We start from the raw sequence: 68,708 nt of genomic DNA, 5'->3' as shown, positions 1-68,708 counted from the left end.
GTGGCTTGAACCGGGACCAAAGGGGGCCTTTGGTCCCGGTTCAAGCCACCAACCGGGACCAATGAGGTGCCTATATATACCCCCTCGCTTAAGAGCAGAGCACACTACTCTGTTTTTTTCTGGCCGAGGGGGAGAGGGCTTGGTGGTGCTCTAGCTCACCTCCTATGCACACAAGGTGTTCAATGGAATGCCCGAGCCACACTACTTAAGCTTTCTCCTCTCCAAGCTCGACCTCCAAGCTCCATTTTCACAATATTTGTCTAGGTTTAGCGGTCCGTCACGCCCCGTCCCCGTCTTCACCGCTGTCGATCACCCGCGCCGAGCTCATCGCCAGCACCACCGTGGTGAGCCTCTTGTTCTTATCTTCTTTCTCAAAGGAAAAATATTCTTACTTGTATGTTTAAATAGATACTTGTATTATTTTCTTACTTTTATTATTGCATCTTATATAGTGCGATGGTTTTGGTATCCGCCCCGTTCGGCCCTCGTCCTGTCTATGATTCGGATGTGGTATATATATTATCTTTATAACTATTGGTTCATTTATTGTTTATGAAAATTATGCCGACCAATGTGACATAGATTTTATTTATGTAGGATGTATGTGAATCGGAAATGCCAACCGACCCTATTGTCGAGAGGTTAAATTTAGTTGAAAAGAAAACAATTTGTTGAAGGAAAAAATAAAAAAATGAGGAGGAGAAGATGATATTGGAGTTGCATGTTGCGGATGTCGTCGATGATCACAAGATCAAGATGGATGCAATGCGCTTGAAGATTAGAAAGATTAGAAAATATGCCATTCATACCGAGGCTTGGTATCATTATGCCGTTGGATCAATTGTTACCTTGGTTGCGATTATGATCGCATTTGTTTTCACATTGAAATGTTTTACATAGTTTCAATGTATGGTTTAATTAATTAGATGTTGTGGAGAGCTATATGTTGTTAGATGAGAACTATGTATGCACTTTGGTTTTAATGTGATGATGAACTTCTATTAATTTGGACACTTAATTATATATAATGCATGCAGATGAACCGACAATGGATGTACGGTGACAGACACACCTGCGAGTACATTAAGGGCGTGCATGAGTTTCTCGATGCGGCTGAGGCAAACAAGCAGAATGGTTTTATGTGTTGTCCATGCACTGAATGTGGGAATACGAGGTCTTACTCTAACTGGAAAATCCTTCACTCCCACCTGCTTTACAAGGGTTTCATGCCACACTATAATGTTTGGACGAGGCACAGAGAAATAGGGGTTATGATGGAAGACGGCGAAGAAGAAGAGTACGAATACGGTGATGCTGCAACGGGGGGAGCTGGTGAAGATCAAGAGGAACCAGACGATGTGCCCAATGATGCTGCAACGGGTGAAGCTGCTGAAGATCAAGAGGAACTAGACGATGTGCCCGATGATGATGATCTCCGCCGGGTCATTGTCGATGCAAGGACGCAATGCGAAAGTCAAAAGGAGAAGCTGAAGTTTGATCGCATGTTAGAGGATCACAAAAAAGGGTTGTACCCCAATTGCGAAGATGGCAACACAAAGCTCGGTACTGTACTGGAATTGCTGCAGTGGAAGGCAGAGAATGCTGTGGCTGACAAAGGATTTGAGAAGCTACTGAAAATATTGAAGAAGAAGCTTCCAAATGATAACGAATTGCCCGACAGTACATACGCAGCAAAGAAGGTCGTATGCCCTCTAGGATTGGAGGTGGAGAAGATACATGCATGCCCTAATGACTGCATCCTCTACCGCGGTGCATACAAGGATCTGAACGCATGCCCGGTATGCGGTGCATTGCGGTATAAGATCAGACGAGATGACCCTGGTGATGTTGACGGCGAGCCCCCCAGGAAGAGGGTTCCTGCGAAGGTGATGTGGTATGCTCCTATAATACCACGGTTGAAACGTCTGTTCAGAAACGAAGAGCATGCCAAGTTGATGCGATGGCACAGTGAGAACCGAAAGAAAGATGGGAAGTTGAGAGCACCCGCTGACGGGTCGTAGTGGAGAAAAATCGAGAAAAAGTACTGGGATGAGTTTGCAAAGGACCCAAGGAATGTATGGTTTGCTTTAAGTGTGGATGGCATTAATCCTTTCGGGGAGCAGAGCAGCAATCACAGCACCTGGCCCGTGACTCTATGTATGTATAACCTTCCTCCTTGGATGTGCATGAAGCGGAAGTTCATTATGATGCCAGTTCTCATCCAAGGCCCTAAGCAACCCAGAAACGACATTGATGTGTACCTAAGGCCATTAGTTGAAGAACTTTTACAGCTGTGGAATGGAAACGGTGTACTTACATGGGATGAGCACAGACAGGAGGAATTTAACCTAAAGGCGTTGCTGTTCCTGACCATCAACGATTGGCCCGCTCTCAGTAACCTTTCAGGATAGACAAACAAAGGATACCTCGTCAGCAAGGGCGGACGAGACCTGCCGCCGCTCCGGCTGCTCCGGCGCATCGTAGTCCTTCTCCTCCGCCTCGTAAGCAAGTAAAGAAGACAACCGCTCCGTCTACTCTGCCGGCGTCTAGCAGTACAGCCAGAGGCGGGAGGACATACAGATTCGGTCCTTCTCTGAAGACTCCAGAGAAGTTACCATACGAGAGGACCCCGAAGGAGAAAGCCGAGATCGCGCGGGAAGAAGTGAGGAACTTCTTTGAAGGGGTGAAAGCAAAGAAACATCCACCTCCGGAGGAGAAGGCAGATCCGGTGAAAGCGAAGCGCACTCTGGCTGCCCTGACAAAACCACCCAAGTCTCCGCCGAAAGGAAACTATGAGCGCATTATTGGAAAGGAATTTGCCAAAGCGGAGCGGTCGGGAAGTACTGCCACTAATCAAAGGCTGAAAGAACGACGAGCTGGGAAACAAATTGCCCAGCTCGGCAAACAAGCGAAGCAATCGTGCCCCCCGCTCAAGGTGCCTAGCGACATCGTCGCTAATGATCCGAGGATGGTGCCCGGTTATAGCAATCTTGGCGATTACCTGCCCGACGATGTACATTATGATTTCATGGAGGTGCAGTTACAAAGATACGAGTACGGGAAGCCTCTCGTCAAAGACGAAAGATCTCTATCAACGATGATGCGAAGATTGCATGATTGGTACTTGAAAATCTGCAGAGAGTCTGAGGGAGGAGTACTTTGTATGTGAGAGTTAAAAAGGAGCATGACCTCGTTGGAATTGAACTGTTGCCTGTTCCATTTGAGGAGCTCTTTCAGTTTTTCAATCAATTGGCCCTCGATAAAGCAACGGTCACCTGCTACTGTCTGTAAGTAGTACTATTTCTGTCATTAAGTCTCTCTATATAGCTCATCTCTTTCATTGCATGTATTTATAATCATTCTCACTATATTATGCAGATTGAAGATCACCGAATTGAAGAAAAGACAAGTCGGTGATATTGGGTTCATTAACACATATCTCATAGATGAAACTGAGGTTAAATTTCATGCCGCAGATACCGAGGCCAACTTGCTACGATCGTTGGTAATAAATGAAAACAAAGATATAATACTCTTTCCTTACAACTTCAAGTGAGTGTTACTATCTTGTGCGTATTCGGTTTCCCTTATATATTAGTCAAGGTTATAGTAATGTAATTGATGAGTTATGCATGCGTGTGCAGTTTTCACTATATTCTCCTAGAGATTAAGCTTGAGCAGGGACTAGTAACCGTCTTAGACTCAAGACGAAAAGATCCCCAGGACTATGCGGACATGACTCAAATGCTCGAGAAGTAAGTTAAATCGATCATTATCCACCATATCAGCAACTTTGTTCATTTCCTGATATATCAAGTAATTGTTTTCTTTGTCTGGCAGGGTTTGGAAAAAAATTCACCAAAAAAGCTCCAGGACTCCCGAAGAAGCTGCAATTTAGACACCCGAAAGTAAGTACTATAGTAGCATGTTCCGCGCATCTCCTATTGATTCAAGCGCTAGTTTCATCAATACCATTTGGCATTCTTGCTTATCAGTTTGATTGACCTCTATTTCTTATAAAGTGGTTGTGGCAGGAACAAGGGAATGATTTCTGTGGATACTACGTTTGCCAGTCCATCCGCCACACGACCTATGAGCGGGGCTACTCTGACGAACAATATGAAGTACGTAAATAACAACATTCACAATTTTATTTTAGTACCATCATTTGTGTTGAGTTTCATTCATTCATATATATATGTATTGACCCCCTCTTCAAATTAGATGTTTCGGAAGCGGGATGAACTCCTAGCACCAGCTCGCATGCGAGCAATTCAAGAGGAATTGGCGGCATTCTTTCTTGACCACGTGATCGCTGAAGACGAAGAATACTATGTGGACCATGAGTCCGTATGATTATATTTGTAAGAGATAATTATTGTATATATGTAGCCGGTAGTGTCGGATAGATATACGAGAACTTGTTGTTCGACCAATCTCTCGGAGAAGGAGAGGTGGTCGATATCACTTCTCTCTGTATGCATATATGTTCATGACGATCTTCTGTTTCCTTCGTTTGCTTACTAGCTAGCTAGCGTGTCTAGTCCTCTCTATACGTATGTATAGTACGTAGCGTCGACCAAGCACGGACATAAGAGAGGACACTTCTCTCTGTTAATTATAACTAGCTAACACAATATATGAAACACCTAAGTTAACCCCCAAAACCCCCAACCCCCTCCCCTTTCAAAAAAAACCCCAGCCACAGAAATGCTGACGCATGGATGCCTATTGGTCCCGGTTGGTGCCACCAACCGGGACCAAAGGCCCTCCTGCCTGGGCTCCGCGCATAGGCCACGTGGAGGCCCATCTGTCCCGGTTCTGGATTGAACCGGGACTAAAGGGACAGGGCATTAGTACCGACCCTTTAGTCCCGGTTCAGGAACCGGGACAAAAGGCCCTTACGAACCGGGACAACAGGCCCTTTTTCTACCAGTGTTTAGTCACCCTGACCAGACCAAATCTCGAGCTCTCCGACGTAGGGGTCACTGAAATCGTACATGAAGTCTCAAAGAACATAAGCTAATTGTTGCAGACACCATAAATATTCCCGACAAGTGTGGGTAATAGAAGCAACGGACAATCATCAGATGAGTGTCCCGGCTTCAAGCAGATGTCACACAGCACTTCTGTACAGTCAATCACAAAGTGACCTGCGAGTCCACATTGATAACAAGTCATCTTTTCTTTCTTGGGTGCCGCCTTATTAGCCCTCATGCTTTCAGCTTGTCACTACCTTTGTCGCTCATCCCATCTCTGTCATCGGTGGGCGTCGTGGCCGGCACTGACACCACTGCCAACACCGTAACCGCCGCCACCGCAGCATCTAGCAGAGAAGCTGTGGAAGCAGAAGCCATGGCCTCTTTCGCCATGGCCGCCCCACCGTCAGTCTTTGCCGGTTTGATTATCGGCTGCTTCGGGTAAACTTGGGAGCATATGGGCGACGCGGAGGGGGGCTCCATACGTCCCCTCCCCGGCCACCCCGCGGACGATAATGAGGTCCTGTGGCACCCTCGACAAACTCGCCGGGCGGATGATTGAAATTTCGCTGCCACTGGTTGCTGCCATAACCTCTTCCTCCCGTATCATTCCATTGGTTCCAACCATTCCGATAGCCCTGATAGCCACCGTCGTTGCCACGTGCACCTCCGTATCCGTCACGACCGCCATTTAAGGCCCCGCGGCCCTGAGCAAAATCACCACGGCCACCGCCTCTGGAAACAGCTCATAGTCACCACGTCCCGCGCCGCCGAATGTCCCGTGGCCACCGAAGGACGAACCCGCATAAGTCGCAACATGTCCCTGGCCGGCGTCACCCGTCCCGCGCCCCACGCCGTCTCCACCGCGTGGTGCAGCAGGCGGCTGTGGCGGCTGCTGTGTTGGGAACCTTGGGGGCGGCCGGGAGTCGCTTCGCCCAGCCATGTTCGCCGGCGGGACTCGCCGCGCCCTGCCAGTCAGCACAGGGAAGCCAATCGCCGGCCTCCGCCGAACCCTAGCCAAGCCCTCGTCGATACATAAGAGTTTGTCGATCTTCTGTACTCGCGATCGAAGGAAACTGATCACGCTGCAACCTGACATCGGCCGGAGGAGATCGGGCCGTATACCCGTCTAATCCTGGCTCTTCGATTGGCCTTTCCCTCTGGGCCACATACCCAGGCGAGGTTGGCCCATTTGTCGAGGGAAGCCCATCTGCGCCCAACAGGCATTTCAAACGAGTTGCACTGGTGGATCGGATCCCGACGACAGTAACTTCCGGTGGGGACGCCGTTGGCGCCGTCTGCGTCCGGCCGGCCGTCACCCGGCGCCCCTTCTTCTTCCTGAGAACCGTAGTCCACGACTCTGGTCTTACCAAATCGAGCAACGTGAGCTCGGGCAGGTTTACCTTGGGGAGGGGGCCCTTCCATGGTCGAATTGCAGTCGCCGCCGTCATTCGATGCACGACCCGTCGAACCATCTCTGTGGTCTCTCCCGCCTGTAACCCTGCTCTTGCAGGATCGTCGCCCGGTAGCACCTCTTGAACGATCGCCGCCACGTCCTCCTCATTGTATCCGGAGTTGAGTAACTCACAGACCCAATCGGACGGCGTCAGAGAACCATCCGGCGATGAGCCGCCCGCTTCTTCATCCTCATCGTTGTCTTCGCCATCGACCAGTGCCCAGAAACGCCCTCCGACGTGCCGCCGGCCACTCGGGGTGGAGGTCAGACCCGCACGGGCGGTCGCCCCGCGGTCGCCTCAACCTTGACACACGAGTCTCCTAGGCAATACGTGCTCCGACCGCATAAGAATATTAGAGTGTCATATATATTCCATTACTTCAAAGTAGTGCACAAGAGTGGAGAAATGCCTCAAAATTGGGTAGAGCTTCTGCAAAGACCCGTTCGAGTCCCTTCAGTCAACCTTGCTTCACTTCATCGAAAATCTTCTCACCAAGCATTAGAGTATGATTATTAATAGAGATTTGGATAAATAGTTTCGGAAACTTGATTATTGTACTAATTGTTGCTTTTTATTTTCTAAATTTAAGTAGTTCCCCTCCCCCTTTTCATTTCTCAACGAAATTGATAATACTACTTATGTATGGATTGTTCCTCAGGACGGTTCCAAAGAGGAGGGGTAGGTGTAAGGCATGACGGTGACAAGAGAGAAAGGCGTGAGGTGGTAGGCACATGTGGGTTACTGTGGGTTGTGAACTTATGATGAGCCGCGGTCGTGTTGGATTTTGGTGGCACCGTGCAGGATGGGGTTTGGTGCTGACTGGTCGTGGGCAAAAATGTCTCATAACTATCCATTAGCTCCATGTGATACAAACAACCATGCTTTCTGGAAATCTCTATTGGGAAATTTACTGTTCACTTCATTTTAGAGGTTTGTATTGAAATATTTGTTGGACGCTTCGTTTCATAGGTCTTCATCGGGATATTTAATGATACTAAAATATAGGAGAAAATGATATAAGTATAGGAGTATTTATCAAATGAGAGTTGGACGGTGTGATGGTTCATCCAAAATTGCCCTATCCATTTTCCACCTCAAGAAAACTTTAACAAAAATAAAAAAATAAACTTAGATAGAACTACCCACTCATTTACAAGATATCAACGAAAATATGGCATATTATGCATGTCTGTTAAGCTTTGCGCCGTCAGTGCTAATTTAGCACAATCAAATATAAATTATGTGTACATAGCAAAACACACTCATATTTTCCTAGTACCCTCTTTTTTATGTGTCATATATTGTGGAGGCACGTAGTTTTGTAGTTTTTCAGTTTTCCTCGTATCTAAAAAGGTTTATTCAATGAAGTTTGTTGCCAAATGCCAATTTGTCGAAAGATATCATCTACCAATTGTTTTCAGAAATTATAGTTTCTATTTAGCCTAATTTATTCGAAATAACATATGTTAAATAGTCTAAGCACTAACAATGTATTGTATTATGCTGAACAATAATGTACTATGGATAATCCGTTAAGTGCAATAGAAAACTATAAGTGCATGGGAATTTACATGGATCGGTTGAATGCAAAATGCAATTAGGACAAAAATGATTAATGGACGAGTTGGAGGAGAATAAATTTTCAAATTACTAATATTTCTGGATTTTTTTTATGAGGCTACTAATATTACATACGACCTTTTTGTCAGCGCTTATGGCGCCCATTAACGCCCACACCACATAGATGTTAGCGTGCACGGCCTAGCTCTATCTCCTTACTTGTTGTTTGCGCAGTTCGTTTCGCTCGCTTTTCTTGGGTGCTGGTCTCTTGTTTAAGAAAAAGACGGATATCGGTTTATTAAATTTTAAAAATATTCACAAACATAAAAATACTTATGGATTTTTAAAAAAGTTTGTATATTTTAAAAAAGTTCATCAATTTAAAAATATTCATGATATGAAAAAGTTGGTGAATTAAAAAATCTAAGTTGTTCAGAAAAGTTTACGGTTTGAAAAATATTCATGGATGTGAAATTGTTCACAAATTTGAAAAAAAATCACAGATCACAACTACATGGATGAAAATTGATCGTGATTTTTAGAAAAGTTCACGAATTTCAAAACAGGCCATGAAATGAAGCCGAAAAAATAATAATTAAATATTATAAAAATTGAAATAAAACCCAATAGAAATGGTAAAATAAAAAAACAATTATAAGTTTCCATAATCTTCACAAAATCAGTTTGAAGCTTGTAGAATCTTCAAAAAATAGGCCAGAAGCTTCTAAAATCTCAACCTCTAGATGGGTCGGTCCATTTAAAAAAAATCATGTAACCATGCTATAAGTGTTGAATAGGGATTTCATTGAACTGGAAATCACACTGAAGTGAGTTTCATTTTGTTTGTTGCTAGCGAGCTAGGATAGGCCAATTTAGCCTGGCCCATAATGTTCCAAGTTGCATGAGCTCACCCCATACAATCGGCTGGACGAGCTCAGTAGCCACGCGAGTTCTCCACATCGAAATCCCGGTGGCAACGGTGGACGCGTCAAGGGACAAATAACGCCAGTGCTCGTAAATCTAAACAAAAACCTGTAGAAAGTGTAATAAAAACCAATCAAAGGCTTCTGTAAGCTTCACAAAACCGGATGCTAAAATCTCAACCTCAAGATAGGCCGGCTCTGTTGGGGAACGTTGCAGAAAATTAAAATTTTTCCTACGGTTTCACCAAGATCCATCTATGAGTTCATCTAAGCAACGAGTCAAGGGAGAGAGTTTGCATCTACATACCACTTGTAGATTGCGTGCGGAAGCTTGCAAGGTGATGATGTAGTCGTACTCGACGTGATTCGAATCACCGATGACCAAGTGCTGAACGGACAGCACCTCCGCGTTCAACACACGTACGGGACGGGAGACGTCTCCTCCTTCTTGATCCAGCAAGGGGAAGGAGAGGTTGAGGAAGACAGCTCCACCGGCAGCACGACGGCGTGGTGATGGTGGAGAGGCAGTACTCCGACAGGGCTTCGCCAAGCACACGACGGAGGAGGAGAGGTGTTGGGAAGGGGAGGGCTGCGCCTTGGAGGGTGGTGCGGCTGCCCTCCCCTCACCCCTCTATTTATAGGGGAAAGGGAGAAGGGGGCCGGCCCCCTAGAACCCATCTAGGGGGGGTGCGGCGGCCTAGGGGAGAGGGGAGAGGGTGGCTTGCCCCCCAAGCCAAGGGGGGCGCCCCCTCTAGGGTTCCCCCTCAACCCTAGGCGCATGGGCCCAAGGGAGGGGGGTGCGGCCAGCCCACCAGGGGCTGGCTCCCTGCCCCACGCAGCCCATGTGGCCCCCCGGGAGGGGTGGCCCCTCCCGGTGGACCCCCGGAACCCTTCCGGTGGCCCCGGTACAATACCGGTATGACCCCGAAACTTCCCGGTGTCCGTTTGACAACTTCCCATATATAAATCTTTACCTCCGGACCCTTCCGGATCTCCTCGTGACGTCCAGGATCCCATCCGGGACTCCGAACAACATTCGGTAGTCACATACTAGTCTTCCTAATAACCCTAGCGTCACCGAACCTTAAGTGTGTAGACCCTACGGGTTCGGGAGACATGCAGACATGACCGAGACGCTCTCAGTCAATAACCAACAGCGGGATCTGGATACCCATGATGGCTCCCACATGCTCCTCGATGTTGTCATCGGATGAACCACGATGTCGAGGATTCGATCAAACCCTGTATGCAATTCCCTTTGTCAATCGGTACGTTACTTGCCCGAGACTCGATCGTCGGTATCCCAATACCTTGTTCAGTCTCGTTACCGGCAAGTCACTTTACTCGTACCGTAATGCATGATCCCGTGTCCAACACCTTGGTCACATTGAGCTCATTTTGATGATGAATTACCGAGTGGGCCCAGAGATACCTCTCCGTCATACGGAGTGACAAATCCCAGTCTCGATCCGTGTCAACCCAACAGATACTTTCGGAGATACCTGTAATGCACCTTTATAGTCACCCAGTTACGTTGTGATGTTTGATACACCCAAGGCACTCTTACGGTATCCGGGAGTTACACGATCTCATGGTCGAAGGAAGAGATACTTGACACTGGCAAAGCTCTAGCATAACGAACTACACGATCTTTTATGCTATGCTTAGGATTGGGTCTTGTCCATCACATCATTCTCCTAATGATGTGATCCCGTTATCAACGACATCCAATGTCCATAGTCAGGAAACCATGACTATCTGTTGATCACAACGAGCTAGTCAACTAGAGGCTCACCAGGGACATATTGTGGTCTAAGTATTCACACGTGTATTACGATTTCCGGATAATACAGTTATAGCATGAATAAAAGACATTTATCATGAACATTGAAATATAATAATACTTTTATTATTGCCTCCATGTACTCCGCTTCACACGTAGATCCCGCCACGACGCTCTGCTTGCAGCTGCACCAGCTTACTGCTCCACCATTCAACATATACACATATCCGGTTTGTGACTTAGAGTCATCCAGATCTGAGTCGAAGCTAGCGTCGACGTAACCCTTTACGACGAGCTCTTCGTCTCCTCCATAAACGAGAAACATGTCCTTCGTCCTTTTCAGGTACTTTAGGATATTCTTGACCGCTGTCCAGTGTTCCTTGCCGGGATTACTTTGGTATCTTGCTACCAAACTTACGGCAAGGTTTACATCGGGTCTGGTACACAGCATGGCATACATAATAGATCCTATGGCTGAAGCATAGGGGATGACACTCATCTCTTCTTTATCTTTTGCCGTGGTCGGTGACTGAGCCGAGCTCAATCTCACACCTTGTAACATAGGCAAGAACCCCTTCTTGGACTGATCCATTTTGAACCTCTTCAAAATCTTATCAAGGTATGTGCTTTGTGAAAGACCTATGAGGCGTCTCGATCTATCTCTATAGATCTTGATGCCTAATATGTAAGCAGCTTCTCCAAGGTCCTTCATTGAAAAACACTTATTCAAGTAGGCCTTAATGCTGTCCAGAAATTCTATATTATTTCCCATCAAGAGTATGTCATCTACATAAAATATGAGAAATGCTACAGAGCTCCCACTCACTTTCTTGTAAACGCAGGCTTCTCCATAAGTCTGCATAAACCCAAACACTTTGATCATCTCATCAAAGCGAATGTTCCAACTCCGAGATGCTTGCACCAGTCCATAAATGGATTGCTGGAGCTTGCATACTTTGTTAGCGTTCCGAGGATCGACAAAACCTTCTGGCTGCATCATATACAGTTCTTCCTTAAGATGCCCGTTAAGGAATGCCGTTTTGACGTCCATTTGCCATATCTCATAATCATAGTCTGCGGCAATTGCTAACATGATTCGGACGGACTTCAGCTTCGCTGCGGGAGAGAAAGTCTCGTCGTAGTCAATCCCTTGAACTTGTCGATAACCCTTAGCGACAAGTCGAGCCTTATAGATTGTAACATTACCATCCGCGTCCGTCTTCTTCTTAAAGATCCATTTGTTTTCTATCGCTCGCCGATCATCGGGCAAGTCTGTCAAAGTCCATACTTTGTTTTCATACATGGATTCTATCTCGGATTTCATGGCTTCAAGCCATTTGTTGGAATCCGGGCCCGCCATCGCTTCTTCATAGTTCAAAGGTTCATTGTTGTCTAACAACATGATTTCCAGGACAGGGTTGCCGTACCACTCTGGTGCGGAACGTGTCCTTGTGGACCTACGAAGTTCAGCAGTAACTTGATCCGAAGTACCTTGATCATCATCATTGTTTTCCTCTTCAGTTGGTGTGGGCATCATAGGAACGGTTTCCTGCGCTGCGCCACTTTCCCGCTCAAGAGGTAGTACTTCATCGAGTTCTACTTTCCTCCCACTTACTTCTTTCGAGAGAAACTCTTTTTCCAGAAAGCATCCGTTCTTGGCAACAAAGATCTTGCCTTTGGATCTTAAGTAGAAGGTATACCCGACAGTTTCCTTAGGGTATCCTATGAATACGCATTTTTCCGACTTGGGTTCGAGCTTTTCAGGTTGAAGTTTCTTGACATAAGCATCGCATCCCCAAACTTTTAGAAACGACAGCTTAGGTTTCTTTCCAAACCATAATTCATACGGTGTCGTCTCAACGGATTTAGACGGTGCCCTATTTAAAGTGAATGTAGCTGTCTCTAGAGCGTATCCCCAAAATGATAGCGGTAAATCGGTAAGAGACATCATAGACCGCACCATATCCAATAGGGTGCGATTACGACGTTCGGACACACCGTTTCGCTGAGGTGTTCCAGGCGGCGTGAGCTGTGAAACGATTCCACATTTTCTTAAGTGTGTACCAAATTCGTGACTTAAGTATTCTCCTCCACGATCTGATCGTAAGAATTTTATCTTTCGGTCACGTTGATTCTCTACCTCATTCTGAAATTCCTTGAACTTTTCAAAGGTCTCAGACTTGTGTTTCATTAAGTAGACATACCCATATCTACTCAAGTCATCTGTGAGAGTGAGAACATAACGATATCCTCCGCGAGCCTCAACGCTCATTGGACCACACACATCGGTATGTATGATTTCCAACAAGTTGGTTGCTCGCTCCATTGTTCCGGAGAACGGAGTCTTGGTCATTTTGCCCAAAAGGCATGGTTCGCACGTGTCAAACGATTCATAATCAAGAGACTCTAAAAGTCCATCGGCATGGAGCTTCTTCATGCGCTTGACACCAATGTGACCAAGGCGGCAGTGCCACAAGTATGTGGGACTATCGTTATCAACTTTAAATCTTTTGGTATCTACACTATGAACATGTGTAATATTACGCTCGAGATTCATTAAGAATAAACCATTGACCATCGGAGCATGACCATAAAACATATCTCTCATATAAATTGAACAACCATTATTCTCAGACTTAAATGAGTAGCCATCTCGTATTAAACGAGATCCAGATACAATGTTCATGCTCAAACTTGGCACTAAATAACAATTATTAAGGTTCAAAACTAATCCCGTAGGTAAATGTAGAGGCAGCGTGCCGACGGCGATCACATCGACTCTGGAACCATTCCCGACGCGCATCGTCACCTCGTCCTTCGCCAGTCTCCGTTTATTCCGCAGCTCCTGCTGTGAGTTACAAATATGAGCAACGGCACTGGTATCAAATACCCAGGAGTTACTACGAGTACTGGTAAGGTACACATCAATCACATGTATATCAAATATACCTTTGGTGTTGCCGACCTTCTTATCCGCTAAGTATTTGGGGCAGTTCCGCTTCCAGTGACCCTTCCCCTTGCAATAAAAGCACTCAGTCTCAGGCTTGGGTCCATTCTTTGACTTCTTCCCGGTAACTGGCTTACCAGGCGCGGCAACATCTTTGCCATCCTTCTTGAAGTTCTTCTTACCCTTGCCCTTCTTGAACTTAGTGGTCTTATTAACCATCAACACTTGATGTTCTTTCTTGATTTCAGCCTCTGCTGACTTCAGCATCGAGAACACTTCAGGAATGGTCTTTTCCATCCCCTGCATGTTGTAGTTCATCACAAAGCTCTTGTAGCTTGGTGGGAGCGACTGGAGGATTCTGTCAATGACCGCCTCATCTGGGAGGTTAATGTTCAGCTGGGTCATACGGTTGTGCAACCCAGACATCTTCAGGATGTGCTCACTGACAGAACTGTTTTCCTCCATCTTACAACTGTAGAACTTGTCGGAGACATCATATCTCTCGACCCGGGCATGAGCTTGAAAAACTAGTTTCAGCTCTTCGAACATCTCATATGCTCCGTGGTGCTCAAAACGCTTTTGGAGCCCCGGTTCTAAGTTGTAAAGCATGCCGCACTGAACGAGGGAGTAATCATCAGCACGAGACTGCCAAGCATTCATAATGTCTTGGTTCTCTGGGACGGGAGCGTCACCTAGCGGTCCTTCTAGGACATATTGTTTCCTGGCAGCTATGAGGATGATCCTCAGGTTCCGGACCCAGTCCGTATAGTTGCTGCCATCATCTTTCAGCTTGGTTTTCTCTAGGAACGCGTTGAAGTTCATGTTGACATTAGCGTTGGCCATTGATCTACAAGACATATTTGCAAAGGTTTTAGACTAAGTTCATGATAATAAAGTTTTAATCAAATTATGAACTCCCACTTAGATTAGACATCCCTTTAGTCATCTAAGTGTTACACGATCCGAGTCGACTAGCCCGTGTCCGATCATCACGTGAGACGGACTAGTCATCGTCGGTGAACATTCTCATGTTGATCGTATCTTCCATACGATTCGTGTTCGACCTTTCGGTCTCCGTGTTCCGAGGCCATGTCTGCACATGCTAGGCTCGTCAAGTTAACCCTAAGTGTTTTCGCTGTGTAAAACTGTCTTACATCCGTTGTATGTGAACGTAAGAATCCATCACACCCGATCATCACGTGGTGCTTAGAAGCGACGAACTGTAGCAACGGTGCACAGTTAGGGGAGAACACTTCTTGAAATTTTATAAGGGATCATCTCATTTACTACCGTCGTCCTAAGTAAACAAGATGCATAAACATAATAAACATCACATGCAATTATATATTTGTGACATGATATGGCCAATATCATATAGCTCCATTGATCTTCATCTTCGGGGCTCCATGATCATCTTGTCACCGACTTGACACCATGATCTCCATCATCGTGTCTTCATGAAGTTGTCACGCCAACGACTACTTCTACTTCTATGACTAACGTTTAGCAATAAAGTAAAGTAGTTTACATGGCGTTATTCAATGACACGCAGGTCATTCAAAAAATAAAGACAACTCCTATGGCTCCTGCCGGTTGTCATACTCATCGACATGCAAGTCGTGAATCCTATTACAAAGAACATGATCTCATACATCACAATTCATCATTCATCACAACTTCTGGCCATATCACATCACATGATCAATCGCTGCAAAAACAAGTTAGACGTCCTCTAATTGTTGTTACATCTTTTACGTGGCTGCAATTGGGTTCTAGCAAGAACGTTTTCTTACCTACGAATCACCACAACGTGATTTTGTCAACTTCTATTTACCCTTCATAAGGGCCCTGTTCATCGATTCCGCTCCAACTAAAGTGGGAGAGACAGACACCCGCCAGCCACCTTATGCAACTAGTGCATGTCAGTCGGTGGAACCGGTCTCACGTAAGCGTACGTGTAAGGTTGGTCCGGGCCGCTTCATCCCACAATACCGTTGAGCAAGAAAAGACTAGTAGAGGCAAGTAAGATGACAAAATCCACGCCCACAACAAAATTGTGTTCTACTCGTGCAAAGAGAACTACGCATAGACCTAGCTCATGATGCCACTGTTGGGGAACGTTGCAGAAAATTAAAATTTTTCCTACGGTTTCACCAAGATCCATCTATGAGTTCATCTAAGCAATGAGTCAAGGGAGAGAGTTTGCATCTACATACCACTTGTAGATCGCGTGCGGAAGCTTGCAAGGTGATGATGTAGTCGTACTCGACGTGATTCGAATCACCGATGACCAAGTGCTGAACGGACAGCACCTCCGCGTTCAACACACGTACGGGACGGGAGACGTCTCCTCCTTCTTGATCCAGCAAGGGGAAGGAGAGGTTGAGGAAGACAGCTCCACCGGCAGCACGACGGCGTGGTGATGGTGGAGAAGCAGTACTCCGACAGGGCTTCGCCAAGCACACGACGGAGGAGGAGAGGTGTTGGGGAGGGGAGGGCTGCGCCTTGGAGGGTGGTGCGGCTGCCCTCCCCTCACCCCTCTATTTATAGGGGAAAGGGAGAAGGGGGCCGACCCCCTAGAACCCATCTAGGGGGGGGGTGCGGCGGCCTAGGGGAGAGGGGAGAGGGTGGCTTGCCCCCCAAGCCAAGGGGGGCGCCCCCTCTAGGGTTCCCCCTCAACCCTAGGCGCATGGGCCCAAGGGAGGGGGGGTGCGGCCAGCCCACCAGGGGCTGGCTCCCTGCCCCACGCAGCCCATGTGGCCCCCCGGGAGGGGTGGCCCCTCCCGGTGGACCCCCGGAACCCTTCCGGTGGCCCCGGTACAATACCGGTATGACCCCGAAACTTCCCGGTGTCCGTTTGACAACTTCCCATATATAAATCTTTACCTCCGGACCCTTCCAGATCTCCTCGTGACGTCCAGGATCCCATCCGGGACTCCAAACAACATTCGGTAGTCACATACTAGTCTTCCTAATAACCCTAGCGTCACCGAACCTTAAGTGTGTAGACCCTACGGGTTCGGGAGACATGCAGACATGACCGAGACGCTCTCAGTCAATAACCAACAGCGGGATCTGGATACCCATGATGGCTCCCACATGCTCCTCGATGTTGTCATCGGATGAACCACGATGTCGAGGATTCGATCAAACCCTGTATGCAATTCCCTTTGTCAATCGGTACGTTACTTGCCCGAGACTCGATCGTCGGTATCCCAATACCTTGTTCAGTCTCGTTACCGGCAAGTCACTTTACTCGTACCGTAATGCATGATCCCGTGTCCAACACCTTGGTCACATTGAGCTCATTTTGATGATGCATTACCGAGTGGGCCCAGAGATACCTCTCCGTCATACGGAGTGACAAATCCCAGTCTCGATCCGTGTCAACCCAACAGATACTTTCGGAGATACCTGTAATGCACCTTTGTAGTCACCCAGTTATGTTGTGACGTTTGATACACCCAAGGCACTCTTACGGTATCCGGGAGTTACATGATCTCATGGTCGAAGGAAGAGATACTTGACACTGGCAAAGCTCTAGCATAACGAACTACACGATCTTTTATGCTATGCTTAGGATTGGGTCTTGTCCATCACATCATTCTCCTAATGATGTGATCCCGTTATCAACGACATCCAATGTCCATAGTCAGGAAACTATGACTATCTGTTGATCACAACGAGCTAGTCAACTAGAGGCTCACCAGGGACATATTGTGGTCTAAGTATTCACACGTGTATTACGATTTCCGGATAATACAGTTATAGCATGAATAAAAGACATTTATCATGAACATTGAAATATAATAATACTTTTATTATTGCCTCTGGGGCATATTTCCAACAGGCTCATTCCTCATCCGGGTGTGCTCTATAGTCAATATATTAACAACTTAGCAAGCCTATAACTGGCTCGATGAGCCCTGAATAGGAAATCACTGGAGGGGGTACTATCTTCGCCAGAACTATCTCGCTTCATTGAGTGTTCGTTCGCTCTCGCTGAAGTATTCCCTCCCATCCGTAGATATTGGGCTGACCCATATTTGCATTTTGCACGTTTGCTTGATTTCAACGCATTTAGTGTGTTTGTTCGCTGGGTTGGTTTCCCCCATTTCTTTTTTTCTTCCTTTTTTCATTTCATTTTGTTTTTCTTTACTCTTTTTTTGGTTTATTTCTTTACTTTCTCACCATTTTTTTCATTTTTCACAAATTTACCAGTTATTTTGTTTTTGTTGGGTTTTCTTTAGATTTTTGTGTTTACTTTATTTTTTCGTCGGTTTCCCCTTTGTTTTTTTTGTTTTCCCCTTTTTCTTCTGATTTTTTGTTTCTTTCTTGGTTCTCTTTGTTTTTTCTTCTTTCTGTTTCCTTTTTTCGATTTGTTCTCGGGTTTCAGTACACATTCAACATTTTCCGTATACATAAAAAATAATTATTATGTACATGTCTAGCAATTTTAAATATACGATTGATATTTTTGAAATCTGATAATTTTTCATATCAACTTTTTCCTACAGAATGTACATGTTTGTTGTATACTATCTATTGTAATTTTCTAATAAATGTTCAACATTTTTGCAGTTTAATAAATTTTCAAAAAAAACTTCTATACATATTTTAAACAATTTTCAGATGTTTGATTAATATTTTTCGAATAAAAGATTAAAATTTTAAATATATGGTCAAAGTTTTTTATACAAATTTAATATTTTGTTATTCGAATGCTTGATTATCATTTTTCATGTACAAGATTAATACATTTTTTAATACCTGGTCAAAAAAATTTATATGCATTTTAAAATTTTCAAATGTTTGATTAACCTTTTTTAATGCAAGATTACATTTTTAATACATGGTTAACATTTTTTCTATACATATTTAACATTTTACAAATGCTTGATTAATATTTTGAAGTACTTGCTTAACAAATGTAGGGAAAAGGCGTGAAGATTCACAAATAAGAAAAAAGAAAATAAAAGAAAAAACGAGGCAGTGGCCTCCCATGCTCTGGGCCGGGCCATTCACGTGGTCCTTCAGTCGAGACCTGGCTCTGTCTCGCGTCATAGTCGCGTCCGTCTGTACTATCATCTCTACTCCTAATGTCTCAGTTGGTAGGTCGCGTTCCGGGTTTTATTTTCGTCTCATCTTACCCGGTCTTTTTTGGTACTTCTTTGGTACTTGCTCCCACCTCCCGCTCAGCTGAGACGGTTTATTTTCGTACTCCCTCCCACCTTCCAGGTAGTTCCCTCCACGCAAAAAAAATCGAACCAACCAATCTCTACTCCTAATGAAGCAGTTGGTAGCCTCGTACGGTTTATTTTCGTCCCACCTACCATGGTTTTATTTGGTACCTGCTCCCACCTTCCAATTTTGTCGGTTTTTTTTCGTCGGTTTTTTATTCGCCCCCCTCCCACTGGCCGGACAAACTCAACGTTTATTTGGTAACATAATAAATTCACGTATGGTGATTGATTTCTTCTTTGGTAACCCAACTAACAGATGGTAATCAATCTTCAAATATCAAAACCAAACATACAAGGCAACAATTAATTCATTTTTTCTGACCGGTTATTTTTGGTCTCCCCTCCCACATACCTTTTCGCTTCACCGCCCACATAAACCCATCGGATTAGTTACCATATAAAAGAATTAATCACAATCAATCAAGCATTGATGGGATATTTCCTTACATTGATGTGATTTTCATTTCTTATCATGAATCATACACGTCAAAAAAAGGTACAGCGTGCGAGTATCATGGGCACATGCCCTACAAATCTGAAAATGCCTATAAAAATTAAATCAGAATCAATCAAGCATTGCTGGTATATTTTACTTGTTTTGATTGGATTTTTGTACACGGTACCATTAACTCGATCCTCCCACCGCTGCCCTCCTCACGAGCCTGGACGACCGATCCTCTCGACGTCTACCCTCATGTGTCCTCGCGCCGCCATCATCTTCTTCTCTCCGATCTCCTTGACTAGGAGGACTCCTCTGTGCCCCAGGCCCTGGCCGACGCCGGCGACTCCTCGGTACTCCAGCCGCGCCATCACATCGGACGCAGGCGAAACTCCAGCTGATGCCACGGGATCCACATCCTACGCTCGTCGGCCATCTTCCACTCCGGCTGCTGCGTGGTGCCGCCGCTGCGGGAGGCAACCTGGCAGGGGCAGACATAGCCGTCCTCATGCAGCCCGACCCATGCGTCTAGCTTGGCGACGAAGTAGCCTCGGCCTCTGAAAGGCAGCATCCACTCCCCATGGCGCCTCCACTTGCAGCTCCTGGTGCCGACGGAGTACGTGCCGCAGACCGCCCTGCTCCACGAGGACACAAATATGGTGCGCCCGTCCGGGTGCAGCGCGTAGGAGAAGATCATCTCGTCCTTGGTGAAGGGCGTCGGCATGCTTTTCCAGGACCAGTAGGTGGGCAGCAGGTCGTCGTCTTCCGTTGTTGGTGGCTTCGCCATCGCCTCAAAGGACACAGGCCGCTCCATGAAGTGGAAGGAGAACGTGTACAGTGCGTCACCGGCGCCGGAGGTCAGGAAGGTATTGGAGCCACAAAGCAGTGCGTCTCGAACGGGAGGGCCGACGGGCAGTCCGTCGGTGTCAGTGTCGTAGAAGAGGGTTCCGACGTGTATGTTGCTCATGGCGATGATGTTGCTGCCGAGGGCTGCGAACTACATGGCACGGCCACGCTCAGGTTACACTAGCCGGAGGACAGGGGGGCGCTGAGGTCGGGACTGTCGGCATCGATCTTGCGGATGGTGAAGCCCTTGTGCCAGTCGTCTAGAACCAGATAGAGGCTCTTCTCCTTGTTGCCGCTGCAGTCGTGGTAGTAGTTGGGCTCATCCTCCTCGCCCTGCCTTCTTTGCTTAGACATCCCGCCCCCGACTGACTGAATTCTGAAGTATATACCAGAAAAACACGTACGCAGACGAAAACACTCGAATAGATTGGACGTAGCTGGCTAACCACGGTTGATGTAGTATCGATCTACTAGAAGCAACACGGATACGCGCAAGCAATTGATACACACGGGCATGCCTCGTGCCCGCTGATCTTTCTATTGGTCTCTGGGTGTACTGTTTATGGGGGTGCAGGGTAATACGTATATATAGCTATAGCTAGGACTTGCAACATAACCGATTCGGGATGGAACTACTGATCCTACTTGGTGATGGATTCCTGCACAAGCCGGACATGAGACGTGCTTTTTTTCTTGAGGGAAACGCCGCCACCGCCGCCGCCAGCGCGGAACCCTAGGGCAGGGCGCTAGGATCCCCAAAGCAGGGCGGGCAGCGAGGAGCGGCGCAAGGAGGCCGTGTCGGTCGTTCCCGCCACCAGCGCTAAACCCCAGGTATTTACGTTCTGTGTCCTCCCCGCACTCTACGCTGATACATCAGCGAGGAGCTGACGGTGGAAATGCTACTCCTCCCCGAACTCTATGATGCTTGATTTGATCTTGTGGAATGGAGCCATGACGGTGGACCAGGCTATTTGAGTTTGCTCCTAACGCCGGCTTGGGCGATGGGTGGGACGAATGCGAGCAGCGGCCAACGGCGGACATGGACTCAAGCCAGCACAGGTCCACGGCGGTAGAGGAGAGACACCACCCACCACCCATCGATGCAGTGAGGAGTGTGGTGTTCTACAGTATGGTAACTGGTAAAAGTTTTTGGTCCTATAATATCAGAGAGAGAGAGAGAGAGAGCATATTACATAAAAAAACGCTGAGAATTTAGATGCATTGTTTGTCACGGAGCTGTGACTGGCCAATTTACATGAAATTAATTCCCTTAGTTGTGGTGGCAAATATAATACACCTAATCCATATTGTTATGCACTACCGTATGTGTGTGAGATAGATGGATTATGGTCTCATATCCAATAAGATGGATATGTGCGTGTGTTAGAGAGAGAGAGGGGGAGAGGGGGAGAGACAGTGAAGAAGAGGGACGGAAAGAGTGTGTGTGTGAGGATTTGATGGTAAAAAAGATCGCCAATGTCACTTGATATGTATGAGAATATTAAATATAATATTAACATGATTAATATTAAACACTTAAAGTTACGGAAATGTTACCCGTTGCAACGCACGGGCGTTTTTCTAGTTTTTTTTAGGAAAAGTCATCATGGCTTGCTTTATTAAAATTAAACAGGGACTACATTCTCCAAAGGTTTGAAACTAAGCAGCTTGGAGGCTTTCCCGTCCAACTATTAGAAATCTTATTACAAAAACCATGATTAAATAGCACATGCACCGCTTGATTAGAAGAACGATAACAATGTTTAAATTTATTTTTGCTGTTGTTGTTTTTTAGAATCAACCATCATTTTGTTTGTTGGCAGACAGGAGCGGATTTGGCCCGGCCCATAATGTTCCAAGCTGCACGAGCTCACCTTGGTGGAGCAATCATCCGGTCGGCTGGACGAGCTCAGCAGCCGCGCGAGATCCGCACGCCGAAATCCCCCAGATCTCGCTCCTTCCCTCGCGCGGCAATGGCATCGGTGGACGCCGGCGAGGGGCAGGCAGCGCCGGCGCCCAGGGCCACCGTCTCACACGTCATCTTCGACATGGACGGCCTCCTCCTCGGTACCCGCTCCCCACTCCCCCTTCCCCCGCCTCCCTCGATTCTTGGTATCCGGACCGGTTCCTGGGCTGTCGGTAGCTTCTTGGATGGCTGGATTTGATAGCTTCTTGCGCCCTATTGTTTCCATTGTCTTGCCTGATTCCATGGCTTGGTGCGGACGGGTGCAGACACGGAGGGGTTCTACACGGAGGTGCAGGAGAAGATCCTCGCGAGGTACGGCAAGGTGTTCGACTGGTCCCTCAAGGCCAAGATGATGGGCAAGAAGGCCACCGAGTCGGCGCGCATCTTCGTCGACGAGTGCGGCCTCGCCGGCCTGCTCACCCCGGAGCAGTTCCTCGAGGAGCGCGAGGGCATGCTGCAGGAGCTCTTCCCCTCCTGTGCCGTCCTGCCCGGTTTGTTTCTCCCCTTCTAATGATAGATACTCTTGCGTTGTTTATCTGTAAAGTCATGTGTCAGGCTTTGTCACTCGTCAGTTGAGTGGGCAGCTAAATTGCTGGTATAGTTTAACATGACTTGATAATCTGTTAGATGGGGAAAACAAGTTAAGGAATTTGAGCTGTAGAAGATCCTTTAAGTCGATGTAATAAGCTGTTCAGTAATTGCTTCGGTTGCTTTTGTGGTTGCTACAATCTCTATTACTAGTTTAATGTCACATGGCAGAAAAATGAGGAACTGAAAGTATTAAGGGCATGCCTTGCCAATTCATTTGGCGTGAACCTCTGCTTTCAGTTTTTACCACACGATGTACTAATATAGGCTGCCCGAGACAATATGCCACCTTGTGCTGATGGCACTCGGGCCATGTTCTTATGTACTACTCCCTCCAATCCAAAAAGCTTGTGGCTCAAATGGATGTATCTAGCACTAACTACGGAGGGAGTATAATTATACACTATTAAACCAATGATTTAGAACGGAATTTAAGGGATTTAATTCTGGGTGTCCTTTGTTTCATGAAAATGTTGGTACTTGGTAGCATGAGATCTATCTTCAGTTGATATAATATAATCAGATGCAATCATTGATTGAACATACTGAAAGAATCTCTATACTGGAAGGTAAAAAACATTCAATATTTTTCCCCGAGAAAACGCAAAACTTGTGCTCCGACGCATTTATAGAAATAATAGTTGCAACTGTATAAGACTAGGCTGAAGCAACTGACCACTCAAGAGAAGATAAAATCCACCATTTGGACATCATTTATTTTCCTACTCACTGCTATATTAAAATGTATCATGTGGTTGTCTTTCTTGTTTATTTGAGCTGTTTTTGGCACATAAATGACTTGGAGTAGCATACTGATTACATATATGTATATGATATTGCTTATGGTCATTGTTGAGGAAATCATTAACTGGTAGCTGCTCGGTTGGCTAGCGAGTAGGGGATTAATCGGCTAATCGGCAAGTTAATCGGCCATTTAATCAATTAATCGGACGATTTTTTGGTTTATCGGCTACTCGGTGACCCTATGAGTAGGGATTAATCGGCAAGTTAACTGGTTAATCGGATGAATTCTTGAACAGGGCTTATGGTGGATAATGAATCGTTTGTCTTGCAGGGGTAGTACGATTGATTCATCATCTCCATGCAAACGAAATACCTATCTGTGTCGCGACAGGGTAATTTCTCTATATTAATCACTTGGCCTCACTGCACTCTTCTTCGTTGCTCTTTGTTCTTTACTAAGTTAGAATCATTTATTTATGGTGTCTTTCAGATCCCATAAACGTCATTTTGCACTGAAGACACAGAACCACCAGGAAATGTTTGCCTTGATGCATCATGTTGTCATGGGGGATGACCCAGAGGTGAAGGCTGGCAAGCCATCTCCTGATATTTTCCTTGCTGCCATGAGAAGATTTGAGGTATTAGAATTATTGTTTTAGAACTTCTGTAATGTTATTGCTATGTCCTTCAGAACATTGTGCACACTCTTTCTTTTCACCTGATATGATTGCCTTGTATTTGTGCTTTTAGGGTAATGTAGAACCAAGTAAGTGCTTGGTCTTTGAAGATGCGCCATCAGGTGTAGGAGCAGCTAAGAATGCTGGCATGTAAGTGACAACTGCAGTTACACAACTGTGCCTTTTGGCTACTGGGGCATGAAGTGCAAACTATGTTTTTTTTAACTTTGCAGGTATGCAGTGATGGTCCCAGATCCGAGGCTGGATGTTTCGTATCAGAAAGATGCTGACCAAGTCCTCAGTTCCCTGTTAGATTTCAACCCGACCGAATGGGGCTTGCCACCTTTTAAAGAGTAGTGGAAATTGAGGAGGTTCAAGTGAGTAACAGAACATTGGCAGGTTGATTTACATATGCAAAAGCTGGAATTGTGATTAGGGTTAGTGGGTAACCATTGAACATTCTTGCTGTGTCTGATTTGGTGATAGCAAGCTACTGCATATACTTCAATAAAGACCCTCCCATCAATTTTGACGTGTGCCTAAACTATTTTTTTCTTGAAACTTTGTTTTATGTTTATTGTATGATTCTTCTAGCAGTGATATACCTTAGGTATTTGAAGAACACCTATCTCGTACTGTGTTTGCTTACTGTTAGCTAAGGAGACAAGTACAGTCTCGGTATGTCCATGTCTGAAACTTGAACTTAAAACTGAACAAAACATTGTCAGCAAAAATTTAGCAGACCTGAAACGTTGCAGCATAAGTGTGTGATGCCACATATTTTCTGGATAGAACTACCCTAGTTCTTTGGAATATTTGCTAAAGTTCAAGCAATAAGGTGAATATTATGCAGCATGGGCCCTGCTGTTTCATTAAAATAGATAACAAAGTGAAAATGACATGCAGGAACGAGGAAAGGAGAAATAAGCATCATTTGCCCACCAGCTACAAAATATCATCACATTATCATAGGTTTATTGCTGAAATTGTCCTCATCTTATGCATAAAGAATTCACAAGAATATATATAATATACAGGTACAAAAACCTCTCCAATCTTACAAAGAAAGGAAAGAAAAAAGAGGAAAGCATGAAGCTTGTAGAACATTAGATCTTAGTCCTATGTCAGTAATCTTTCATTGATACACTTTTTTAATCTACTGATGAACGAATATTCTGGCCCATGAATCTTATGTGTCTTGGGAATCGTCTCTTGGCACACATCCCTCAAATATTTACCATCTGTCCACAAAGCCCTCGGCCTTTGAACTGATCCGATTTTGCTGTTTCTGCATCCAAAAAGAAAAGGATTGATCGACCCAGCTCAGTATTTTGACCGAATAGTCAACAACAAGTCGCAAAACTATCATTGAACATCACCAAACTTGCAAGAAACCAGGGAAGGGTGCAAGACCTATTCCTGAGCCTGTCATGACAATCACCACTGAAAGATCGGCAGGAAGTCTCAAGTTTGATTGCCTCACAGAAGTTGGAGCCAGTTGTCCTCCGACAAAAGTTGAAAGTGGCTCACCAGCTATTGGCTGTGTGAAGCACACTGTTTCCATTGGTGGCATTAAAAAGCCTAGGAAAAAATCTTGATAGTTTTTCTGCTTGAATTATTATTGTTAGAAATGATAGGTTTGTTCTGGAATGTCAGAGGAATTTGGCAGGATATCAAAAAGAGATTTGTTAGGGATTTAATTCTGGAAAGAAAGCTGGATTTTATTGGTTTACAAGAAACCATTAAAGCTGATTTCACTAAAAATGAACTACATAATTTGTGTGGTGGAAAGAATTTTGTATGGAATTGGTCACCTCCTAGAGGTAGATCTGGAAGTATTTTGGTGGGTGTTGATGATGATTTGCTGGATGTGGTACAAGTGCAGATTGAAGTTTACTTTGTTAGGATCTTGGTGTTTTGATAAAATTGTGAAATTTCGTTGGAACTTTCTTACTATATATGGAGATGCTCAAATTGATGGAAAATCTGCCTTTTTAGCAGAACTGTCCAGGGTGTATCATGATAATCCCCTTCCATGTTTGGTGAGTGGTAATCTTATTAGGAATAGCTCTGGAAATAAATAAAGCAAGTGAGAATGAGCAATGGAATTTTGTATTTAATGCTATTATTGAACATGCTGAATTGAGAGAGGTCCCTTAAATGGTAGAATGACTCCACATTTCTGGTAATACATCTATTCTTTGACTTTCAGGTAAAAAGACTCCACATAATTTTCAACCCCTAACAATATTCAACATTACAAGTAGACCCATGCAACAACGCACACCATCTATTGAAATGAAAAGCTGGGTGGCAAATGAGCCTTTGCATTACTTCTGCAAGAGCCTAACTTTCACACAGGGAAAAAAGGAAAGGGTAGAGAAAATAATTATGTAAAACTAAAAACCTGTCCTTCATTTCCTTTTTATAAGGCCTCGTCTCCACTTGTAATCAAGTTTTTTTGTACGAGTCAAGTAAATGAGATGCAATCTCGCGATCCATGCCTGCAATCTATTTGTCAATCATGTGAATATTGTACTGCTGGTACACCCTTGCCCTGTTCCCTTGCCACCACCATTGTTCTGCCTGTCTCTCACTGAACCTCCTCCGGCTGCAGCCACAAAGTCGAATACTGAAATGTTGAACCAGCTCAACACGAATGGGCGACAAAGATGAAAAGGTACGGGAGTGGATACAAAAGTTCTCTTTCGGATAGGCTTCGAATGTATTTACCTGAACTGAACTCGCTTGAGACTGTTAGCCCCTCCGGGCAAGGCAGTGAGAGTGATATAAACACCTGGTTCATCTTGCTCTACCCATTCAGCCTTGTGGTGGGATTCTGCATCTGGTGGTATACTTCCATTATTGGTTATTTCTGGATTACTTGCTTTGTTCCTAACAGAACTTGATCCATCAGAAACAAGCAACCCATCAGGACCGTCTGAAGTTTGTTCTTGTACCCCACAACTTTCCTGTGCTGCCCAAACTTTCGGTGACTATGGCGGATATGTCACTTGGTAAAGGAATTCCAGGAAGGTGTGGTAGATTGCCGTTCTCTGCTACTCCTCCAGGTAACGTCTCGGCCATCCCCTTCAACTATTATGGAAGAGAAACCCCACAGGCAAGAATGACAAAAGTTGTGCATGGATCATACCAGTGAGGGTGGAGGATGAAAACCGAATGGCTTAGGTAAAAGGAAGGCCATGATGGCAAACATAGCATCCATGTTCTTACGGGTTATACGCTGCTCCACCTGGATTAACTGTTGCGACAGGTGCCTAGAGTTGTAGAGAAGGCGAGCCAAGTTGGTCTCCTGGCAATCGGTGACGAGCTTCAAGGGAATTTTTTTTATATGAGACCAGGTCTCACGGTTAGCAGGTGAGACCCGCCCTGATGAATGACACGTGACATTTACAAATCTCAAAGCATCTAATCTCTCTCCCCCTGATTTCAAGTGGGGGTGGGGTAGATGCTTTGTGATTTGTGAATGTCACGTGTCATCCATCAGGTTGGGTCTCGCGTGAGACCTGGTCTCATAGAATTCTTTTCCGCTTCAAGGCCTCACCAAGGATCTGGTCCAACGCCTCAAGTGCGGCTCTCACCTCCAAGCTGTTCATTAGCTTCGTGTTATTCGGAAAATAATTCTATGAGACCAGGTCTCACGCGAGACCCATCCTGATGGATGACACGTGTGTTGGAAATATGCCCTAGAGGCAATAATAAAATGATTATTATATTTCCTTGTTCATGATAATTGTCTATTATTCATGCTATAATTTTATTATCCGGAAATCGTAATACATGTGTGAATACATAGACCACAATGTGTCCCTAGTGAGCCTCTAGTTGACTAGCTTGTTGATCAACAGATAGTTATGGTTTCCTGGCTATGGACATGGGGATGTCATTGATAACGGGATCACATCATTAGGAGAATGATGTGATGGACAAGACCCAATCCTAAGCTTAGCTCAAAGATCGTGTAGTTCGTTTGCTGTAGCTTTTCTGAATGTCAAGTATCATTTCCTTAGACCATGAGATTGTGCAACTCCCGGATACCGTAGGAGTGCTTTGGGTATGCCAAACGTCACAATGTAACTGGGTGACTATAAAGGTACATTACAGGTGTCTCCGAAAGTGTCTGTTGGGTTGGCACGAATCGAGACTGGGATTTGTCACTCCGTATGACGGAGAGGTATTTCTGGGCCCACTCGGTAATGCATCATCATAATGAGCTCAATGTGATCAAGTGGTTGATCACGGGATCATGCATTACGGTACGAGTAAAGTGACTTGCCGGTAACAAGACTGAACAAGGTATTGGGATATCGACGATCGAGTCTCGGGCAAGTAACGTACCGATTGAAAAAGGGAATTGAATACGGGATTGATTAAGTCCTCGACATCGTGGTTCATCCGATGAGATCATCGAGGAGCATGTGGGAGCCAACATGGGTATCCAGATCCCGCTGTTGGTTATTGGCCGGAGAGCCGTCTCGGTCATGTCTACGTGTCTCCCGAACCCGTAGGGTCTACACACTTAAGGTTCGGTGATGCTAGGGTTGTAGAGATATGAGTATGCAGTAATCCAAAAGTTGTTCGGAGTCCCGGATGAGATCCTGGACGTCACGAGGAGTTCCGGAATGGTCCGGAGGTGAAGAATTATATATAGAAAGTGTAGTTTCGGCCATGGGGAAAGATTCGGGGTCACCGGTATTGTACCGGGACCACCGGATGGGTCCCGGGGGTCCATCGGGTGGGGCCACCCATCCCGGAGGGCCCCATGGGCTGAAGTGGGGAGGGGAACCAACCCATAGTGGGCTGGTGCGCCCCCCTTGGGCCCCCCCTGCGCCTAGGGTTGGAAACCCTAGGGTGGGGGCGCCTCCACTTGCCTTGGGGGGCACTCCACCCCCTTGGCCGCCGCCCTCCCAAGGAGATCCCATCTCCTAGGGCCGGCGCCCCCCAGGGGGCCTATATAAAGGGGGGGGGGGAGGGAGGGCAGCCGCACCTTAAGTCTTGGCGCCTCCCTCTCCCCTGCTACACCTCTCCCTCTCGCAGAAACTCGGCGAAGCCCTGCTGCGATCACTGCAGCATCCACCACCATGCCGTCGTGCTGCTGGATCTTCATCAACCTCTCCTTACCCCTTGCTGGATCAAGAAGGAGGAGACATCATCCGCTCCGTACGTGTGTTGAACGCGGAGGTGCCGTCCGTTCGGCACTTGGTCATCGGTGATTTGGATCACGGCGAGTACGACTCCATCATCCCCGTTCTCTTGAACGCTTCCGCTTGCGATCTACAAGGGTATGTAGATGCACTCTCCTCTCGTTGCTAGTTGACTCCATAGATTGATCTTGGTGAAACATAGGGAAATTTTTTTGTTTTCTGCAACGTTCCCCGACAGTGGCATCATGAGCTAGGTCTATGCGTAGTTACTATGCACGAGTAGAACACAAAGTAGTTCTGGGCGTCGATATTGTCAATTTGCTTGCCGTTACTAGTCTTATCTTGATTCGGCGGCATCGTGGGATGAAGCGGCCCGAACCAACCTTACACGTACGCTTACGTGAGACCGGTTTCATCGACTGACATGCACTAGTTGCATAAGGTGGCTGGCGGGTGTCTGTCTCTCCCACTTTAGTCGGATCGGATTCGACGTACAGGGTCCTTATGAAGGGTAAATAGAAATTGGCAATTCACGTTGTGGTTTTGGCATAGGTAAGAAACGTTCTTGCTAGAAACCTATAGCAGCCACGTAAAAACTTGCAACAACAATTAGAGGACGTCTAACTTGTTTTTGCAGCAAGTGTTTTGTGATGTGATATGGCCAACGGCTGTGATGAATGATGAATGATATATGTGATGTATGAGATTGATCATGTTCTTGTAATAGGAATCACGACTTGCATGTCGATAAGTATGACAACCGGCAGGAGCCATAGGAGTTGTCTTTATTTTTTTGTATGACCTGCGTGTCATTGAGAAACGCCATGTAAATTATTTTACTTTATTGCTAAACGTGTTAGCCATAGTAGTAGAAGTAATAGTTGGCGAGCAACTTCATGGAGACACGATGATGGAGATCATGATGATGGAGATCATGGTGTCATGCCGGTGACAAGATGATCATGGAGCCCCAAGATGGAGATCAAAGGAGCTATATGATATTGGTCATATCATGTCACTATTATTTGATTGCATGTGATGTTTATCATGTTTTTGCATCTTGTTTACTTAGAACGACGGTAGTAAATTAGATGATCCCTCATAATAATTTCAAGAAAGTGTTCCCCCTAACTGTGCGCCATTGCGACAGTTCGTTGTTTCGAAGCACCACATGATGATCGGGTGTGATAGATTCCAACGTTCACATACAAGGGTGTAAGACAGATTTACACACACAATACACTTAGGTTGACTTGATGAGCCTAGCATGTATAGACATGGCCTCGGAACACAGAAGACCGAAAGGTCGAGCATGAGTCGTATAGAAGATACGATCAACATGAAGATGTTCACCGATGTTGACTAGTCCGTCTCACGTGATGATCGGACACGGCCTAGTCAACTCGGATCATGTTATACTTAGATGACTGGAGGGATGTCTATCTAAGTGGGAGTTCATTGAATAATTTCATTAGATGAACTTAATTATCATGAACTTAGTCTAAAATCTTTACAATATGTCTTGTAGATCAAATGGCCAACGTTGTCCTCAACTTCAACGCGTTCCTAGAGAAAACCAAGCTGAAAGACGATGGCAGCAACTATACGGACCGGGTCCGGAACCTGAGGATCATCCTCATAGCTGCCAAGAAAGATTATGTCCTAGAAGCACCGCTAGGTGACGCACCCGTCCCACAGAACAAAGACGTTATGAACGCTTGGCAGGCACGTGCTGATGATTACTCCCTCGTTCAGTGCGGCATGCTTTACAGCTTAGAACCGGGGCTCCAAAAGCGTTTTGAGAGACACGGAGCATATAAGATGTTCGAAGAGCTGAAAATGGTTTTTCAAGCTCATGACCGGGTCAAGATATATGAAGTCTCTGACAAGTTCTTCAGCTGTAAGATGGAGGAAAATAGTTCTGTCAGTGAGCACATACTCAAAATGTCTGGGTTGCATAACCGCTTGACTCAGTTGGGAGTTAATCTCCCGGATGACGCGGTCATTGACAGAATCCTTCAGTCGCTTCCACCGAGCTACAAGAGCTTTGTGATGAACTTCAATATGCAAGGGATGGAAAAGACCATTCCTGAAGTATTTGCAATGCTGAAATCAGCAGAGGTAGAAGTCAAAAAGGAACATCAAGTGTTGATGGTGAATAAAACCACTAAGTTCAAGAAAGGCAAGGGTAAGAAGAACTTCAAGAAGGACGGCAAGGGAGTTGCCGCGCCAGGTAAGCAAGCTGCTGGGAAGAAGCCAAAGAATGGACCCAAGCCTGAGACTGAGTGTTTTTATTGCAAGGGAAGTGGTCACTGGAAGCGGAATTGCCCCAAATACTTAGCGGATAAGAAGGCCGGCAACACTAAAGGTATATGTGATATACATGTAATTGATGTGTACCTTACCAGTACTCGTAGTAGCTCCTGGGTATTTGATACCGGTGCGGTTGCTCACATTTGTAACTCAAAGCAGGAGCTGTGGAATAAGCGGAGACTGGCGAAGGACGAGGTGACGATGCGCGTCGGGAATGGTTCCAAGGTCGATGTGATCGCCGTCGGCATGCTACCTCTGCATTTACCTACGAGATTAGTTTTAAACCTCAATAATTATTATTTAGTGCCAACTTTGAGCATGAACATTGTATCAGGATCTCGTTTAATTCGAGATGGCTACTCATTTAAATCCGAGAATAATGGTTGTTCTATTTATATGAGAGATATGTTTTATGTTCATGGTCATGCTCCGATGGTGAATGGTTTATTCTTAATGAATCTCGAGCGTAATGCTACACATATTCATAGTGTGAATACCAACAGATGTAAGGTTGATAATGATAGTCCCACATACTTGTGGCACTGCCGCCTTGGTCACATAGGTGTCAAACGCATGAAGAAGCTCCATGCAGATGGACTTTTAGAGTCTCTTGATTACGAATCATTTGACACGTGCGAACCATGCCTCATGGGTAAAATGACCAAGACTCCATTCTCAGGAACAATGGAGCGAGCAACCAACTTATTGGAAATCATACATACTGATGTGTGCGGTCCAATAAGTGTTGAGGCTCGCGGTGGCTATCTTTATGTTCTCACCCTCACTGATGACTTGAGTAGATATGGGTATGTCTACTTAATGAAACACAAGTCTGAGACCTTTGAAAAGTTCAAGGTATTTCAGAGTGAGGTTGAGAATCAACGTGACAGGAAAATTAAGCTCTTGCGATCAGATCGTGGGGGAAAATACTTGAGTCATGAATTTGGCACACACTTAAGAAAATGTGGAATAGTTTTACAACTCACGCCGCCTGGAACACCTCAGCGTAATGGTGTGTCCGAACGTCGTAATCGCACTCTATTAGATATGGTGCGATCTATAATGTCTCTTACCGATTTACCGCTATCATTTTGGGGCTATGCTTTAGAGACTGCTGCATTCACTTTAAATAGGGCTCCGTCGAAATCCGTTGAGACGACACCGTATGAATTATGGTTTGGGAAGAAACCTAAGCCGTCGTTTCTAAAAGTTTGGGGATGCGATGCTTATGTCAAGAAACTTCAACCTGAAAAGCTCGAACCCAAGTCGGAAAAATGCGTCTTCATAGGATACCCTAAGGAAACCATTGGGTATACCTTCTACCTCAGATCCGAAGGCAAGATCTTCATTGCCAAGAATGGATCCTTTCTAGAGAAAGAGTTTCTCTCGAAAGAAATAAGTGGGAGGAAGGTAGAACTTGATGAAGTATTACCTCTTGAACCGGTAAGTGGCGCAGCTCAAGAAAATGTTCCTGAGGTGCCTGCACCGACTAGAGAGGAAGTTGATGATGATGATCATGAAACTTCAGATCAAGTTGCTACTGAACTTCGTAGGTCCACAAGGACACGTTCCGCACAAGAGTGGTATGGCAACCCTGTCTTGGAAATCATGTTGTTAGACAATGATGAACCTTCGAACTATGAAGAAGCGATGGCGGGCCCGGATTCCGACAAATGGCTGGAAGCCATGAAATCCGAGATAGGATCCATGTGTGAAAACGAAGTATGGACTTTGACTGACTTGCCTGTTGATCGGCGAGCCATAGAAAATAAATGGATCTTTAAGAAGAAGACAGACGCGAATGGTAATGTGACCGTCTATAAAGCTCGGCTTGTCGCTAAGGGTTATCGACAAGTTCAAGGGGTTGACTACGATGAGACTTTCTCACCCATAGCGAAGCTGAAGTCCGTCCGAATCATGTTAGCAATTGCCGCATTCTATGATTATGAGATATGGCAAATGGACGTCAAAACGGCATTCCTTAATGGTTTCCTTAAGGAAGAATTGTATATGATGCAGCCGGAAGGTTTTGTCGATCCTAAGAATACTGACAAGGTGTGCAAGCTCCAACGCTCGATTTATGGGCTGGTGCAAGCATCTCGGAGTTGGAACATTCACTTTGATGAGATGATCAAAGCGTTTGGGTTTATGCAGACTTATGGAGAAGCCTGCATTTACAAGAAAGTGAGTGGGAGCTTTGTAGCATTTCTCATATTGTATGTGGATGACATACTGTTGATGGGAAATGATATATAATTCTTGGAAAGCATAAAGGCCTATTTGAACAAGTGTTTTTCAATGAAGGACCTTGGAGAAGCTGCTTATATATTAGGCATCAAGATCTATAGATATAGATCGAGACGCCTCATTGGTCTTTCACAGAGTACGTACCTTGACAAGATATTGAAGAAGTTCAAAATGGATTAGTCAAAGAAGGGGTTCTTGCCTGTATTGCAAGGTACAAGATTGAGCATGGCTCAATGCCCGACCACGGCAGAAGATAGAGAAAAGATGAGTGTCGTCCCCTATGCCTCGGCCATAGGGTCTATCATGTATGCTATGCTGTGTACCAGACCTGATGTAAACCTTGCCGTGAGTTTGGTAGGGAGGTACCAAAGTAATCCCGGCATGGAACACTGGACAGCGGTCAAGAATATCCTGAAGTACCTGAAAAGGACCAAGGAAATGTTTCTCGTTTATGGAGGTGACGAAGAGCTCGTCGTAAAGGGTTACGTCAATGCTAGCTTCGACACAGATCTGGATGACTCTAAGTCACAAACCGGATACGTGTATATTTTGAATGGTGGGGCAGTAAGCTGGTGCAGTTGCAAGCAAAGCGTTGTGGCGGGATCTACATGTGAAGCGGAGTACATGGCAGCCTCGGAGGCAGCGCATGAAGTAATTTGGGTGAAGGAGTTCATCACCGGCCTAGGAGTCATACCCAATGCGTCGGGGCCGATCAAACTCTTCTATGACAACACTGGAGCTATTGCACTTACCAAGGAGCCCAGGTTTCACAAGAAGACCAGGCACATCAAGCGTTGCTTCAACTCCATTCGTGAAAATGTTCAAGATGGAGACATAGATATTTGTAAAGTACATATGGATCTGAATGTCGCAGATCCGTTGACTAAACCTCTCCCTAGAGCAAAACATGATCAACACCAGAATTCCATGGGTGTTCGATTCATCACAATGTAACTAAATGATTGACTCTAGTGCAAGTGGGAGACTATTGGAAATATGCCTTAGAGGCAATAATAAAATGATTATTATATTTTCTTGTTCATGATAATTGTCTATTATTCATGCTATAATTGTATTATCCGGAAATCGTAATACATGTGTGAATACATAGACCACAATGTGTCCCTAGTGAGCCTTTAGTTGACTAGCTTGTTGATCAACAGATAGTCATGGTTTCCTGGATATGGACATGGGGATGTCATTGATAACGGGATCACATCATTAGGAGAATGATGTGATGGACAAGACCCAATCCTAAGCTTAGCTCAAAGATCGTGTAGTTCGTTTGCTGTAGCTTTTCTGAATGTCAAGTATCATTTCCTTAGACCATGAGATTGTGCAACTCCCGGATACCGTAGAAGTGCTTTGGGTGTGCCAAACGTCACAACGTAACTGGGTCACTATAAAGGTACATTACAGGTGTCTCCGAAAGTGTCTCTTGGGTTGGCACGAATCGAGACTGGGATTTGTCACTCTGTATGACGGAGAGGTATCTCTGGGCCCACTCGGTAATGCATCATCATAATGAGCTCAATGTGATCAAGTGGTTGATCACGGGATCATGCATTACGGTACGAGTAAAGTGACTTGCCGGTAACGAGACTAAACAAGGTATTGGGATACCGACGATCGAGTCTCGGGCAAGTAACGTACCGATTGACAAAGGGAATTGAATACGGGATTGATTAAGTCCTCGACATCGTGGTTCATCCGATGAGATCATCGAGGAGCATGTGGGAGCCAACATGGGTATCCAGATCCCGCTGTTGGTTATTGGCCGGAGAGCCGTCTTGGTCATGTCTACGTGTCTCCCGAACCCGTAGGGTCTACACACTTAAGGTTCGGTGACGCTAGGGTTGTAGAGATATGAGTATGCAGTAATCCGAAAGTTGTTCAGAGTCCCAGAGGAGATCCTAGACGTCACAAGGAGTTCCGGAATGGTCCGGAGGTGAAGAATTATATATAGGAAGTGTAATTTCGGCCATCGGGAAAGATTCGGGGTCACCGGTATTGTACCGGGACCACCGGATGGGTCCTGGGGGTCCACCGGGTGGGGCCACCCATCCCGGAGGGCCCCATGGGCTGAAGTGGGGAGGGGAACCAGCCCATAGTGGGCTGGTGCGCCCCCCTTGGGCCCCCTGCGCCTAGGGGTGGAAACCCTAGGGTGGGGGCGCCTCCACTTGCCTTAGGGGGCACTCCACCCCCCTTGGCCGCCGCCCCCCAAGGAGATCCCATCTCCTAGGGCCGGCGCCCCCCAGGGGGCCTATATAAAGGGGGGGGGAGGGAGGGCAGCCGCACCTTAAGTCTTGGCGCCTCCCTCTCCCCTGCTACACCTCTCCCTCTCGTAGAAGCTCGGCGAAGCCCTGCTGCGATCACTGCTGCATCCACCACCACGCCGTCGTGCTGCTGGATCTTCATCAACCTCTCCTTCCCCCTTGCTGGATCAAGAAGGAGGAGACGTCATCCGCTCCGTACATGTGTTGAACGCGGAGGTGTCGTCCGTTCGGCACTTGGTCATCGGTGATTTGGATCACGGCGAGTATGACTCCATCATCCCCGTTCTCTTGAACGCTTCCGCTCGCGATCTATAAGGGTATGTAGATGCACTCTCCTCTCGTCGCTAGTTGACTCCATAGATTAATCTTGGTGAAACGTAGGGAATTTTTTTTGTTTTCTTCAACGTTCCCCAACAACGTGGCATTCACAAATCACAAAGTATCCCCCACCCCCACTTAAAATCAGGGGGGAGAGAGATTAGATGCTTTGTGATTTGTGAATGCCATGTGTCATCCATCAGGACGAGTCTTACCTGCTAACCGTGAGACCTGGTCTCATACAATTTTTTCCATGTTATTCTGGTACTGTGACATCGTATTGTTAGGAATGAGCAACTAGCTTTACTGAGGACCAATGGCCAGTACATATACAGATGTGGTAAAATGCAGAAAAACCCCTTATACAATGGGGATGTACACAATGAACTATACACATCTAACACCCCCCCTCAAACTCATGGTGGATCAACAACACCGAGTTTGGAGAGGAAAAACCCATGCTGTGCTCGAGTCTGTGCCTTCGTGAAGAAGTCAGCCAACTGTAACTCCGAGGGCACATAGTGAAGAGCGAGAGTCTGATCCTGCACAGTAGCAAGCACAAAGTGGGCATCCACACCGATGTGCTTGGTGAGCTCATGCTTCACCGGGTCACGCGCAATGCTGATAGCACCGGTGCTGTCAGACAGTAGAGGAGTGGAGGTAGTAGCAGACACACCAAAATCCTCAAGTAACCACCGTAACCAGATCACCTCAGCCGTCAACATAGCCATGGCTCGCAACTCAGCCTCTGTGCTCGAGCGAGAAATTGCAGTCTGCTTCTTTGTCTTCCAGGCAATAAGAGAGCCACCAAGAAAGACACAGTAAGCAGACAGCGAGCGTCGATCAGAGGGATCACTGGCCCAGGTAGCATCAGAGTAGGCCTGGAGCTCAAGAGAGCTGGAGCGGGGAAAGAAAAGGCGCTGAGAGATCGTGCCACGAAGATATCGTAGAACACGAAGGAGATGACTATAGTGGACAGAGGTGGAAACAAACTGACTCAGGATGTGGACAGGATAGGAGATGTCAGGACGCGTAACTGCAAGATAGACAAGACTGCCAACAAGATGACGATAGCGAGTGGGATTAGGAAGAGGGTCACCATCAGAGGCACGAAGCTGAATGTTGAGCTCCATAGGAGTCACAACTGTACGCTCATCACTGAGAGCAGCGCGAGCAAGAAGACCCTGAATATATTTTTCTTGGGAGATGTAGAAGCCATCAGAGGTCGAGGAGATCTCAATCCCAAGAAAGTAGCGAAGTGGACCAAGATCAGTCATGAGGAACTGATCGCGAAGGCGAGCCTTAACAAAGGCAATATAGTCAAGGTCGTCACCAGTGATGATCATGTCATCAACATAGAGGAGGAGAAGAGTCCGACCATGAGGAGACGTGCGAACAAACAACGCAGGATCATGATCACTGGGCAAGAAACCAGCTGCAGTCACCACAGAGGCGAAGCACTCTGTTTAAGACCATAGAGAGAGCGGCGAAGTTGGCAGACCATACCATTAGGAGCGTAGTACCCCGGTGGTGGCTGCATATAAACCACCTCACGCAACTCACCATTGAGAAAAGCGTTCTGAACATCAAGTTGAGAGATAGACCACTGGCGAATAGAAGCCACATCAAGAAGAGTGCAGACAGTGGTCATGTGGGCCACAGGAGCAAATGTCTCATCATAATCACGCTCATGCTCCTGCTGAAAACAACGGGCCACAAGACGAGCTTTGTAGCGCTCAAGAGAACCATCAGAGCGAGTCTTAACCTTGTAGACCCACTTGCAGGTGATGGGACGGACACCGGAGGGAAGGGTAACCAGATCCCATGTGCCAAAGCGCTCAAGAGTAGCAAGCTCTTCGGCCATCGCAAGTTGCCATTCAGGATGAGTCATGGTAGTTCGGTAGGAAGTGGGCTCAGCAATAGCAGACATACCATACCGATCAGGGGAGTAGCGATCAGGCGGGGGGCGAGGCCGAGCACGAAGGTTGTGAACCGGGGGAGGCGGGAGAGGAGGTGCACCGGAAGGCTCGTCAAAGGAGACATCCTCAGTACGAGATCGACGAGTATAGTGGAGAGGAAACGATGAGAAGGGCGACAGACGGGAGATGATGGTGGAGAGGTGGAGGAGGAGGATGGAGAAGACGGTGTCGGTGGGGAATGAGAAGGAATGAGAGGTGCCGGAGGAAGAGGTGGCACATGAGGCACATAGCCGGGTGTGTCAGGAAGGAGCAAGAAAGAAATGTCGTCCACAGATAAACTCGAGGAAGAAGAACATGGGTAGTAAGAACGAGACTCGTCAAAAGTCACACGCAAGATGCGCAAGCAACGACCCACAGGATCCCAACATCGATAGCCCTTGTGCTCATCACTGTAGCCAAGAAAGACACACTCAACCGACTGAGCAGTCAGTTTGGTGCGTTCTCGTGGGGCAAGAAGGACATAACACACACATCCAAACATCTGAAGAGCGGAGTAGTCAGGGGAACGTCCAGTGAGACACTCCATAGGAATACCACCCTGCAAAGCAGTCGATGGCTGAATGTTGATGAGATAAGTGGATGCAGAAACAACATCAGCCCAAAAGTGAGGCGGAAGGGAAGCGGCAATCATCAGCGCACGAGCCGTTTCAAGTAGATGAGGATGCTTACGTTCGGCAACGCCATTCTGAATATGAGCACCAGGACATGAGAACTGGGCAAGAGTACCCTGTTCCGCAAGAAAACCACGCAAAAGCTGAGAGATAAACTCACCAGCGGAGTCAACACGAAAAGTATGAATGGGCGTGGAAAACTAGGTGTGAACCATGGCAGCAAAACGTTTGTATATAGAGAGAACCTCGCTACGAGATTTCATGAAGTAGAGCCAGGTGTGGCGAGAGAAATCATCAATAAACAGGATATAATAGCGATGACCACCTTTCGAATCAAAGGGGGCAGGACCCCAAACATCAGAATGAACTAAGTCAAAAGGACGCTGAGATACCGACTCACTGGTAGGATAAGGCAACTGGGTCTGTTTGCCAAATCTGCAACCATTACAATGTAAAGAAACATCTCCAGATACAGAGCCCAAGAGGCCCTGACGAACTAAGGAAGACAAGCGAGAGCCACAGATGTGACCAAGGCGATGATGCCACTGCTGGAAGGACGCAGACGAAGAGGCAGCAAGAGCATGGGAGCTGGCAAGAATGGTGGCAGCGGAAGGAACACAAAGCCAGTCAACCTCCCAAAGGCCCTCCGACTCACGGCGCCGGGGGCCAGCGCCAACCAAAGCCTTGGTGCGTCGATCCTGAATGGAGCAAGAGTCGGTATCAAGGATGACACGACAACCAGAATCAGTAAGTTGGGCAGCGAAAAACAGATTCATGGTAAGACGAGGAACATGTGAGACACTAGGAACAGAAAAAGAGGGAGTGAAAAGAAGACCACGACTAGCAACAGGAAGAGGTGTGCCATCGGCGGTAAGAACATTAACAGGCGAATCAAGAGGTTCGAGAGAAGACAACACAGAAGAATAAGAAGACATGTGGAAGGAGGCTCCAGAATCCAAAACCCACGAAGATGTACCTGACTGTGTAGATGCCTGCGGTGGTGGAGAAGTGGCTGCAGTCACAGCAGCAGCTGAACCAGTCGACGAAGACTCTGAGGAAGCCAGGAGGCGTTTGAGTCTCACAATGTCCTGGTCAGTGAGTGACGGAGTCGAGGAAGATCCAGGAGTCCCACTGGAAGAGGAGAGTCGCTGGTCTCGCTTCTTCTCACGGTAATCAGACTCTGGGTGACCGGGCCGAGAGCAGTAGCCACAGAAGGTGTCACGGCGCGAACGGCCCCTCTCAGTATAAGCAGGGCGACTCACCCTCCTGAAGGTGTGGGGAGGAGCGGTGGAGCGGTGAGCCGAGCAGATGACACAGGAGCCCGAGCAGCCAACACAGACGGGACCACCAGCAAACCAGCAGAGCGAAGGCGGGTCTCCTCAGCACGAAGCTCAGCAAGTACCTCCGAGATTGGAACACGACCACGAGCAAGCAAGTGAGCACGTCTGGGCTCAAACTCAGAGCGGAGACGAGATAAGAACTCATGGACCTGCTGAAACTCCAGATCAGACCGAGTAGTCTGACAGCAATGACAGGTGCCACAAACAACTGTCCAAAGAGAGTCAAGCTGACGCCAGATGGCAGAGTACTGTGAATAGAACTCATCAATAGAGGAATCACCTTGCTGGAGGGCGTGCTCCTGATGCACCACAGAGAGATAGAGAGCATCACCAGAGGGCCGATAGCGCTGACAAAGATAAGACCACATCGCTGCAACTGTGCCAAGTCCCATGAACTCCGAAGCCAACTGAGGGAGGACACTGGCAGTAAGAACAGCAGCAGCACGAGCATCGTCATTGCACCACTGAGTGTAAGTACAGAGATTATCCCGGTACGCCGAAAGAGCATCGGAGTAAGCAGATACCTGGTGATCATAGGCATCAACTGCAGCATCGTCAAGGGCCTTGGCGGCCTCCCGATCAGCCTGGGAAGCCTCAGGAGCAAGTACCGGCGGCACCGGTGGGATTGGGGCCATAGGCGCAACAGGGCATGGCGGGCAGGGAACCTCGCCAGAAAGAACACCCCACAGAAGAAGACCACACATATGGACGCGCATGAATCCCACAAATTCAGCATAGTTGGTGCCATCGAAGATCACTGAGCAACTAGGAACATCAACATAGCCCGAAGAAGACATGAGGGAACTCTGTGTGTCTCCTCTGTCCTTTTTTTTGGTCAACGGACTCAGCTGCCCGATCTGGATCGAGCAACAAAGTAGATCAAGATAGTGGGCTCAGGCGGCTCGAGCGGGATCGCGCAGAGGCCCGATCGAGGCAGAGGGCTGGGCGGCTCGAGGCAGGGGGCTCGGTGCCCGAGCTGGAGCAGAGGCCGGGCGACCGCTGCCAGAGCCAGCCGGCCGAACAGGCAGCAGGGGCGACGGCTGGCAGACGAGGCCGATGGCGAACGGGCGGAGACGAGGCTGCGGTGACCGGACGAAGACAGAGCGGCGACGGCCCGGACGAAGAAGGGAGTAGGCAGCGCCGATCTCAGCCGCAACGACTTGAGCGAGCGCGGATAGCCGCGGGGCAGGTGCCTAGCACGGCCAATGACGGGCAGAAAACGGGTCGGGGCAGCCGGAATCGAGCAGGAACGACCGGAGACGAGGCAGGCTAGGGAAGGGGAGCACGGAGTTGCGAGCGTGCGGGAGCGGGAGAGGAACCTAAGCATCTGATACCATGTTAGGAATGAGCAACTAGCTTTACTAAGGACCAATGGCCAGTACATATACAGATGTGGTAAAGTGCAGAAAAGCCCTTTATATAATGGGGATGTACACAATGAACTATACACATCTAACACGTATTACTGAGTATCTCGACGCGGCTTTTTATTTGCTTGCAGATGTACTCGTTCTGCTTCACCTTGTCCGCAGCGTTCTTGATCTTTAGCGCAACTTCCACAATCTTGGTCACGGTGCTCACTGCATCGACCATCCTAGGCAGAAAGTCAAAGAGTTCAATCTACAGATCAAGTTCAGTTACACACTTACATAAATGAACTACTAATTAATAACTGAGCAATTCATGAAAAGAAGTAATAGGCTGATTACCAGTTTGTGCACTAACCTTGCTTCTTGGATTCTCCTTTCCTTTCCCTGCAGCCTCCAAATGAGCGATTCCAGTATTGGCTCGGCAGGAAGTCTTCTCGAGTTAATGAACTATTCTGTTATGGATACAAATGACACTCTTGTTTCCACCAGAGTCTTCTCCGGGAATTTCGAGGAAATGAGAATTGACAGACTGCATGATCAACATCTTGCTAAAAAAATTGGCAAACCGTGTTATGATGTGCTATCGACAGCACCATTATCATTTTTAATAATGCTCCATCGGTTATGATGTTCCTACGGTTTGTCCATGTCACTGAATAAGACATGTTAAACATCCAGAATGGACAAAAAGCAATTTGCTGTCTTACATATACACAAAGGCTACCAAACAAGAAAAGAGCAACATGTAAGCAGTACAGGGCAATTTTCTTTTCTTTTGCCATTTAGTGATCATTTATTTATTTTCTTCACATTCCACCACTACCATGCTTTTCTCCACTCGGCACCATCAGTCACAGTTTTCCAGAAAGGGGTGGTAGCTTGCCGTTCTCTGCTACTCCTCCAGGTAACGTCTCGGCCATCCCCTTCAACTATTATGGAAGAGACACTGGCAACACTTAGACAATCGTAATAAACATGTGGCAGGAGTGACAAGAGCGGTCTCTTTTAGCAAAAAAGCTTTTTACCAATACCGGCTAATAGATACTTGGAAATGTGAAATTGTAACTTTTAATGTAGTCTCAGGCAAGAATGACAAAAGTTGTGCATGAATCATACCTGTGAGGGTGGAGGATGAAAACTGAATGGCTTAGGTAAAAGGAAGGCCATGATGGCAAACATAGCATCCATGTTCTTACTGGTTATACGCTGCTCCACCTGGATTAACTGTTGGGACAGGTGCCTAGAGTTGTAGAAAAGGCGCACGAAGTTGGTCTCCTCGCAGGCGGTGACGAGCTTCAAGGCCTCACCAAGGATCTGGTCCAGTGCGTCAAGTGAGGCTCTCACCTCCAAGCTGTTCATTAGCTCCGTGTTATTCTGGTACTGTGACATCGTATTACTGAGTATCTCGACGTGGCAGGACATTGATACTCGTTCTGCTTCACTTTGCACTCAGTGAAATCAACAAACTTACACTACTATTGAATATTGATATGGGTATCGGTTTTTCACCTGAGGGCAATGAAACCATATCGCCATCCGTTCCGGTTGGTAACTGATTGCGATATATAACTATCTTTGCCTATCACCAACGACTCTCGATTATTCTGATGCATATTTTTCCCTGTTCCCATCGGTTACCAACAAAACAAATGGCTAATCTTTCCCTGCAGATCAAGGTTAACTTTTGTTTTGAGGAAAGGGGCAGTTTGTCCCCCATTTTCATGCTGAAGACGAACAACAACAAATAAAAAGGATTGTTCTTGCTGGCATCACCCCAGGTTTTCTCAGCACCGGGTGTCTGAGATCACAGAGCAAAAATCCCAATCTGCAAACTATGGCAGCAGCAAGAACTGCTACATTCTAAGTGCTAACTGAAACACCAGCACTACCAGTAGAACTCTCACTGCAGTGTCCGGATCCATTAACAGGAAACGGTGATCGACAAAGCGGCTAGGACAAAGTACCGTAAACGACTAGCAATTGCTGACTTGCAGCAAAACCCACCACCGTCTAAATTCAGTTTTCGCTTGTATATCTGTACTTGGGCTAAGCATAACTTCTGAGTTTGCACTACTTGGGTTCAGAGTTTGCAAGCCTGTATTGGCTCTAACAGACAAAGAGAGTTCATGTAGCTTTTGCAGAGTCTGGCACAGTCCGAGAACCTGAGAGATTCTTTGGGCGAAGCCAAGTTCAAAATTGTTGTTAACATTAGCTCTCCTCATGTTACTTCCTGCACAGGCGTGCCTCATGCTCACTAAGAGCCTAAGATGCATGATTTTCAGCTTTCTATTCTTAAATGCTTGCTTAGATCAGGCTGAGTTTTCAGTGTGATGTTTCTTTACATCAGGTAAACGGTTGCATGTTTATATAGGGTGAACAACATCACCGTGGCGGGTACAAGATAGGTTGTTACATGATGTCAGAATCGAGAAGATGGAGATAATAACTTGAACAGTTTAGGCTTTATCTGAACAATAACCGTGATACAAAAGACATCTAGAAGATTCTAATCCACTCGTCATATCTGACCCATCGACAGTGTCGACTTGATCATTGGAGCCACAGTTATTGCAGATTTTAAGCTTCTGGAGGCAAGATTTTTAATTTTGGAAACAGAAAACTTCCAGACGTCATCGAAATATGTGAAATTTAGGAAACTTCGCATATTTCAGAAAATCTTTCAGGTTTTGAGCTTTTAGAATTCAATAAATTTTAACCTAGTTTGAATATTAGATTGAATGTCTAGAAATTACGGGGTTACAAGTAGTTCGGACCCCATCAAAATATGTGAAATTTCAGAAATTTCATTACAAGTTTGAACCCTGTCTGGACTCTGGAGGAGGTGTTGCCGTGTTGGGAGGTAGTTGTCAGTAAAGCGGTAACAACACTCCATGGCGGAGTGCCCCGACTTGACATGTGAGGCCCCATTATAGTTGTACTCAGTACACCAACCTATATCGTTGTTGTAGCCTTGTATGAGGGGTAAAGTCAAAAAATTGTAGTGTAGCTCGAATTCCCTGGTACCTTCATGAACAGTAAAATAAAAAAAGTAAAGAAAAATTAACAATTCTGAAATGTTGTGACAATGTTTATGACCAAATGTCTTGTGTGCTTTCAAAGTTTGTCGTCCATATGATATACGACGAGCCCCCCACCCCCACAAAAAAAACTTCTACTCAACAGTGCACACAAGTTTGAGCATCAATTTTGTTATTTTCTGTATGAGCTTCTAGAATGTTATTTGGACACAGAAATATGCAAGCACCTACAACATTTTGTCATAATCAATCCCACAAAGTTTCAGAATGTTTTCATTGTTTTACTCTTTTTTTTTATTTTAATGTTCGTGCAGGTACCTTGCAGCTCGAGCTTTGAAAAACCACTCTCGGGGTAAGGTGCGACTCCGTTGTGTTTGCCATGTATGGCTGTTCCCATCGTGGCCTCTGCCACGCCCACAGGGTGCCGTGTCTGTGCTGGTAGGATCCACCACAACCAGGTGGCACATTATTGGCCAAGGATTGGAAGCCGCTTCCGGAGCTTGAACCATGGAGAAGCTCGACGCGTCGGTCCAAGTTCGCCATCTGCACACAGAGTGCATCAAGGGAATCTGATTCGATGTGAGCATCTAGGGCAGATACTAGCAGGTCGTCGACGGTGCCAATGTCAAGGCCAGCGATAGGCGAGTTTGTGCTCGGTGGGGGGCTTTCCGGAGGCGGCGAGCTCATCCATTTGAAGATGTGTGTGGATGTTGTTGGGGCGAGAGCGAGGATGAGAGTGACGCAAACACGTTGGTGATGGCGCTCCACCACATCTTCGGACGTCTCCAGGTGCATCACCTGGATGAGAACTTCCTTTGAGAGAGAAAGTTCATCAGATAGGACATGATCTGTTGATTTGTTCACCTCCAATAAGTGTAGAGCGGTTTCATCTTTGCCACAGTCTGACATCTTTGCCTGTAGACGGGACTGAGAGAGGACCTTGTCCGGATCGGGGAAGCTGTCGTCCAGGTTACCAGGTACCCAAAGAGCTCAGCGCTACTAATCCACGGGAGGATCTGTGCCTCAAAGTACAACCCCATAATACGCTAATTTGATTCCATTATTTATATGACAAAGCCACCTAATAAGATAACTAATGATTCAGTGAGTTTATTTCATGGATTAGGTCCAGTTTTCGTATACAGATATGTATCTCACAACACCATGGCTATCTCAAGGTTTTGTTGCATCACGCAGACATTATCGGTAGTTCGGTATCTCGCCCCATCATACGGCAGCCAAGCATCTCGCCTCCTTCATGCGATACAGCCAAAACCTCATCAGACAAACAATACCCTGGACTAAACTACACGCAGAACGAAGACATAATGCAGATACATGAATCAAGGTTAAAGCTAAAATCTTCAATCCCCAAGGCAAAACGAATCCACGTACCAGCCACTATACTATCGCTGAGACGAGCAAGCAGATAAGAGATGCCATGGGTGCCCGCTGAGCACTCCATCTCTTTGGAACCAAGCCCATATAATCTGACCAACAATTAATAATAAAGATTGGGTATACCTAAAAACAAGTATTGTTTTTTGTCATGAGAGATAATATAGATGGAAACATCTTGTTTATACTATATCTAATCTAGATATATTGCAAGATTGCAACGCAGCCTTTTTTTGCATATCAAAGCTGGTACTCCGGAGGGAAGAGCCATGTGACCCCATTATAGAACTTTGACGGCATAGAAGTACCGGATTTCATGTTGTGCACCTCGCTCGTGTCCAGAAAATAAATTGCATCTTCCTCCACCTGTCCACAAGGTGCCGGGACAGACTTGGAGAAGGCCATGCTAACAAAGAGTGCTCGATCGCCGCCTAGCCCTCCGGTCAGTGGCACCCACTCGTGTGTGCTAAAGTCTGCTTCAAGAACATCCACCTTGAGAGTGACCCACAAAGCGTGAGGATGGAGCTGACGGCTATGCCTTACCATGAGTAGCTTCCCATGCGACTCGATGAGGTGCTGGCTAATTATGGTGATATTATCAGGTTTGACGTCTGGCGCAAATTCAGCTGAGCAATTGATATAGGTCAAATCATTATCTTCGCCCTCTTCCTTCTTTTCATCGGTGTTGTCCCCTTTCTCTTCCTCCTCTTCATTCTCATCATCGTCTTCCTCATCAGAAGTAGTCAATGATTCATAATAATCATAGTTGATTGATTTCTTGATGACACGTAGTCCCATTGCAACCATAGGCCTTCCTTCTCCATCGAATGCAAGATCAATGGGGATGAGGTCCTCAGCCGTGGTGATGGCATACAGTTTATCACCAAGAAACGCGATGTCAATGAGGTGTAGGTATATTGAGTTGCCCATGGCCCTGGCATCCACACACCTTTCCCTCGCTGGAATACAATGAGCGGATGCTTCCTGTTGTTGGTGATGACGGCGATGAAGTCGTCGACCATCGAGCGCATGAGGAACTTGCGGACGAGAGACCTCTCCTGGACGACGACATCAAGCTCGGGTAGCGGCAGAGACCTGTATGAAAAAGGATTGTGCAAGACATAGTTGCGGACAACGTAGTACTCTGCTTGCTCCTCGTTGGTGTGCTTCTGGCCGAGGCCGAGAGCCAACCAGTCATTGGTGGAGCCAGCAGTCATGGCGTTCTCGGGGAGTCGGTGCATGTGGCCATTGTAGGAGGCGACGACGAAGCCGTCCCGTAGGGCGATCCATGGCAGCGGGCGCGCTTGGGAGCCATGGTGGTGCACGGCGGAGTACCATGGATGGTAGAGAGCGTGGCAGCGGGCACAGTTGGCGGGGTCAGGAAGGTTAGCCACCACGAGGGCGAGGAACTTGGGAATTAGTAGGCACCATTGCAGGATCGACGACAGGAGGCCCATATTGGATAAGCTTATTTTTCCTCTTGTTGATTCGATTCGATCGTACTGGTGGTGTGCAGCCTTGTGCCTTTTTTTTGAGCATCAATACAGACACAAGCGCTCATATACATGCGCATACACTCACCTCTATGAACGCACACACGCACACCATACCTCTATAAGCACCTTCGAGAGACTGAGCCGGCATATCATCTTGAGATTTACGAAGTCACCGTAAGCGCCTCGTCGTCGACGGAAACGTCTCCTCCCACTGAAAGCGCATCGCCGGAAATCCTGAAATAAATCCAGGAATAATGCGAGCACCAGAATTTGAACCCTGGTGGGTTGGGGATACCACTGTCCACCTAACCAACTCAACCACAGGTTGATTCGCTGCAGCCTTGTGCCTTGGTCGTATATATAGCACCAGAAAAGAAGTTTTCTTTTTGAACACCACCAGAAAAGAAAGGACCCCGATAACTGCCACACGTGTGGTGTATCGGGTGGTTGTGCCGCACGTCCTGTGTGGCACGGAGATGACCCCGCCCACACGATCGCGTCCGGGCACGCGCAGCCACAGCCCGCACGTTCGGTGCAGCGCGATCGCCCCGCACGAGCACGTCCGGGCGAGCGAGCACGCGGCCCGCACGACCCGTCTCGGCCGTCGCCCCTCCCAGCCTGCGAGCCACACTAGGCCATATTTAATGCACAATTGACAAAATAGTTGGGTGTAAAAATTTTTGATCCACCTCTCGTGAAAAAGACAAATTTCCGCCGATTCAGCTGGAAGCGGGTCAAATTTGAACTGCAACTGCCTCATAGTTTGCTATTGATGTTTTTCCAAAAATCATTTCTAGTTACATAAGGACCTATTTAATCATAAATACATGGTTTGGTGGCGATACGTCGAGGTTTGGACGGTGGCCGAGGGCCCCAACTCTAGAGCGCGTAAACTCGCATGCCCGTCGCGTGGTCACCGCGTGACCGTAATGTTGCCATGTGTTCTGGGCGGCTTAGGAATGTCTAGTGGGTTGGGCACTCCCCAGGTTGGTGCTAGGAAGAAAATTAGAACATAAGATTCTCACGAGAAGACCGATCGATGCTCAAACATGAATTAGCAGCCAAGTGTTTGATTAGCGGTACGGGAAATGCACATGGCCAATGGGCGTGAGTTTTGGCTGAGGATGATCATCTACTAAGGAGAATGTCTTGACAAATTTTTAGCTCAAAAGGAGGATCCTAGGTGGTACTTGCTTTGCAAAGTACCACGCTGGACAAAAATATGAATGTTGAAGCTGGGCTCAAAATAATGAATGGATTGAGCTGAAATTTTATGGAGGACGGTTATTTGGGCATAGGAAAGCATTGTAGAAAATTGATACCATTTGGACATGCCAAAGTAGTACTTCCTTCACAATGCTCTTCTATGGACAGAAACTTGGGAAAACTAGTGAGAGAGATTGGATGAATGAAATGAGCTCAAAATTGGTGTAGGTAAGTTACTTAGGTATGGTCATGCGCTGGTCAATTTTCAGATCATTTGGGTAAGCCTAGCTAGTACTTACTTCACAAAGCTTCTCTCGAGGTAGAAACTTTGGAAATTTCCCGAGAAAGATTTACTAGGAAAATTGAGCTGAATATTATCATGCGGCAATGATTTGGGTATGGAAGAGTGCCCGAAAAGTTTGAGGGTAATAGGAGGGGTCTATATAACACTTGCTTTGCAACGTGCCAATTTGGCCATAAAATATAAATTGAACCTGGGCTCACATAGATGATTTGACTGAGCTGCAATTTGGAGGAGTGTGATAATTTGGGCATATTAAGAAACTGTATAAATTTCATGTCATTTAGAGATATAAAAAAGGTACTTCCTTCACAATGCTTCTAGGTGGACAAAAACTTTGGAAATTTGCCGAGGAAGATTTGCTAGGCAAATGGAGCTGAATTTTGTCATGCGATAATGATTTGGATAGGAAAGAGTGCCCAAAAATTCCTAGGGCAATCAAGAATATATAAATAGCACTTCCTTCATAAAGTGTTGTTGTGAACATAATAGGAAAATGAATATTGTTGAATTAGTTTTGAACTAGCCAAGGAAGGATTTTTACATATTTGATGAATATATGACCCAAAGAATTTATGAGATTTTTTTGGGAATTTTGGGAATGATAGAAATATAGGTTGCTTCACAACCTAGGGCAAAAACTGCCACATGGACATGACACATAGGCAAAACTGATGAGATGGCGCCTAGTCATCACAACCCACCACAATCTACAAGGCTATGACCATCTATATTGGTCATTAACAACTAGAAATAAGGCAGTGGACTAGCACTGTTTGCTTTATGACCATTTCGTGTAAGAAAATTATGACCTTTTTGACCAAAATGGTCGCAATGGTTTAGGGTTTGGAGCCCCCTAAACAAATTTTGACCAATTCGTCTAAAATGGTCATAAATTTATGACCAATTCTTCGAGGGTCACTGACAGAAGGTCATAAGTTGACATATTTCTTGTAGTGGCCCCGCGTGTCAGTAACCACGCGTCCCGCCGCGATTGCCATGGTCCGGGCCCTCTTCAGTTGCCATGTTGCTCAACTGCAGTTGCCATGTTGCTGAACTACAGTTGCCATGTCGGACAACTACAGTTGCCATGGTTGCTCAATTGCAGTTGCCGTCTTAGGTCAAGTGCCGGATGCCATTTTTGGGCAACTGCAGTTGTTGCCATGTCGGACAACTACAGTTATCATGGTTTTGGAAAACTTTAAGAGTTGCCACCTACTAACACTGGACAGTTGCCATGTAACACTAAAAAACATGGCAAAAAAACATGTTGCGGGTAAAAAGAGAGTTGCCATCTGTTACAAGCACGCTAGGGTAGTTGCCATGTATCCTGCAAAACACATGGCAACTGATGGCTTTTGGTGTGTGGGAGAGGAGACGGGAGGGCAGTTGCCATGTATCCTACAAAACACATGGCAACTGATGGCTTTTGGTGTGTGGGAGAGGAGACGGCATGTGGGTGACGGTGGTATCTTTAGGAGTTGCCACCTACTAACTCTAGACAGTTGCTATGTAACGCTACAAAACAGACGTGACAACAATAACATGTTCGGGTAAAAAGAGAGTTGCCATATGCTTACAATCACAAATAGGGCAGTTGCCATGTACCCTTCAAAAACATGGCAAATGACAGCTTAGGTGTGGGAGAGTGGGTGAATGGCAGTCGTGGGAGATGGGGAACAGGAGTGGTGCGTGGCGTGCGGGCGCGACAGCAGTTCCATCGCATGCCCTGACTGGCGAACGTTGGCCGCGGAGAGAAAACAGGCGTGTGGGCGAACTCCCCCACATACCACACACACACGAGTGGTCCTATGTGCCACATAAAATCAATCTTTTTATGCCAAGATTCGTGCAAAAAGCGTTGGACGGTGATGTAGGCGTGTGGGCGAATTGACTACCGCCCACATGTGTGGGCGTTAACATTTTCAAAAAGAAATTGGGTTGTCCGAATCCTGTTACGTGTTAGTATTGGTCACATATGCGTGTATGATTGTTGGTCAAGCCAAGACTCGTTTGGCAACTGATAGCCGGTCGACCGGCAGAAACGTTTCCTAACTCGTTTACCAAAAATAATGTTAGCGGCCCCGTTTTTTCTCTCGGCTTCTTCTTTTGGACCTGAAGCCTCTATACATTTGTTTCTGCCACGGGTATTTCTTGAGCACTGCGGCATGAACTATCTGCTATCACTGCTTCAGAGATTTCACTTATTACCTAAACTAGAACAGACTCTATCTCTCCCATTAACTCGGGTGGTAGACTTGATCTGCCCATGCTTTTTGTTCCATGAAGGCATCAATGAGGTGGTGACAACAACGATGGGTTGGAATAAGGTTTCTTCGGCATCTCCCACCTTGATGACATCTGACCCGACGCATATGAAGGGCTAGTGGAGGTTGATGCGAGATATGTTGGCTCCAATCAGATCTTTGTAGTTGGTGTCTCAATCAAAGGGGGTAGTTGCATAGCTTTTGGTGCCGCGACTTCTACCACTCCTTTCAGTTCGATCTACAACAAGCTCAAATTTTTTCATCCCTCTCGCTGGGGGAGGGAGGACCAGTCCGCAGACACGAATGCGGATGCTGCCGTCCAACCGTAGCCGCATACACCTTGACAACAGTTCAAACCAACCGGATGAAATTTGTGCAAACCGGGCAAATTTGATATAAACATGATGGATTTTATTTGAAATAGGACAATTTGTACATAAAACCGGATGATATTTTGTCTGATGAATTAAAAACCTTAAAATAAAATCCTAAACTACCCTATACTTGACGGTGACCTCATACACCATGCCAGGCTGGCCGCCGGCTCTTCCTCCGGCATCGTTGCCCGATCCAGCTCCTGAGTCATCGTCTCAGGGTTCGGGCGGCGGAAGGTGGCGGCATCGCGGCAAGGCTTCCCGGCAGCTGCATGATGCTCGTGGATGACCCTCTCCGGTTTCTCCTGTGTTGTGTGTAGTGCGGCCGCGACCATCGACGAAGTGGGCGGGGGGGGGGGGACCACCCCTTACCATACCTTGCCATCTCCCTATCGAGGTCGCGGAGTCGGTGCTTTCTCATCTCCGCCATCGTCATGGAGTGGTCCAGAGCCCAGGAGTGCACCGGCTCAACCGCCATGTGTGGCATCGGGATGTCGGAGTAAGTGAACTCTGACTGACGCATTGCGTTGCGCCTGTCCCACCGCAGCCGCTCCCTGTCGGTGTACTCCTACGTCGTTAGGGCGCTCCTGGATGATGAAGAGTTGCCTCCACTGTCGTCGCGGAGGTAGTGTCGAAGGCGACCGAGTGCTTTCATGATTGCATCGGGCACGGGCAGCAGAGAGCAGCACTCCGCCTTGACTCGCCGGGGCGGAGAGGGCCACTCCTCCTTGACACACCGGGGCGGTGGAGAGACCCGCTCCCCCCTTGACACGCATTGGCGGGGCGAGAGGTGCTCTTCCTTCATGTGGTGTCCGATTTGGACGCCGCAGTTGCATGAGGGAGAGCGCGAAGGGGATGCCGGCCACGGCTTCACGGGGAGGAGCGTCCCCGATGGCGGAGCAGGGCCATTGAGGTGGATCATGGAGCAATGGAGTAACAACTCCATCATCTCCTCACACTCGATGTCGGTGGTGGTGTACACCTGGCCCTCCACCGCCAATGCGGACTGCTACTGCTGCTACGGCGGCTGGTCCTCCTCGTCGTCGTAGGAGATGACGATCTCCGCCTTCGTCGAGGAGCCGCCGGCCGATGAGGACGACGACCCCAGAGTTTGAGGGCGGCGTCGCCATGATCTGCCCGGACCCGCCCCAGAATCGCCGCCTGCTGGCACCGACGCCCCGGACATGCCCATCGCCGGAGATGTGGAGCGAGATGGGCAGGGAGAGGGAAGGAGGAGGCTAGGTTGCGATATGGATGTCACGAGAGCGGGGCTTATATAGCCTCGGACCGGACATGTGAGGTGTCGGTCAGCTGCTTCAATGTGGCGCGGTGGCCGGAGTCTATTCCTTGGGAATTTGCGTCCGCATTGAAGCGGCGGCTCCTGAGAGGTCGCGTCGGTCAGCGCCGAGCACCCTCCTTTCGGTCACATTGCGGCATCGATGCCAGTCATTGTGTGCTTTAGGCCAGCATGAATGCGGCGCGATAGGCGGCGCGTGCATCAGAAGGAAAGCGTTGGAGAGACCGGGGAGGAGGTTGGTGGGCCAGGCGGTCAAAAGCGGGCATGGCAGCGGTCCAGACTCCCGCAAAGCTCCCCCACATTTGTCTCAGGTTTGCGGGAGAAAACGCGTCCGGACGTGCCGCAGACCGATAGAGGACCACATTGGATGGGTTCCACGGTCTGGGCGTATGCGGCAGGTTTGCGAGTCGGCGTTGGAGATGCCCTAAAGGAGCATCGCCTGGTGAACCACCCTAACCAGGGCAGGCATGCAATCCTTCACCACAAATCGATGTGAGAGAAAAATTTGCGGGTTGCCGTTTGAGATGCCCTTAGCGATTATTAGCAAACCTGCCCATGCAATGGGAGACAAAAAAAATTACGCGCTAGCCAAATAAGTATGACTCAATACCCCAATATATGGGTGTCTCCTATTTCAACACGGTGGCTCAGCATATTGCCACTTATCTATCTTCCCTACCTCACCGATAATGTCCACGATGTCCACGTGACCACGTATGCGACGTGGTAAATCCCAAGGAATTGAGCTTGCCACAACACAACACAATTGTCACTGTGTCAAAACAAATCTCATCAATCACAAACTACTCCCAACACCTGGACATCTAAAGACTACCCAACAACTAATAAAATCCTAGACATAAAAGACTTTTGATCGGCAAACAGTTTTTCGAATCGACAATTTTTTTTGAAATTTGGGTTTTTTAAATCACAAACATTTGTGTTGTTTAGACGAACATTTTTTGAAATGCATGAACAATTTTTGACTCGGCAAAAAAAATCGAATCGATGAACTTCTTTTAAAATTGGAGAACAAATTATGAATTATGATTTTTTGACTTCTTGTGAACATTTGCTAAAATTTCATGAACATTTGTTTCAGATTCATGAATATGTTTTGAATTCACGATCATTTTTTCAAAATCATGCACAATATTTTAGTTCCTGACAATTTTTTCCCAAATTATGGATTGTTTAGTTTTTGAATAGTTTGGTAAAATCGCCAAAAAAAATTGAATCCGTGAAAATTTTATGATTTCCTGAGCATATTTTGAGTTCAGAAACATTATATGATTTTGGAATACTTTTTTCAAAACTCGCAACTTTTTGAAATTGGGAAATCCCAAAATAATTTAAAGAAGGAAATAACAAGAAAAATTAGAAAAGAAAAGACACAAAAACCTAATGAAAAAAACAGTCATCACTCCCACACATGGGCCGGTCCATAAACGTGTACGTGGGGGGAGGTGGTGCATGGAGGGAAAAAGGGGAGGACCTGGGGACCCAACCTAAGTCTCCAGGGTGGGGAAAAGGGGGAGGACGTGAGGATCGAACCTTGATCTCGAGTATGGAAGAGTCCACTGTGGTATTTGTGCGTCTGTGATATATATAGGATATCGTCTCCATAAAAGAACCAAGCATTATGGCGAATTTGGAAAGAAGAATTGAATTGTTTTTTTCACTTGGGGGTGGCATAGTGATTAATTTATAGCAACTCCGGAGGTATTTTTTGGACGGACATGCAAAAGCACTAATCCCTTTATTAGTAGGTATAGAATAGTTCTGGTTGGTACCAGTGGGTGCCTATTGCGATCTTCAAGGGTATTTACATGTGTTCCTCCCTTCTTGCCTATTCAGTGCAAGATCCAACATACGGCGACCGGCAAGGAAGAAAGCAGTCAGAGAGGCTTTCCATGTGATCTTATTTTCAGAGGTGGTTTTATGTCAAGTTTCTCCCCTTGTGTACTAACTACAATTTTCATTAATAGATATAATATCTAAGGTGCCCTTTGGGTATATTCTCTAAAACCTAGGCAAACATACTCTCTACTGGAAACTTCTATCGAGATATATGTCGGATGCTTCGTTATAGAACAAACTAGCCATGCCCGCGCGGCGGCATGCCACGCCCCGTCGATACGTCATGTGTATATGTTGGAATTTTGCAGTCGAAGAACAATTACACATTATAATTTTCGCTAACATGTATTGACCGAAAATTTTATGTTATTCAGCTTAGTTAACTATATTAATTCAATGCATTATTAAACACTATTGGTTACTGATAAAAAAATGAAAAAAGAACAGTCCATTAACTCCCAAAGGTGTAGCGGAGCATCCTTAAAACAATCTGATTTTGTATAGGAACCTCTTCTTGGGCAACATCAATTTTCTTTGATACTTGCAACAGAATATTTAGCAAGGAGCAGGCATTATATAAGAAAGCTAACTCAGTAAAATGACAACTCTATACATTATGTGGCAGAGGGATGATTGTACGACCGAAAAGGAGAGAAACTTCATTAATTATATTCATGATGCATGGCAGAATACTTGTCTACATCACACCTCCACAAAGATGGAAAAGTAAGTGTTCCAAAAGTACGACGTATACACTACATGATAACTGACATATATATCAGCTATTCAAAATCCAATGAATTTTCCCGGAAGAAAACTTAGCTAAATTGACTACCCATTCTTTAACCAATAGCCACAAAGCAACATATTTCATAACCATAGGAAGCAGGAGCCGGCATCCTCAGCCAGAGTTGCGTGTACTTGTAGGCGACCTCACCGTCACCAGCCCATCTGCAGGTATGCTAACTTCATCTCTTCTCTTCTTTGTTGCGAATGCAAAAAAGAAGAGGCTCAGATCTGGAGAGTAGCCAATGCGATACAAATTAATTTATATGCCAATGAATTAATAAAACTAAATGTTAAATTCAGGAAGAAGAAACAATTTATAAAGTTAGCTAGGGTGATATAAATATAAACTCATGTGGCACTTAGATGCATCTCCATAGGGTAAGTTTTTCTCAGACATTTACAGTTGGCACCTACATTCTTGCATTATTATTGAAAAGAATATTTAGAGCACTTGACATCCTACTAAAAAATCAAGACTTGAAGATAACATGCATAGTCACTACCTAATACTCCATCCAACGAACTACGAAGAACATCAATTATGAATTTAGGTGGCACACTGCCATTTCTGTACTACAACAACACTTCTTTGGGTTCCTCACTTAGGTGCCCACAGACCAGGGCCAACTAATTTATGCACCATATAATACCCTTCTTTTTTAACTGAACTGTAAGATTTCTTAAATAAAGGGAAATGGTAAGTTTTATCAGATTTTATTGAAATAGTCCCCGGAAGGATCTTAGTGATAGAGTTTGTTGATCGGTTAGGCTAGGATTCCGGCAACAGTGATTGGTATTACCTTTCCTTGTGGCTCGAGGAGCTCCGGTTGCCAGCTATGGTGCCGGTGCCGGTGTGATGGCAGAGAGTGGTGGTGGCGGTGCTTGCCATCAGCACTGTACTAACCCTAGATCGGTAGGGGATTAGGTGGGGTATACGGCGCTGCGACGAACCTCGTGATGTGAGCCGCCGGCCCCCACCTCTTTATATAGTGCAGGTGACAGGGGCCCGTCACCCATAGTGGGTTGAGCGCCCCTGAGCAGGGCGCGGATCTAAGGGCCCGGTGGGCCGTTGGGCCCACACGGTGGAGATCATCCTAACATTCTCCCCCTTGATCTCAACTTTTACTTTTGACCTTATACTTTTACTTTACTCGTTTCATAACAGATCAATACATAGAACATGTTTCATCGTCACAGCTCAATTGCCGATAAAATCAGACAGCCACAACGTACCTCTCTATTTTGAAACAAATTCTTTAACCTTGGGCCCTTTTATTGTCCGGAAATTTTAGACTATACCATAAAACCCATGTCGACTGTGTGTTCTCAGAACACACTAGGCGGTAAGCCTTTAATAAGCAGATCTGCAAGCACTTGTCTGTTGCTTTTATGCTTCAAGCATTTCTACATAATTCCGGACTTTCTCCTTTACAACGCATAACACTGTGTCAGTGTGTTTGGCATCAACAATTGACTCGTTATCATGGGAGCGAAAAACTTAAAATGGTTATCGCTGTTGTAAACCATTATCAACTCCGGGTACAGGTCTCCTTAACCATTTTGCCTGTCCCTCAGCCTCATATCAAGCTATAACATATCTTTGCATCACATTGATGATAATTGTTTCATTCTTTGGAGCTTTTCCACACAAAAACCTTCAAGTATGAAAGTTAGCGACAATTGTGGATTTCGCTATACATTTCACAAGTCATATCTTTGTACTCACAATCTTTTGAGAGCACTTATTTCTTTTAGCTTGAGGCCGATATCTTTGACTCCATTCCAGTGATCTATATATGGACTGGACATTGCCAAACAACCCGGATATGTGAACTGTGTCAGGGTAATGTATTGAGCTTCCAACAACTGAAGCATATGGTATCATATCCGTTTTTCAATCTTTTCTCATCAACTTTTGGAACACCATACTTTCCAGTTCTATTACCCTTGACTATAAGAACAGGCGTAGGTTTTCTCGCATGCGTACTTTAGAGACATTTATTAGCATGTCCATGTGACATTCCTAATACCCCCTTTTATTCTTTTCTTGGTGAATCTCGATAATTATAACAAGAGACACTCTACCGAGAACATTCTTTTGAACTTTGAGGACAAGAACTTCTTTTCTCCTCCTGCAGTAGATTGACATCACCGCTAGCAAGTAGGATGCCATCCACATGCACAGGATTAGGAAATGAATTTCCCATTCTATAACTTTGCACGAATACAATTGTCCTCTCATTTTCTTTAACCCAAAACAACATTTGATTGCTTTAGTCCATAAAGGACTTCTTCAGGTAGTATCCCTTGTGTTCTTTACTTTCATCTGATGTAACTCAGATCATAATATCTTTCATCTAATGTAACTCAGATCATGATGTGCTACCAACACACATTGTAATCTATTCAGTGCAAAACGCGCAAAAACCTTTCGATTTAAGTCGTGTTTTACACCTTTACATATTTCCTTTGGAGTCACATTGTCCTTGTAGACTCTTTACAACCTACTGTTTTGGATCCATTGGAAATTACTCATCAGTCCCAAACATCGTCGGGATGCACAATTTCATTTCATCTCACATAGTCTCTTACCATTTAGATAAGAAGCCACTTCACAAAGCTCGAATGAGCGCTTTAAATGAGGTGGGATCAACCTCCATTTGAATTTCACTAACATAGACTTTATAGTAATCAGAAGTATCTGATTTTCTCATTCCTTTATAGAGCTAACAACATGTGTTGTATAGGTCATACAACATACTCTCCCAGATTACCCCATCTTCACTAAAAAATGGCGTATCTTTAAACTTTATAATTTTGGGTTTATTCTGTTAAAACTTTCTTCTTTATGGCACTTTAAGCACCGTCTTAGTATTCCTTACTCTGCTTTCGGAACTGTAAAAGATCCAGAAATACAACTATTTCTTTTCTTTAGGGGTATGATTATGACCGTCGTACTCCCCCAGGCGATCACATTCTTCATCACGTTATCTAAAGTATAGGGGAGTTTCATCAATCTTAATTTGTCTCATATTTCTTTCTCCCCCTCGAAATGTGGCAAGAACTTTTCTGCCACAATTTCGAAAATCATTGATAACTCCTGTGAATTGAGGAAACTTCGATTATCTACTTCATTCATCAGATTACTTCATACGAAATGAAGTTATCTCTTCATACAAAATGAAGTTATCTTTTAACTAGTATGGGAGTACTTTTTCCTCATTTCATTTCACAAACTCAACAGAGTTCTTTATCATTAGTACTTTTGCAAGTCACACTTGCATATCATTCTTATCTTTAGGTTCATCTGTAACTTTTAATCTCTTTGGATTTATTGAGTGCTTAATGACTATAACACATAAGGTGTACGGTCGATACTAGGAAAGCATAATAGCTACTCCATACTTTTCTCCTAGAGTGAGACACACTAAGCACATGAGTCATCATATCTTTCTCTTGTCATACAAGATAAGTCCTTTGCCAGAATTTCTCCTGACATATAGGATTTTTGACATAATACTATGTCAACTTTACCCAGTTACGCAGGTATTTCCCAGACTTTCCCCGCCATGCGGGTTTTATCATAATCCTCTTTCCCGCTATGCAGGTAATTCCATGTAAGGAACATGAATGCCAGAATTGGCTCTTTTGACCGCATATGCAATCATCAAATTCAGAAATAAATTCGAACGCTCTTTGACACACATGCTTAATCCGACGTTGGTCAAATTAAACACACATGTTGCTTGTTTCATCTCAAATCATGTTGACTGAAAAATCTTCTTCATATAGAATACATGAAAGACATTCGTCAACCAAGACTCTCAATGATCTATCTGTTTTCTGCTCTTGGATTAATATCCAAGAATTCTTTTCTTTTGAAGCCATTCTTTAGAGAGAACATACTCCCTCACGTTATGACCTTTCGTGGTCATCTTTCGGGTCACAAGTACCCAGCCATTCGCTTTCACGAATGAAAGCATGAAAAACTTTTAGTCTGAGAAAACATAGCCAATAATCAACAATAATGAGCATAATAATAACCCTACGTTGGTCTGGTTGAAAAATATGCACATTAAAGTTTTGTAAAACTTCCTTTTTATACTCTAAATCACCATTGTGGTAGAATTAGAATAAAACTCATTCTTCTACATTAATTCCATATCACCGTTGGGCGGAAATGGAAATAATGCATACAACTCATAAACAATGTGATGATAGTATTTCTATTAAACAACTTTGCTAAGAAATAATCATCATCATCAGCTTTATTGCAGCGGAAAACTTTTAATATACATTTCTCAATCTTTATCAAATGCTCCGAAAATTAGTCACTTTGACACAAAAATTTATCAGAAATTTAAGCTTTAAACATAAGACTCATAGAATTATAGTACTGTTGTCATCAACGTTGGTCAGAAAATAACAATACTATATTTTGACTTTAAAACAAATATCTTTCTTTTTATCATATAGCAAACTATTTGAATCTGATTTCACCCACAGGGGAAAAACATTGCTAAGAACGGTTCTTCCAATTAAATTTTCCCGTTGGTTCTAATTTAATTGGAGGATTAAACTTTTACTTTGCAGTGGAAAAACATGAATAAAAATTCATGAACTTTTTATTCTTTACAGAAACTTTTCTTTGAAAAAATAAAAAAATTCATGAACTTTGTTATTTTCTATATAAAATTCATGAACATTTCTTTTTCTGAAATTTTTCTATTTTCATTTTCAGAAGCTTTTTCTGTTTACTTCTCTATTTTCTAAACAAAAAATTCAACGAATAATTTGAATAGAAAAAAAACTGTATTATGTTTGCCCAAAACTGGACAAAAAAAGAAGAAAACAACAAAAAGAAACAACCGCGTGCGTTGGGCCTCCGCAGCTGCGCCTCCTCTACTTTCGGCCCAAATGGCCCGGCGCGGGCGCGTGCCTCTCTGACCTGGTCTGCCGGCCAAAGGCCCAACTGACTTTCGGCCCACTGGCCCGGGGGCGGAGCTAGGGTTGGCATCGTGGCCGTCTGATCTGATCGGACGGTCCACCACGCTTTTCTCTTGAACAAAAACGTGGGAGAGGGACTCCCGACTGAAACCCTAGCTCATTTCTTTGCCCCTTCGTCTCTCTCTTCGATCTCTCCGATCTCTCTCCCGTCGGGGCGACAGCGACGGCGCCGAAGGCCACCGCGCCGCGCGTGCCTCGTGTTCGCTTCTTCTTCCTCCCGCCCCCTTCCATTTCCTGTTGCAGAGAGGGTGGGGCCCGTCCTTCGATCTGCCTCCGCGGCCGGGGCCCTAGGCCACCGGCAAGCTGGGTCTGGTCGCCGACGACGGCGACCTGAAGCCACCGCGCTGCGCACCACCCTCTCCTCCCCCCTTTTCCTCCTGTCCTCTCCTCTGTGTCTCCACCACCAGCGCCTCCTCTTTTTCGATCTGGACGACTGCGGCGGAGGTTCCGACGGCGGCGCCGTGGCCTTCCCCCTCGCCGGCTGCGCGTCCACCTCGCGGTGAGCGCGCCGCCATCGAGCGGTTTGGCTGCGGTGCCCTCCTTCTCCTTTTCCAGCGAGCCCTTGGGCTAACTCCGGTGGTTCTTCTTCCAGACGGCTCGGTGTGCCGATGCCCGTCCGGATCGAGAGGAACGGCGCGGCCATAACGGCGGCGCTACTTTCTCCGGAGAGGAATTTTTCTTTGCCCTGTTCTAGGGTTCTTTGGGGAGGGGGTTGAGTTCTTTGATTTGTACCAAAATCCTAAACCGAAAACATGGCTTTGATACCATTGATAGAGTTTGTTGATCGGTTAGGCTAGGATTCCGGCAACAGTGATTGGTATTACCTTTCCTTGTGGCTCGAGGAGCTCCGGTTGCCGGCTATGGCGCCGGTGCCGGTGTGATGGCAGAGAGTGGTGGTGGCGGTGCTTGCCATCAGCACTGCACTAACCCTAGATCGATAGGGGATTAGGTGGGGTATACGGCGCTGCGATGAACCTCGTGATGTGAGCCGCCGGCCCCCACCTCTTTATATAGTGCAGGTGACAGGGGGCCATCACCCATAGTGGGTTGAGCGCCCCCGATCAGGGCGCGGATCTAAGGGCCCGGTGGGCCGTTGGGCCCACACGGTGGAGATCATCCTAACACTTAGAACTGACATGTGTTGGGCGATGACCCTTCCCGCTTGGTGTCCTTGCCCGGCTTGGCACATCTGTGAAACAAATCATTGGATTGACTTCAAATATTGCAAAAGGTTTCAAAAAGATAGTGCCAAAACCTAAGCTATACAAACTGAATCTACACCAGCTAAAAAGAAGTCCGATTGTTTGGATAGAGTGGTCTTCACAAGGAGTCTTGCCGATTACACCTTCCACCTCTTATTTAATGACATTCTTCATATGTAATCCAGTGGATTGTGGGGGAGAGGGGGTGAGTAGAATATGTAACTGGCCAATTCTGCATTGTATGATTGTATTCTGATATACTTATAAGCTAACATGTCTACCTCTGGCATAATTCCTTCTCTGTATCATCATCAGGTTCAGGTTCTGCAAAAAGGTTCAAACACGTACATCCATTCTCACCAAATCTCAAATTCGGGGTTTCCAAACAACTGCTGTAGACTGTAGTGCTCTTACAAAAATAGATAAAGTAAAAAAGTTCTTGCACAGACCGAGGTAGGCACTCCTTCAGGCCACATTGGTTTTGAGGACTGCAAACTGCAAATCCTTTGCATGCAGCTCTAATTAATCTTGGTTGCAATTTGAGGGCCAATTCTAATGGTATCATGTTGTCAGCACCTGCAACATCCCAAGGGATCAAAATACCAATTTGTGTAAATCATGTCACACCATTAAACATCAATGTCAAATTTACATACCAGTACCATCAGTAACAAAGACATTAATGAAACAAACAGAATGTGCCCTATCTAATAAAAGTAGGAAAATCAAAATAGATCCACATTCTCCCTGCAGTATGGCCTATCTAACAGAAGTATAAAGAGCAAAATAAATCTGTGTTCTCCCTGCATTCCATGATGTGTGTTTTGCCTTGTAAGCCACCAGAAAAATATGCAGGCGACCGCGAAAGTAACGCTATGCTTGACAATCAAAATTCAAAGTTTGAAACAGGATATGAAGCAAGAACCCCAAACCCGATTTCATATAGGGTTGGCCACTCATACGAAGAACAAATAAAATATTGATTTTCTATAGTGGTGGCGATTGACACACAGAGGCCGCGGCCGTCGCGAGCTCAAATGGCATGAGCTCTGCCAGGGACCGCCACTGTGACGCGCATCACATCCACCGTCATCGGCACTTTCTGCCGCCACCTCCTCCTGGTTTGCCACCATTCAGCAATAGAACTCCTATGAAATAAACAATCAGAACAAAGCAGGGAAGGAGGATTTCTAGGCTGATCTCTAGGCCGCAAAAAGGATCATGGGAAAAATCTAGGGTACTCGAGGAGAAAGAATTGAATCCAATGGGAGGTTAGCTAGAGACTGGTCAAATGTCCAGATCACGATGGTGGACGACCTGTACCTACACTGCTGCCCGTGAGGCCGCTGCCCCTGATCGCTGTCCCTGCCGTCGTTGCTTCTGCCTTCCAGGACAAACAACGATAGCACGACGTCGAGCAGTGAATGAAAAGAAGGAAGAGTGGAAGCGGGGAGGAAGAGCGAGGGAAGGAGAGACCTGAGGTGAGAGCATCGTGCCGCTGATGTTGTCTTGTGTTGCTTCCGCTCGCTACTCCTTACGGACCCCCTTATTTGTACACGAACAACACACTGCGTTATCGCTGCTCGCCGTGCCCATCGTCGGCCCCATGCACTGTGGTCAGCTCTCACCATCTGAAGAGTCCTCTCCTCCTGGTTCCTTCCCTTTGGAAATCCACGGAATCATCTGACATGGCCGCACAGCGTGGCGCCCCGCTGAGCCCGCTTCTCGCTGGACACGACTCTACTCTGCCGGGTCCGCCGTTGTTGCGCTGCTGGCATCGCTGCTCGCTGTGGCGTCGTCCGGCTGCTGCTGCTCCTGAACCCTAGAGTCGATCACCGATCGAAGCCAGAGCAGGGTGTCCTTCGTCCGCGCGCGTGAAAGCAGGTGGAGTCCCATCCTGACACGGTTGTGGCGGACGACGGGCATGGTCGAAAGATGGGATGGCATGGGGAAGAGGGCCTTTTGTAGGCGGCACGACGGTTGAGTGGCAGCATGTGGGTGAGGCGGTGGAGAAGCAGTAGGCGGCATAGGTCGAGAAACCTCGGAGCTTCTCACGATCCTTCCACATCCACGGAGAGAAGGACATGCGGAGGAAACGGAGAGGAGAGATTTTTTTTTTTTTGAGTGTAAACGGAGAGGAGAGATAGCGATCTATCCGGGACACGCATGCACACCCCGATATATTTGGAAGCATCCATAAACCATGCAAAACCAGCGGGCCCGGTCAAATAACATGCACGAAGCGACAACAGAACCAAAAGAATGTCCCGAATCCATGCCGTTGCAATCATCAGGAAACTAACCCTTCCATGTGGATCCGGCTTGCCTGCTTCCTTCCCATGCTCCCATCTATGCTTCCACTCCATCCTACAGCTGTCTTTTTCTCTTTTTTCTTTCTAATCTAATCATCTCCCTCCTGATTTTAAGGGGGTGGGGTCGGGCCTTATTTTATTTCAATCAAATCATGCCACGTATGCGGGAGCACGGATGGGCACACGCCGAGGGAGCAGGCAAGTTTCGTCCCCTCCATGTACCAAATCAATTCACGCGTCGGCCTCTTGTTGGACAAATTTTTCAACGTGAAACACGCTGGCCCACAGGCACCCAATAACGCTAACCGCACCACAAAATCGCTGCACCCGTTAACAAAATTTTTATCTGAATCTACAGTCACCAGATAAATGTACCCGCTATCCCGATTTAATATACGTGTCCTCATCCGATAAGCTCGTAGGTCACGGTCAACCAAGTGGTGAAACCTCGAGGCAAAAACTTCCCCGATATAGGGGTTTCGGTATGCTTTGCCATGATGTTTAATAACACTAAAATGCAGCAAAACGTATAAATGTCTTTATCTTCATCTTTACTATTTGTTAAATGGGAGGTGGTTGGTCTGATGTTTCATGCGATCATCCATACATCTCACGTATATTTTCCACATATAGACATTCTAAAAAATGACAAACTAACTTGAATCCAACATAACTAATCTGCAATAATCAAACTTAACCACACATATAAATCTGTAAAAATGTAGACTAAACCATAGAGGCATGCAATTTTATATTTATTTTTAGTTTTACCCATGTCTTGAAATACATAATCTAAAATATTTTTCCTAAATGCGAGTGTAATAAAAACGGGTTCGCAAGACCTTAATGACGTGACTGAATATAGTATAGGCTTGATAAGTAGATTTTACAACGACAGACTAAACTGGGGTACCAAGGCCTAAGGCTGGACACCAATCCACAAGGAACTGGTTGGGAAACTATCCTAGCAAACGAATACTCCAGCTAGTCGGCACTTCAGCTGGGATCTGGCCAAAACAAGAATGCTAGTGAGTAGTTCGAAGATCGCGATAGATAACTATCTTTCCCTATCACCATGAGCTCCCAACTGAAACTGATGCCTATCTTTCCCTGACGCCGTCGGCTCCCAACAAAACAGATGGCTAATCTTTCCTTGCACATCAAGTTAAAATTTTCTATTGAGGAAAGGGACAGTTTGTCCCCTGTTAGCTTTTTAATCCTGATTATATCTCTGCATATGTAGTTTTCGTTATGCATGTACTCCTTCCGATTCCTAAATATAAGTCCTTTTAGACATTTCAAATGGACAACAACATACGAACGTATGTAGACATATTTTAAAGTGTAGATTCACTCATTTTGCTCCGTATCTAGTCACTTGTTGGAATCTCTACAAAGACTTATATTTGGGAACGGAGGGAGTAGTTTAGATGGGGGTACACCTTCTTTAAAAAAAATGTAGTTTAGACGGTCGTAGGGTGGCGGCAAAAGGCACAAATTTGACCTCAGGTCGAAACTATTTCACAAATTAAACTGTTCTTTAAAGTATTTCACCCGGCTGACCTTTAATGTGCAGCGCCTGACATTAAGACGCTGCACTCTACTGTGCAATGCCTAACACTTAGGCGCCACACTGTGCAGCGCCTAGCTCTAAGGAGTTGCACTACACTGTGCAGCGCCTAGCTGTAAGGAGTTGCACAGTAGAATGCAGCGCCTTGTTGTCGGGCGCTGCACAAAAGAGTCAGGAGTGTGAAATATTTTCTAAAACAGTTTAGTTTGTGAAATACTTTCGTTTTAAGGTCAGATTTGCCAATTTTGCCTAGGGTGGCGTAGTCCAGCAAGGCTTTGGTTCAATGTGCGGAAGAGGAGAGATGCCGGGTTGTGAAGCGAGATGCTGATGGTGTGAAGCCGCGGTGCCGTGCGATGCGGCGAGCATGGTGGGATACCGATTATGTTGTGCGATAAGGTGATGCCGTGAGAAACGGCAAGGCGCGATGAAGACTGAACTGTGATGGACTAAAGTACGATCAAGTGGAGCCGGGTGATGCGGCAAGTTCTGGTCTGGTGTGTGCCGGCCAGGTCGTGTGGCCGTTAGTGGAGCTGCGCGCAAGTGTTGTACGTGCATGCATGTAGGACTTGATTAGCACATGCACAAGTTAGTTAGCTACATAGCTGGCTGCGTCTTGTAGATCATGGAGAGATTCCCTGATTAGTCACCTGATTAGTTAGTACGTGGTTGGTTAGTGGGTTAGGCGGCCTGCATACATGCTAGTGGTGGCCGAGTATAACGTCTGAACATTGCCTGTGTATGTGCTACATAAGCATTGTAACTCATGTTTGTTTTCGAGCCAAGAGAAATAGAGAGAAGTAAAGACCGGTGGTGTGAGGCTGCGGCCACAAAAAATTCTGTGTCTCCAATTTTCTTCTGTATTGTGAGAAGAAGAAGATGAGGCGGCGCCACCCCGCCCTCACAGTCTTGCCATCCATCTTTGTCTGTAGACGAGAGGACCTTTTCCGGAACGGGGAAGCTGTCCTCCAGGTACCCAAAGAGCCCAGCGTTACTAATCCGCGAGCAGGAGGATCCGTGCTTAAAAGTGCAACTTCATCATACCCTAATTTGTTTTGATTATTTACTAGCACATGTGCCCGTGCGTTGGAACGGAAAAATTTGATGTTTTATGCAAGCATAATGCCCATAGCACCGGATTCACTATGAAGAACATGTTGCAACGCAACATCCTTCTACAAAATAAATATAAAAATTAGAATGCAATATAGTCGCGTTCATATTTTCTTTGCCAGACATAATCTCCCACTAATTTCATTTAAGTATAATCCTTCAATTAATTACCATGCCGTCCTCATCCGTTTTAGTCCAGAATCAAATCCTTCATTTTCTAATTTAGTAGCCCCACCAAGTTGAAGCCTACGGATCCTTCCTTTAAATATCCTACCTTTTTACTTCAAATCCTTCCTTTAATTAGCCCCATATATCTAAATATTCTATTTATTAAGCCCATAATCTTGTTTTTAATTATTCCACCGGTTTACCCATAGTTCTTTCTTTAATTAGCCACATCCGTTTGAATATTTTATTTAAGCCCATAATCCTTCATTTAATTAGCTCATTCGATTAATTAGCTCGCCCTAAACATGTCTGAAAGGATCGATATGGTTGGCTAGAGGGGGGATGAATAGGCAACTAACAATTTTTAGCTTTTCTTTAACAATTTAAACTTTGCATCAAAGTAGGTTGTCTAGATATGCAACTAGGTGAGCAACCTATATGATGCAACAAGGATAGGAACACAAGCAAGCAAGTGATATAATACAAATAAGCTTGCACAAGTAAATGCACGAGATAACCAAGAGTGGAGACGGTGGAGACGAGGATGTCTTGCCGAAATTCCTTCCCTTTGAGAGGAAGCACGTCTTCGTTGGAGCGGTGTGGAGGCACAATGCTCCCCAAGAAGCCACTAGGGCCACCGTATTCTCCTCACGCCCTCACACAATGCGAGATGCTGTGATTCCACTATTGGTGCCCTTGGAGGCGGCGACCGAACCTTTACAAACAAGGTTGGGGCAATCTCCACAACTCAATTGGAGGCTCCCAACGACACCACGAAGCTTCACCACAATGGACTATGGCTTCGCGGTGACCTCAACCGTCTAGAATGCTCAAACACCAAGAGTAACAAGATCCGCAAGGGATTAGTGGGGGGAATCAAATTTCTCTTGGTGGAAGCGTGGATCGAGACCTTCTCAACCACTCCCGAGCAAATCAACAAGTTTGATTGGCTATGGAGTGAGATCGGGCGAAAATGGAGCTTAGAGCAACAATGGAGCTTAGGGTTGGAAGAGATGAGTCAACCGGGAAGAAGGGGACCCCTTATATAGTGTAGGACAAAGATCCAACCGTTACCCACCTACCAGCCCGTGGCTAGCGGTACTACCGCTCCAGGCCAGCGGTACTACCGCATGGCCACGCGGTACTACCGCTTGCTTCCAAGCGGTACTACCGCACGGTCATGCGGTACTACCGTACAGGCCCGCGGTACTGCCGCAACCCCAGCAACAACAAGGTCAGATCTGACGCGCAGGAGCTGAGGGCGGTACTTCCGCGAGCGCGGTACTACCGCGCCGCCATGCGGTACTACCGCAAGGCAGAAATCCCCTAGCCAGGGGGGAGGAAACATCCGTGCCTACTTCCGCAAAGAAACAGAAGAAACAAAAACCCGACACAGTAGTACTGCCGAGGGGCGGTACTACTGTCTGACAACATAGCACGGTACTACCGCGGAGCGAAAGCGGTACTACCGCGGTAGGTGCGAATGTAAAAAATTACATCCGCCCTACTACCGCGAAGGAGCGGTACTAGCCTGGTGGGCAG

The 68,708-nt window shown here is 46.1% G+C and overlaps 1 protein-coding gene and 2 pseudogenes across 1 annotated transcript; 1 reads left to right on the top strand and 2 right to left on the bottom strand.

Moving 5' to 3' along the window:
- Positions 1 to 19,701: 19,701 nt before the first annotated feature.
- On the bottom strand, positions 19,702 to 20,733 carry LOC119273155 (annotated as a pseudogene).
- A 1,285-nt stretch (positions 20,734 to 22,018) lies between these two features.
- LOC119270550 ((DL)-glycerol-3-phosphatase 2-like) lies at positions 22,019 to 24,686 on the top strand. Its single transcript, XM_037552556.1, has 6 exons — positions 22,019 to 22,244; positions 22,410 to 22,634; positions 23,807 to 23,867; positions 23,966 to 24,113; positions 24,226 to 24,302; positions 24,386 to 24,686. The coding sequence occupies exons 1-6, from the start codon at positions 22,028 to 22,030 to the stop codon at positions 24,507 to 24,509; spliced, it is 852 nt and encodes a 283-aa protein (XP_037408453.1). The 5' UTR covers positions 22,019 to 22,027; the 3' UTR covers positions 24,510 to 24,686.
- Positions 24,687 to 26,603: 1,917 nt separating this feature from the next.
- On the bottom strand, positions 26,604 to 27,239 carry LOC119273154 (annotated as a pseudogene).
- Positions 27,240 to 68,708: the final 41,469 nt, after the last annotated feature.

The sequence above is a fragment of the Triticum dicoccoides genome, chromosome 3A, assembly GCF_002162155.2.
Source record: "Triticum dicoccoides isolate Atlit2015 ecotype Zavitan chromosome 3A, WEW_v2.0, whole genome shotgun sequence".
Classification (NCBI taxonomy): domain Eukaryota; kingdom Viridiplantae; phylum Streptophyta; class Magnoliopsida; order Poales; family Poaceae; genus Triticum; species Triticum dicoccoides.
This window is presented reverse-complemented; position numbering and strand designations above follow the sequence as displayed.

Bases quoted from the DNA above. Each gene is read 5' to 3' on its own strand.
- LOC119270550 (XM_037552556.1), top strand. From the start codon at position 22,028: ATGTTCCAAGCTGCACGAGCTCACCTTGGTGGAGCAATCATCCGGTCG. The intron at 22,635-23,806 runs GTTTGTTTCTCC...TTTGTCTTGCAG, and splicing joins CTCCTGTGCCGTCCTGCCCG to GGGTAGTACGATTGATTCAT. The intron at 23,868-23,965 runs GTAATTTCTCTA...GGTGTCTTTCAG, and splicing joins CCTATCTGTGTCGCGACAGG to ATCCCATAAACGTCATTTTG.